The following is a 72089-nucleotide window of genomic DNA, read 5'->3' on the forward strand; positions in this document are numbered from 1 at the left end:
GAATGGTTCGGGCGGTGGAAGCATTATCACCATAGGTGTTCATGATTGTTTCCACATTTCCATGGAACTGTTACACAGCTGTGCCCAATCCAGCTCTGTCTTGAGTTGCAACAAATCTTGACCTATTTGATTAGCTGTTGGGAGTCCCCACACCAGTCCATGTCCTCAATTTTGATTTGCTGCTCACCCAACCTGCAACTCTAGTCATGGGCCAACTAATACCAGCTGCTTCTGAATTACACACAAAGCCTACAGAACAGTTCAAGCAAAAGCAGGTTTGAACTTACCTACAAAACTCACATAACTTCTGGTCATATATTGTGCAACAATTATTTTATTCCAAGCTACACTAAAGCCACCCCACAATCGACCATACGTCTTTAGCTGGTGCTTTTGTTTCTCTTTCTCCTCTCATTTTTAAGCAGTAGTAAGTTTTGGAGCTGGTCAAACTGGACCAGGTTCAGGTTTGAACTTAGCTGGTTCAAACTGGCTTGAAGCTCTGCTGATAAAAGGGAATCTGGTGAGGATTCCCCTTTATCAGTAAAAGGGCAGGGGACTTGCCTGAAGGTAGAGTGGGCGGGAGGGGAGCAAGTAACTTCTTACAAGAGCTGTTGTTACAAGAGCTGTTGGTGGCGGCTGCATTGGCGGCCATGAGGGAAGAGTGTTGGTGGCTCCACCCACCCCACTGGCCTCCCCCAGAGTAGGCAGGGCTGGTGGCAGCCCAGTTCAGGCCTTCTTTGGTCCAGTTCAGGCCTCTACACTCAAATGGACACCATTTTAGTGACCTCTGCACATGTGCAGAAGTCACTAAAATGGCCCCCATGCATGTGCAGAGGCTTGAACTGGGCCATCGCAGCCCTGACTACTCTAGGGGGGGCCAGCGGGGTAGTGGGGAGCCACCCTTGCCACCCATGCTGCACCCTCATGGCACTTGTAAGTAGTTACGTACTCCCTTCCCGCCGACTCTACCCTTAGGCAAGCCCCCCTGCCCCTTTACTGGTAAAGGGGAATCCTCATTGGATTCCCCGTTATCAGTAGAGCTCCAAGCCAATTCGAACCAGCTCGGTTTGAACTTGAACTGGGTCCAGTTTGACCCGGCCCAAAAATGAACCAGGCTGGGTCAGCTTGAATCTGGTTCGGATTCAAGCCGGACCAGAAAACCCGGTTTTATGCACAACCCTAACAAGCAGCAGACTGTCCGGTGTTGCGACTGTGTCATCCAGAGCTTTAATTTTTGGGACCAGAGACATCTATTGCAAGTAAATCTGAACATTCTATAGAACCCAGTTTAAAGCATTTTTCCTTTAACTGCTTATGCTGCACAGGAGGAGCAACTTGTAAAGCATTTTGATAGCACTGATCAGGGTGTAACTATAATAGGGCAAGGGAAGACAGTTGTCTGGGCCCCCCCACTTCCTGGGGGGGGGGCAGAGGCAAGTCACATGACTGACTCCTCCAGCCGTGCACCTGCCTGGGCTTCCTTCAGTTGTATTCATCCTCCGAAATTTATGTTAGTGTTAAGACCTGGAGCTACCAGAAGAGCATGTCTTTCTCTAGTACTATTAAATGACTTGCATCGTCCACAATTCTCATTTCAGAAGGGATGCTGCTCATGGATAAGACTGTTCACCATCTGTTCAGTGGTACACGTGGCACAGGTGTGTTGCTTGTCTACGCACAGAAACACGAGGGCTTCAGAATCAGCAGAATCAACAGTGGCAAAGCTTTTACTGAATTGTTCCCACTTGAGGCTGCATGTGAGGTGGCGGTGGTTTTCATATTTGAATGGTCCCCACTGAGAGAGAGAAACTCTCCCTTCACATAGAAAATCAGCATGTCCATGAGAAGACAAGGATGGACACTGTTTTATACATGGGGAAATATTCAGATGTGCAATTTCTCTAATGCAGTCTGTAATATAAAATCCAGGAAAAGTTTTACTATTGGATTTTACTGGTTGTATAAGCTGGCTTTCATTGTACAGTTGTCCTTGCTCTGTACAAAGGGAGTTCAGTCGCTGGAACTTCCAATCCAATTTATATGTGAGCCAGTGTGGTTCAGAGGATGAAAAAATGGACTCAGACATGGGTTCAGGTCCCAACTCAAATAATGAGGCTATTCACACACACGTGAAAAACCGGGCTAAGGTAGCCCAGCCCGGTTTTGCATGTGTGTGTGTACCACACACCAGGATTGGGCCCGATCCCAGCAGCACCACAGCAGCAAACCCACCTACGGAGCATCCCTCTAAAACAAGGTTAAGGGCACAAGCACTCCCCTAACCTCGTAATGCACTTGTGCCTTGCATTATTGGAGCTCCTGTGGGGTGCGGAGACATGGGGCAATGTGTCCCAGCACCCTGACTCTTGGAGCTACCAGCAGCAGCCAGTGCTCATCTGGGCAGGCAATCTGCCCGCCCAAGGAAAGGGAACTGCTCGTGTGCGGAGAGGTAAGCTCTTCAGGGCTTCCTCTCCCTAACCCTATTGCTCTTTCTCACTGATCATGAGAAAGGGCTCATAATAGTTGGTTGAGGGATTTATTGGGGAAAGGTAGGTTGTGCTCCCCCAGAAAATGTGAACATATTTTCACCTTCACGGGGGCGGGGCGGAAATCCATAACATGTTTTTTTCATTTACTGATTCATTTATTAGCCAAATTGCTTTTTGCCTGTTATTTTGACAGGCCTTGGAGATAAAGATTAGAATTGCTATCTTTTCCCCATGACTTCAGAAAGCTTGCTTTCTTAGATTTCAGTGCCTGGAGGGTTAAAAACAACCACCAAGAATTCCTAGCAACACACAGAAACAATCTGATTCCTTGAAGGGGGCTTAAGCACAGCAGATCCTGCAACTGTATGCCAAGAAGATGAGATGAATTCAGTGATCAATGTACGGCTGCAAACCACACATTTAGTGCAGTAGCCCGTGTGTTTAGACAGCTGAGATGGGGGAAATGTTTGTCGTTTAAAAAGCACTTTACTTAGCATAGTATAATAAGAGCCGCTGAAGCCTGGGAGCATGGATCAAGTCCTATTAAACTGTCCCCCCAGCCTGCTAGAAGAATTTTAACTGCATTGTGCCGTAATGAGCCGTGCCCAAACTACTGTTTTCTGGCCCACTGTTTATTTTATCCCTTTATTGTAATGAAACTCAGATGGCCATTGTTTATACTAGGCCAGGGCAGTGAGAGCATGCTGGAATCGGTCTAATTAGCTACAAGTGGGTTTCGGAATTAGTGCATAGGAAAGAACAAATTTTTAGTAACTACTTTAAATTGAAGCCTTCATTTATTTTCATTATGGCTAGACAAAAGAAATCGAGTGTTTTTTCGCTTTCCATACAAGGCCCTTCGATTATCCCAATGGGGACTATGTTCTCTTTATTCTAGGCTCTCCTCCTTCCATAAACCTTATGGAATGGATCCGTGGAAGTTTTTCTCCAGGTTAATTAAAGGAGAAAAAGCATGCAGAGTTACTCATAAGCACTGGATTACCAAAGAGGGAGTTGATGTTGTGCCCATGTTAATGATAATGCTTGCAGCCTGATATATGTTTAGTCAGAGGAGTCTTGTTGAGTGCAGTGGGGCTTCCTCCCAAGTAAGTGCACCTAGGATTACAGATTTATTTAGATCACACTTTCCCTAAACCCTCACAGTTATTCATTTACATTATCTCAGTAACCCTCTCAACAATCTTTTAAAGACATCTGAGAGGTAGCAGCTGGCCTAAGGCTATCAGTGAGCTTAGGGTTGAGGTGAAATTCAAATGGTAAATTTCCTGGTCTACAACCTACTCTCTTAACCAATACACACCCTAAACCACCTGCTCTCTCACAAGGATGCAAACCACACAAACTGTTGGAGATGGAATGCCAGTGCATAGACCTTTTGCACCAACTATTCTATGGCCACTGGGAACACTGGGAGTAGAGGGAGTTAGTGAGGGTCTCCTTACCTGTCCCTGCTTGCCTCTTCTCTATGACCCCTGCTTTGATTCCTCAGGCACTTCCTGCAGTGAGTCAGTCCTCTTCCTTTCCTCCTAGAGAGAAGATGGAAACATCTCTCTCTCCATACCTATCTATTATGTAGCTGATAGATTATACCTATCTATTATGTAGCTGATAGTCTTTCCTATCTCAAATGTAAAGGTAAAGTGTGCTGTCAAGTCAATTTCGACTCCTGGTACACACAGAGCCCTGTGTTTGTCTTTGGTAGAATACAGGAGGGGTTTACCATTGCCTCCTCCCTCACAGTATGAGATGATACCTTTCAGCATCTTCTTATATCACTGCTGCCCAATATAGAAGCAGTGGGGATTTGAACCGGCAACCTTCTGCTTGTTAGTCAAGCACTTCCCCACTGCGCCACTTAAGGTGACCTATTTCAAATGTACTTCACCAATAAATCAATTTAGTTTAGACTCTTCAGTGATCTTCATGTGTGTTCCTTAAATAGCTGCAACAACTGAACTCTGCACTCTGTAACTGGATTGGTAGCTTCCTTGAACTTTGCTAAATAATCATAAACCCCAACAAAAACAATATTTAAAATTATATTTAAAATGACTAAGCTATTGAATTGTTCTTTGGAAGTTGGAACTCACTGTCACAAGATCGTTGCTAGCATTCCTGGATTATTGTCTATTTAGTTTACTGTTTAATTGTTTGTAGGTATTGGCTGACATTCACTAACCATGCGGACATGTTGCATGCAATGCTGTGTTTCAGAATCCAGAGTCCCACTGTGTGGGCGTGGGGTGGGGGCAATTTTCACTGATTTCTTCTTCCCCCAGACGCACTCTTTAATACCTGTACATGTGTTCCTTAGGACTGCGTAGCCTTCCACAGGATTTGGATGCGGTGTCTTTGTGCAGTTGGTGAGGATGCCGGCCACTGTTTTAACAGACATTGTGAACTGCCTCCAGTTATTGGGAAAGGCAGAGGACAAATGTTTTAAACAAATACATGCATTCACATAAGTACTAGTGACAGGAAAACCATAAATATTGTTATTGGCTGACATATGGTGCAAGGGGAGGTGAGTGGCTTGGCCCAGGCCCTGCGTGCATGAGAACAGCGGCAAGGAGGCTGTGCCACAGGGCAGTAAAGCTCGGCAATAAGGGATCCATGCACAGAGCTGCCCGACATGCTGCTCATTGGAAAGAATGGGCAATGTGCCACACAGCTCTGTGCACAGAGCCAGGAGCTGCTGCCTTATGGTACAGCCTCCTCACAGCTGCTTACATGTGTGCCCATTGCTCAAGGGCTTTTTCCAGATTGTGAGATTTGCACCGCTTAAAGTCTTGCAAAGTGCAACGGTATTAGGCAGCGGCTGGAAACCGCAAGCACAGTGTTTTTCAATGTGTTTCTTAATGCATCGTGACAGGGTGGTGGCCAAATTGCCCACCACTGCAGTGGGTTTTCTGGGCAGGGGCTGCCCATATTCCATCAGAATTGCATTCACTGCCCCCTCCTCCTCTTCCATTTCGGGCCAATGAGGACACAGAGTGGGAATGACGTGAGGACGTTTTTAAAAATACTTTTACTCTGGGTACTTTTGCGCAAAACCACCACTAGAGGGAGCACCATGGCGCAAACTGCTGCAATCCCATGATTGCCTCTATACGAAGGAAACAGAAAGGGATTGTGTATTTGTGCAAGAACCCAAGCAAAAAACAAACAAACAAAATCATATATGGAGAGGGACTGTAGATATTAACAAATCCTCGGGCTTCCTGGCCAGATCCATGCTTGCCCTCACAGCAGAATGCAAAATGAAGCAATCGTGGAAGAAGAGACGCCACCACCACCACACAATGCAAAAGCCGGGCTTGGACAGCAAGGGAGAGAGAGCGCAGGAGCAGCCCACCGGGAGCTTGCCCTATCTTTGGAGGGTGCACACAGGCCCTGCATCTTGTTCTTCTTTGCGGCAAGCCCCAGTGCAAGAGCCCCAGGGCACACACACACACCCGCCGCCAAACCCATCTAAGACCTCTAAGAAGAGGTCTTCTGCTTTTCTGGCCCCCTCTCTGAATGTGTGGGATGGGGAAGAGGGAGGGAAGCAGGCAGGCAGGAGGTGGGGCTCTTTCCAGCGGCTGAACACCTCCCCGCATTCCGTGGCTCCCCTCCCCCCCAAGCCTGTCCCCCTCCCTCCTTCCTTCCATCTCTGCCCCCCTGCCCGCTCCACTGTCCACACTATACTACATTGCAGTGCACAAACTATGGAACAAGCCTCCTCAAAATGGAAAGATGCGGCTACTTCCCTGCAACACATTTACCACATTATCGGGCTGAAACACATCAGGAAAATTCTATACAATGCATCGGAAATATGGATGGCACACCCTGCTGACAGTGCAGTGGCTGCGATGTTGCAACATGGGCACAACAGAACACAACAGAGCAGATAGGCAGACTACCATTCAAACATTTAAAACAAAACCAAATACCTTTTGTAAGCCACAATCCTGAGAGCTGCTTTAGGTATGTTGTTGTTGTTGTTCATGTATTATTCAATATGTTATTCATATTTTATGGTATTGAAGGCTATTCCATCAATAACATAAAATATGTAAGTAATGTAAGAAATAAAATAAATATTCCATATATGTATTCATATATGTTTTTGGAATAGTCTCCCCAGTGAGGCTCGCCTGGCATCATCCTTTTGTTCTTTTAGATGCCAGGAGCTTTCCCAGACAGCAGGCTTAGCTGCGGGTTTACTGTGAGGCTTTAGTGTTGAAGTTACCTCCCCCCCAAAGATGCGAAAAGTGGATTTTTTTTTTACCCCAGATATAAATTGGGCTACACTCTAACATGTGATGAAAAATCTAAATTGTGTGTGAAGTGCTGGGACTTTGGGGTAAATTTGGCCAATATGTGAATGCACACCCCCCATTCTGGAGGAGATGTGAACTAAAAGCTGAGTGTGGAAAACTTTCAGGTGAAGACCTTTCTGTTCACCCAGGCCTTTTAAAAGAGTTTTTATTTAACGTTTTTTTAAAGGTTTTGCATTTTGTTGTAATCTTTTGTTTTGTTTTATGTGTTTTAATGGCATGGTTTATTCGATTGCTGTTTAATTGTTTTACTTTGTGAGTTGCCTGAGAAAAATTTAGTATGGGCAGCTAAGAAAGAAAGAAAAAGAAAGAAAGAAAGAAAGAAAGAAAGAAAGAAAGAAAGAAAGAAAGAAAGAAAGAAAGATCATTCACACGACCAAAATTCCAGGTGGCTAGGGAGGGCTGGGGGGAAGGCAGGAATATACCTACCTCCCCCCACACAATCTCTTTGATCTGCATGATACTCTGCCATGCACACAATCATCACTGCAGCAAGCGGTGCAGCATTCTGGAGACCTGGGAAATGGAGCCCAGCCTCCAGAAATCCCACAATGTTCCACGCGAGGAGTGTGGTGCATTGGGAGATTCCCCGGCAAGCCAGACACTCTAGGCACCCAGCTCTGTTTCTGCTCAGGCTGCCTGCAGCCCGAGCAGACACATGGCCTGGTACCTGGGTAGAAAGGCAATCTCATACCTTTCTACCTTGGTAATAGCCCAGGGGAAACCATGGGCTACCCAGTAAGGCAACATTGGCTCAGCCCTGATCCTGGCGCTCCACACAAGAATTCTTGAGAGTTCTGTTGCTGTTTGTGCCCTCAAGAACTGTTAAAATACTGCATGTGTCATTGTGTGTGTGTGTGTGTGTGTGTGTGTGTAGATAATGCTTAACATGCAGCGGAGGCGGTGAGTAGGGGGAGGCTCCAAAGGCCTTTAGGTCCAGGCTCCAACATTGCCCAGGTGCATCTCTGCTGTGTCCCACTCCTGACCTACATGCATCCACCTGACCATCTGTATAGTCTGTATGTGCATGCAAACTTCATCCATCCATCCATCCATCCATTCCATTCCATTCCATTCCATTCCCTATCCTGCCTTTCCCCCATCATGTAACTCAACTTAGCCACCATGGCCCTCATTAGACATAGATATGCTTAGCTTCAGCAAGGTGCTCTCAGACTATGCCCTGGGGCCATATCTATGTAGGCTCTGTATACAGGGTTGGGGAATGGGGAACATGTAAAAAGAACAACCCCTGACTGCGCCTATAAGCCTACCCAGTACAGCTAATCCATCTGTGGGAACTATGCAGATGACAGAGAGAATGCATGTAAGCGGAGGCTTATCACCACATTCCTGCTCCCCTCTGGATGTGATCTTTCTGTGCATATTTGCTGTGTAAATAGTGCTACTCTTAACCCCTCCCCCCGAAAAAAACCCCAACACTGCTGGTTGCACAGAGCTACTAGCCATGTGGTTTCTCTGTGCTGTAGCTTTACACATAGGGATTCATTTCTGTCATGGACAGAAATTACAGTGGAATGCTCTTAATTCTGATGCATATGAACGTATCAAGGGAAGACAGGAGTTCTCTGATAGCTTGAGTGTTGGTTCCTTTGGCACCACCCTTGTAGCAACAATACATCTATTTTAGTGATTTGGTCCATGAAATGTGTTTGTTCCACTCCACTCAGGCCCCTTGAGATATATGTTGAGCCCCAAGAAGAGAGTCCTCACAGACACTTATCCCCGCCCCCGCCACACACACACGCACACAACACACAGCCAGGTCTGTCACTCCATGCTCTCCCTGTGTCCATTGCTTTGTTCTGAGAAAGAAGGAAAAGAGCATAGACTTGGGATTGTCACTTCCTCAGGCCTCAACCAGCTGGCAAAACCTGCTTCTTCCTTCCCATTTAATCAGAACCAGCTCTAGGGTTTATGGTGCCCTAGGTGAAGAACGGTTGTTGTGCCCCCCTAACATTCAGTCCTTGTTGATCTGACCCCTCAAATGGCCATTGTACATGAGCATCAACCATGGGAGTGGTGAGGGATGAAGCTTGCTGCAACAGGCATGGACTCTGTATGGAGCTGGTTGGTGGCACAGGGAGTTAGCATTTAGCGGTGGTCTTACAGATTTTAAAAGCTATAATCAACTTCCTCACCTCCCCGCTGCCCCAGCTGCCATGACCCAGCCACCATGCAGAGGGCAGCTATTCATTCTGGGGGTGGGGGTGCCCCCCAAGAACTGGTGCCCTAGATGACTGCCTAGATCTGCCTAATGGACGGGTAGGCCTTGCAGTCAATCAGTGGTTGAATTCCTAGAAAGGTAGGTCCCAAGAGTCTTGCTTGCCTCTTACCGCCTGTGTTTGCACTCTCTCATAATCTTGATGTATTAGTGGTGTTCAGCTTTGACCAAATGTTTCAAATTATATCCCCCCACTTTTTCTAAAATAAAGAAGTCAAGGTTTCTCCAAGCCAGCAGCTCAGGTGTATCTGTGTGTCAAAGAAATATCAGCATGTATGAAAAGCAAAAACAAGCACTTCAGTTCCAAGTTTCCAAAAAAGATTTCATAAACAGCAGACTGCCACATATGGAAAGAAATAATATTTGAACATCGAGTCAGAAATGGCAGACTATTAGAACTTTTTGGAGAAGCACTTGAATGTGTTAAATATATAAACTTAAGAGTGTGATTCTAAGTACACTTACTAGGAAGTAAATCCTACTGAATTCAGTGGGACTTGCTTCTGAGGAAACACATATAGCACTAGGCTTCATGAACTGTTAGACCTCCCAATGGCTATCATTAAAATGTAATCCCAAGATGTAAACGATGCAAATAAATTCATTAAAAGCCACATCTAGGTCAATATTTGCCACACTTTTGTCTTTACGCACAGACACTTTTAATTGAGAATTAAGTCTTCTAGGAGTTCTCTCTCTCTCTTGCAGTATAGGTTATGGAATACAGCGTACTGTATAAGAATAAGCTATTCTTAATCAGCTAGGTCTCATTTTTCAGAAACAGTGCTCGCATTTGGCTAATGTTGAGAGTGTACCACTAGCACTAGGCAACTACTGAAGTTCTCCAAGGTCCTCAAAAAATAGTTGCTGAGGGTTGGGAAACCTTTGGCAACAGCATGGGAAGTGGTATGAAGGAGTGGCGGTGTGTGTGTGGGGGATGGATATCCAGAAACTGCGTGAGTAGAGGAGTGCCACCCTCACAGGTTCTGGGCATTCCTCCCTCTCCCTGCAGTCTCCTGTGCTGCATCCCATGCATTTGTTGATGGTCCCCCGATTCTCAGCAATGGCTTTTTGAGGGATACAGGGAGATTCATGAGGGAGGAGCGGGTGGGGAGGATGACTTGCGCTGGTGCACAGTGCACCCCCAGTACACCCACTGGATGCTCCCTCTCGGTGCTGATACTATTTACCTGAGTGGAGAGAAGCAGGGGCAGCACCAGTAAAAAAAGAATGGGGGGGGAGACAAAGAAGAGGCAAAGTCCATATTTAAGGGGGTGAACTTTGTTTCAGATTTCTGAAAGTCGCCTAACAGCACATTTCACATTAATGTTCCCATTCTAAACACAACTGGAACTTAGTCCTTGAGGAACTGTTCTCTGTATCTTGTTTAGGGCTGTGCAGGGATGAAGTTATCTGATCGGATCCAATTCCAATACAATGCAACCAGTGTTCAAATCATTCATCCGATAATTGTATCAGCCTGGAGCAAACTGTTCAATGCATCTTTATCAGATCGATGCATAATCTCATGGAATATAATGGCCCATATGAAATAATAGTGAAACACAAAAATATCTATAAATATGTTATAGGCAGCCAGAAATGAATGAGACTTTCAGGCATTGTAGACCTTTCTTAGAGGGTGGACCACCTTCAAGTGCCCATTTTCTGAGAAGCAGGCACACCTCATCCCTCTTTTCACAGTTTTGCTTTGCATATATATTTGCATCCTTGCTTTACTTGGATGCATGAAGGTGGTCAAAGCCCCTCCTGAGAAGACTTTGTCCCTCAAAGTGAAGGCTGATATGTGCCAGGGTGTCTGAGAAGAAGGCACACTTCTCCTTCACGTGTCTGCTTTGTTTAGATAAGACAGAGGGAAATGAGCTGGACTAATGCAGAGGCTGGCAGGCAGGCACAGGCAGAGCTTTGAAAGGATCTGCAAAAAGGAATCCAGGAATCAGAATGGAATTTAAAATCAAAATGCTAAACACCAAACCCAACAAGACAAACTAATAAACGAACTCGGAGAGACTAGAATCAATCACAGACTCTCCTCTGTCTCTCTGCAGTAAATCACCTTCCCAATGTGTTCCTCTAAAGAATTGCTCACCGAAAGGGTGGGGTTATGGCTCACACACCTTGTAATATACAATTCTACAACCCTCTGCGCAAGCAGTAGGATTGGAAGGGAGATGAATCAATTCAGCATGCTTTCAAAGCATCGCTTTGAGCAACTGCAAGTCTGAGGCATTTAAGCAGATATGACAATCACATAATGGCCGCATTCGTACATAATGTGAGACCAGAGGCAAACGGAATAGAACTTGGAACTCTGTTATGTCCAAATGTGTGCAATCATGGTTTTGTGGCAAAAGCGAAATGCGGTTTGCCTCGCCAAACTCCAATTTGAGTCTTCAGTTTGTAATGAGTTTCGCTGCCATAACCTGAGATTTTTTTGGCGGCAGCATTATGTCCAAATGTGGACGGTGACATAACTGTGGCTTTGTTCACTTTCTGGAGCTGTAATCATAGAGACGGTGACGCAGACCCGCCTGGGATCATGCCTGCTCCAAGCCTGCAGTGCTTCTCTCTGGCCACCTCTCCAAGTACTCGCCCTGCCCCCTGTCTCCAAGCTAACAAAGCGGTTGCCTGGCAACAGGGATGCCATGACATCCCATCCCAAGCTTGGTAGGCTGTCAAACCGCAAAGTCACACAAGGGCATGCCCTCTTCCTACTCTGTCCCTTACTCCCCTTGCCCCCTCCTGGCAATCAGAACAGAAAGGGGATGGGATGGCAAGACAGGCACTACATGCTTTGCTCCACGGAAATGAAGCAACAAAAATATATGTTCACAAGCACATGCACTGCAGGTGGCAACATAAGCAGGGCACTCCATTAGAGTGCTGGGACAGCAACATATGTCAGGACAGCAATGACCAGAGTCAGGTTTAAAAGGCAGCCCCAACAAGGAATTATTGAATGTCTCAGTTCTAATTTTTGTCCACTGATGTTGGGGAAGGGCCATGTGAAGGGCTGGGCAGCATGGCCCCAAAGAAAGGAGAGATTCAAAATATGTGATGATGACAGATGCTGTTCCTGAGTGGACTGTTCACTCATGAGAGTGTAAGGCCGTGGGAATACTCCTTCATATGAAGAACCATCTGTGGGGACAGGGTTGTCGGACAGGATCACTAACAATGTGTGACAACATCCCTTCTCCCAGGGACCCCTTTCTCACGAGAGTGTCAGGCCATGGGGGCCGGATGGCAGATGCTGCCCAGCCAGGTTGTTTTCTACCAGTAAGCCACAGGGATGAGTACCCCGCCAACAGCTCTTCCTGCCTTGACAACTGCCTCAAAGAAGCTATAAAAGCGTGCTCTCTGCCCATTTGAAGGTGTCCATCTTTGTTTCTGCCCAGAACAGTGACCCCTCTCTACTGTGGTCACTGGAAATTGGGGCTCCCATCTCCCATGATTCCATGTGGGAGCAGATCTGCATACGATGCAGCGCTGGACAAAACCTGGAAATTTTGAATGAGAGTAAAGATCCATTCCTGGTCCCAGTGTTTCCCCAGTCCGCCTACCCAGTTACATCCAGAAACATGGAGTGTCAAAATTTCCCTTGGGTGTGTGAAAGGAAATGCTTCATCATCTCCTTTCACACATCCATCTCCCTTGGGTGCATGAAAGGAAAGGAGGGGGTTACTGTGCAAAATTTCTATCATTAACCAGAGAGAGCAGGGGCCTCACACAAGTGGAGCCCCCTTTGTTGGGTTAGCCCATCTCATGTGCATGCACTCCAATTGAAGACTGAAGATTTTTGCAAGCCTAAGATCCTCCCCAGTAGACTGGCCCTCTCATCAGAGTGCTAGTCCCCTGGCAGCAAGGGGGCAGGAGTGTGGTTTGGTCTCCATGGACTGCTTTGCTGGAGTCACCCCTCACAAGATCATCTTTTGCCTCAGCAGGCCAAAACCCAGGATCTTTTGCCCTCCCTCATATACATATCCCCTCCTAGGAAGACATCATATTCCCTTCCCATTCCCAGGAAACAGGAAAATAGTCCCCGCAAGGCTGCCCCCTCCCAAGAAATTGTGTATGTGTGTGAGAGATAGTTTTTTTGGGGGGGGGCTCTCATGAGGGTGGCGATGCGATCACTGTCAGAAAAAGGGCTAGCATAGCATGTTATTTAAAGGGATTTAAAAGCCCTTTCCCTGCTGAGGGTGGGCGGACCATTCTGAAAAAGCACGGTCATGCACAGCACACCCCCTTTAAGATCACAGCCAATGGCTGCTGCTCTTCTCATGTGCTGATGCCTTGCCCACAGTCTGTGGACAATTAATCTAATAAACTATTAAATAGGAATGGGATTTAATCAAATAACATACTAAACATAGTATAAGATATACTAAAAACCAGTATATGCACAGAAAGCATATGACTGAAATATACTATACAAAACCAGTCAGGTAAACATCTACAGATAGCATATGATGAATGAATACAATGCATATAAACAGATAGTAAACAGTAAACTCCCACTAGGAGCCCAAAGTTGGGTGAACAAATATTGGTTTTTGGTATATCTTATATTATGTTTAGTATGTTATTTGATTAAATCCCATTCCTATTTAATTGTTTATTAATTGTCCATGGTCTGTTTTTTGTTTTTCTCCTTGGGATATCGTGGATCCCTCCTCCTTTTTTTCCCTTGTCCACAGTCTGGCAACATGAGTGCTATGGAGCTTGCTGGAATGCAGCCTCGGTGGGCCAGGAAGAGGGAGGGGCTCCCCTGCCCTGAAAACAGACATTGCCAGTCCATGGTTGGATGAATGTCTGCGATGCGATTCATGATTAGAAAAATCAACCACTGGTGCAGTGACCTCTGGTTTCACATGACGTGCGAATGCAGCCAATAACTGCTCTCCTTCCTCTTAATACAGCCTGATACAATATGTAAATTATCATCTTGGATTGTGTTGATATTAGCAATTTTGCCTCAAAAATGATATGGTGAAGATGTTGCTGATAGGGACTGTATCAAATTGCATGTTATAATCATTCCAATGTGATGCACAGCCCTAATATTAGTGTGTTTTATACATATTGATTGATGAGAACAAGGAAAAGAGTTTTGATAATGTACAAACTCTTTCCTTTAATAAGTTACCACAAGGGTCAATCAATGGGGGGTGGCAGAAGTGGTGGTGATGTACTTATCTGGAGGCAAGCACTTGCTCTCTGGCACCATCTATGAGGGGAACTCCCTGTCTGCTTTGAACACTAACATATTGTCATACATGGGTCTCATGCTCTGTATGACACTTCTGTCTTGAAAAAACAACAGCAACAAGAGAGAACATTTTGCATCACTGTTCCCCCAGCACCTCTAACAAGAATGCCAGCCAATTCTAACCAAGAATTCCAGGAACTGCTGATGCCATCCGCCTAGTGAGGCCCACAAAACTCTTGGAATGTTCTGCTCAAGAAATGATAGCAGAAGTTCAAATGTAATGGGAATTTTAGCATTAAGATATTTTAGAATGCTTTCATGGTTGCCCATTTTTATTATGTAAACCTCTTTGAGAAGTTGTTGTTGAAAAGCAATATAAAAATATTCTTTATAAATAAATAAGTCCTGGGGACTGGAGTGGGCTAAGCCACGTTATAGCATTAACTGCCACAATTTCTTTTTACTTTTCTCTCTGCCTTATAAGGGACCCAAGTGTTTCCAATAGTGCCCAAGAGAAGTTTGAAAAAGACCAGCTTTTATATTTTTAATATAAATTAAAATAGCTTTATGCTATTGCTTCTTGATCCCAGTAACCTTTAGTCCTGAAATCTGCTTTGCACCTACTGTTGTCTACTCAACTGAATCTGAATAACTCCACCTACTCTTGATCTTAGACTGGGTTTACCCTGCTCTCCAGAAACATGTTTTCTCTTCTCTTTTGTTCTGCTTTCTTTTTACTTAAAGTTCAACCCAAAGAGGAATGCCAGTATAATAGTGGTACGCACAGAACCGTTCTCAGCGGTTCAGTTAGAATTCGAGCCAAATTTGAACTGAACCACTGGTCCACAAGCCGGTTCATTTGAATTGGCCGGAGTTCGGTTCATGTGGCCAAACCAGGTTGAACAGGTTCAGCCCGGTTCGAAGCAGTCCGAGGGGCTATGCTTGTAAAAGGGAATCCAATGAGGATTCCCCTTTACAAGCTAAGGGGATTCCTACCTCTAAAGGGGTTCAAAGGGTGGGGGGGCAGGTGTGAGGGGACCTTACTGGTGGCGGCGCAGCAACAGGCCCCCAGGCCCTGCCAAAACTCTCCCGCAGTGGCCTGGTTCCGGGCCTCTGTGCATGCAGATTTCTCACAGGAGTCTCTCCTGCACATGCACATGCAGGAATCCTCACCAGATTCCCCTTTACAAGCATAGTCCCTCGGACCGGGTCAACTCCCCCCTTTTTGGTGCCAGTCCAGTTTGAGCTCAAACAGAACCTAGTTTGAATAGAACCGGTTTTGCACACCCCTACAGTACACTCGAAAGCTTGCTCATAACTTGTAGAGTAGTAAAATGGTAGATGTTACATTCATTATGCATTCTGATAGACCAGCATAGCTGCAATTTTTCTTAAACAATTTACAAACACTGGCCAACATCCAGATGAATGCTGCGTGCATGCAGCCAAGAGAAGCAGCCAAAAGGAGAATACCTGCAGTGGCTACATTCCTGCTTCTGCTGTGCAGTGCCTGAGGAGGATTTTCACCAATCTCTCCTTACTCTGGAAGTGCTTTGTGCAATCCTGAAAAATGTCCCTAAAGGCTGTGTGACCCCCAGGGACATAATTGCAGGTTGCATAGGACACTTCCGGGGAAGGGAACATCAGCAAAAATTGCCCATGCTGCAAAGCAGAAATGTAGCTGCTGCACATGTCCTTCTTTAGGCTGCATGTGTACAATATTAGTCTGGATGTCAGCCACTTTTCTTTCACCAATGTCTCTGACCCCACCCTTTGTCTACCCTGTTCTCTGACAATTTAAGGCACGCCCAGGAACAAAATTGCCTTCATATGTTAAGGACAATTGTATTTATTTATAGTTCTGACATCCTTATATACTAATCGAAGGGAAGTGCAACTTATCCTACTGAATTGTCAAGGAAGCATCCATTGATTATACAAATATATTGTTTATTTTGCTTATTAGAACATAAAGCTGTATTTTGTCTTCTTTAAAGTGAGCTTGACTTCTTTCTTTCTTTCTTTTTAAAAATAACTTTATCATTTTTGGTTAGCAAATGAATGTTTCCAGATTAAACAAGCCCTCTAAAATAAATTAGCTAACACATTTGGGAAAGCTACTTTGGGCTAAAGCACGTTCAGATTAAGTCGTTGCATATATTATTTACAATAGATCTATTTTCCACTAAGGTTCCTGCATGTTGGATTCAGTGTTGCCAACTGTCAGTAAATTTACGAACAGCTAGTAAATTTAAGTGCTTCCCAGAGAGCTATTGGTATGTGTGTAAAATACTCAGTTTGTTCCTAAAACATAGCAAGACTTTTTTCTGTGTATGATGAAAAATAAGGAAAAAATACATTCAAATTATAGTATCATTAGAGTTTTATTGATCAGCTCCTATGAACAAAACAAAACACCTTGGCCCCAAACCAGTCAAGTTAGTAATCATTACTAAGCCTCAGTGAAAGCAATGAGACTTACATTAGTCACAAAGAATTGTTCCATTGGTTTCAACGTTAGTCATGGCCAAGATTAGAGCAGGGCCTATATTTGGCAAATGAAGTAATAGTACGATATTAGAGATGCTTCTTTTTAATTGACCATGTCAGCTACTGACAAGCAAATAGCACCAACCACACAGAGTAGTTCAAGAAACTGAAATATTCTACATTGCCAATGCCGATAATCTCACAGATTTTCATTTAGAGCTCCCTCTAAAGTTGTAGGCAGATAGTAGAAATCTTGAGTATGCCACTTTCGACTGCAGGTGGGGCGTCAGATTTCTAAACATCCCCCATGTTAAAAAAAGAAAAATCTGCAGTAGTAAATGAGCACATCTGAAATGTGGAGTGTTGCTGTGTCCCTGATATGCTACTAGAGTATATGAAGAAGGGGACATTTCACATGGAGACCTTTAAAATATACAACTCTCCACTTGTTACATGGAAAAGATGGAGGTGGTACAATCCAGAGAACAACTTTTTATTTCCCTCACAACTTCATGAAGAGGTAGGATGTTTTCTGCTGTTGATGAGGAATTGGTCTTCATTTTACTGATGGGAAACCGATACAAAAGGTTAGAAATACTACATAAGAATAAGCAGGAAGTCATCTCCAAAAGGGAATCCCTACCTATTATTATATTCCATGTAAATTCATTAATAGATACTAAGGCCGTTCACATGCTGGGGCCAGGAAGGGCTGGGTGTGTGGCGGTGGGGGGGGGGGAGGCAGGAGTTTACCTGTCTTCCCCCCACATGATCTGGAGCCCGATTAAGGCTCAACTGCTCACACACCCACACATGCACTGGGGAGGCCAGCGGCAGAGCTGGGAGCTGGAGGAGGAAATCCTCCAGCATCCCACAATGCACTGCAGCAGAACGGAAGCACCGTGCATTGGGTGATTCCCCCACTTCCTGATGCTCTTGCCACCCAGCTTTGTGAATGCACAGGCAGCAGGCAGCCCGAGTGTTCACATGATTGGGAATGGGGTAAAAGGGCTAATTTGCACTCTTCTACTCCACTATTAGCCCAAGTAAAAAAACCAAGCTACTTAGTCATAGAGCTCTGGGATTTGGGACCGATCTCAGTGCTCTCATGATTAGCTCTACCCCGTAGGGATGCATATTTTAAAAGGGTGTTTTTTTTAAAAAATAGGCATATTAAAAAAGGATGTTTCTACTACTAGTATTTATATCCCACATTTCAACAGAAGTTCCAAAAGTGGTTTACATATTGGTTGACATACAAAGTGGTTTACATACAAACAATAAATAAGATGGTTCGGAACCTATGATAGACACTAGCGACAACAACCACGTGAGGGATGCTTTGCTGAGGCTGGATAAGAACAGTTGTTGGGAAGGAAGGGCATGGAGGATGTCCCAACAAGTGCACTTTCCCTTTGTCCCTGTTTCCCTTTTTTCTAAGTTTTTGCAACAAAATAAGGAGCTGCTTTACAATGAGGCCCAAACTCGACATGATGCTAAACACTTGACAGTCTCTCTCAGTTTTCCCTCTTTAAAAGGTCAGCTGCGGGAGTGAGTTGGGGGTGTGGGCTCCAGTCCAGATCAAGACATGAATGGAGGGGCAGCAGACAGTACCTCTGGGGACAAATACTTATTTCAGGGAAAGATTTTGGATGGGGAAATGGCATGGGCAAAGGGTTAACGCCCCTTGCCAGCCGTGGCTGCTATTTTAAGGGGGCAACAACCCAAGAAAGACAGTGAATCGTTTAATGTCACACCTACTTTTGGTCTTTAGAGTTACTCAGGTCTCCTCTGCACATACAACAGAATGAGGCAGCAGAATGGGCTGCACCACTTCAGAGTGTAGGTGGGTGGTTACATTTTGGAATGCTTCTATGCTTTAAAAATGCGCTGCAGATAGCAACCCAGCACAGCTGGCAAAGGACTGGGCCAGGTCATCTCTCATGCTAGGTTTTGATTGGCAGGAAGGTTTGTATATGAAGCAGCATTCAAAAATGGAATTGCCCACCCGCAGTCTGAAATGCTAGATACTAGATCTGAGTGTTCACGCCCATGTGAGGATCTGCTTCAACCCCTTCATAGTGGAGGAATTCCTGTGCAAGTTGTACATACAGAGATAAGAAAAGAGAGACTCACTTGGTGACACTATATTCTCTTCTCTCTATATATAACTTGGGCAGCAGTAGCTCCTCCTTGTCCCACCCTCATCAGCCAATGGGCTCTATCGCAGGCCTCTGCACTAATACACAGACCTTTGGGAGAACGTTCTGGGAGCAGGGAGGACCCAAAATCAACACTGAAAGCCTAAAGCTCCAAGGCTTGGGAAGGATGAGCCTGGATCTGCTGCCACTGCTCACCCAATAGGTTATGGGGTGGGTATCCATGTATCATTAGTGAGGACCCAGAATAACCTGGGCTGGCCCTGCTCCTGCATATGGCAAGCCTGCTGCTATGCTGACAGGCATTAGCTCTCCTGGGCATATGGTAAAGCTCTCTCCCAGACCTTCTGCTTGTGTTTATTTAACTAAAGACAGGAACGTTATACAATGAAATCAGTAGCAGGGTCTGGACTAGCCTCGTTTTAAAGAGTCCCAATGCTGCCTTATCTTATTGGACCACACTCGCAGAGTTTTACTGCAGTGCTACCTGAGATACTGTCATGATATGTCTTGCTGTAGCAGACATGGCTCTTTGGCCTTATAATGCACTACAGAACAGTAATAAACATGATTATTATAAAAAGATAAGGTTACTGAATACTGCATTTGCCAAGCTCTAACTGACTGTAGCTTTAAGTTTTGGCTAAACAAGGAGCCAGGGAAATTTTAAAATTCAGCAGTAGTAGCTATTCAGTGGAGTTGTTCTAGTCTCTGTGCCAGGAAAAACTCCTACTGAAAGCTCTAATTTATCACACATTGGGGTTGCAGACCTGTGCTCCTGGTATACTAAGGCAAATGTTCGCCAGGTTTCAACAAAAAAAGAGAAAAATCTGGAGGAATCCCTGACTTAGGAAGTGGCGAGAATTCCAATTTACTGTTCTGAACAAGCAGCAGTGTTAGTTAAGGAGAGACATACCTTACACATACATACAGACGCACAGAGGCAAAAGCAGACTATTTAGACTCAACATTACTTTGCAACTTTCCTTCCTTGTTAAGTAAAGAGCAACACATTTTTGAGATCTTGGAATGTATGTTTAATTTGTTAAAGTTAGGGTAACATGTTGTGTACTGAAAGAAATGTCATTTGGGTCAGATGCACTAGACCGGGATCTTCAACGTTGGGCCCCCAGATGTTCTTGGACTTCAACTCCCATAATCCCCAGCCAAAGGCCACTGGGCCTGGGGATTATGGGAGTTGAAATCCAAGAACATCTGGGGGCCCAATGTTGAGGATCCCTGCACTAGAATATTTAAATTACAATCTGCTTTAAAGAAAAGACTTTTTAAAAATCATTGTCTAGCTTCCCAATGAAGCAAGAACTCACACAAGGGCCTCATCTTAGACCTTTCAGCAGCAGCCAGACCTACTAGCGGCATCTCAATGGAAATCCACAACCACACCAGCTCTTGTATTATGGTGCAATCATAGGATAACATAACAAAAAAAAAACATATCAAAGGAATCTAGCCAACAGTCAAGTGAAATCAGATGGTTTCCTTGTTATGAGGTACCCATTGTTGAACTACCTGGATAACCTGTCACATATCACAACTCCACCAATTCACTACACTTTAACCATATTCACATGTAACATGGATCCGTGGATCTAATGGACCCGTGGCTCCACTCCCCACTCCCGTCCCCTGTTGTCCTGTCCAAATTTTAATATAATGGAGAGCAGGGAGCCTGCAGTCAGTGAGACTGCAGAAAGGAGGGGGAACTGGCTGTGTGGGCTTCCTTCTGTCATAGAGGACAGCTGGTTAGGGTGAGAGTTAGGCTGCCATTGGCAGAGCCAATCACAGCCAGAGACAGGGAGGAGCTATGAACAATCTGAGGGAACCCAGCATATGTTTCTGAATTTGGACATAATGCTGGCTGCGTTAAACCTCGAGTTGGGGTGGCAAAACTCACTACAACCCGAGGGTACAAACTGGAGTTCGGAGAGTGGAACTTTGGATCGCTCTCTGTGCAGAACCAGAGTTCCAAGGGGCTGTCCTGCATTCGGACATTCAGGTTCAGCAGCCTCTGGCCCCTTCTATCTGGTTCCACGTTATGTGCGGAAGCACTCACGAGGACTGCTTCACAAACTCCTATTGAACTTTTTCAGATACATACATATTATCATATTCTGCCCTTGCCCTTTTCTCCTCTTTTCTCTTTGAGCCATTGCTATATTTAACATAGTTTTATAAATGTTATTGAAATTTTCTATAGACATAAGAACATAAGAACAGCCCTGCTGGATCAGGCCCAAGGCCCATCTAGTCCAGCATCCTGTTTCGCACAGTGGCCCACCAGATGCTGCTGGAAGCCACAGGCAGGAGTTGAGGGCATGCCCTCTCTCCTGCCATTAATCCCCTGCAACTAATTCCCAGAGCCATCCTGCCTTTGAGACTGGAGGTGGCCCACAGCCCTCCGACCAGTAGCCATTGATGAACATCTCCTCCATGAAGTTATCCAAACCCCTCTTAAAGACATCCAGGTTGTTGGCTGTCACCACGTCCTGTGGTAGAGAGTTCCACAAGTGGATCACGCGTTGTGTGAAAAAGTACTGCCGTTTGTTGGTCCTAGACCTCCTGGCAATCAATTTCATAGAGTGACCCCTGGTTCTAGTGTTGTGTGAGAGGGAAAAGATTCTCTCTCTCCACTTTCTCCAAACCGTGCATGATTTTATAGACCTCTATCATGTCTCCCCGCAGTCGTCTTTTTTCTAAACTAAAAAGCCCCAGGTGTTGTAGTCTTGCCTCATAAGAAAGGTGCTCTAGGCCCCTGATCATCATGGTTGCCCTCTTCTGCACCCAAGATGATCAGGGGCCTAGAGCACCTTTCTTATGAGGCAAGACTACAACACCTGGGGCTTTTTAGTTTAGAAACATTTTTTTAAAAAAATCACTTACCCCAAACTCCTCCCAAGTCCCAAATGTGAGTTTAATGGTAAAGAAAACTCTCTGGCATGCTATTTATGCACACTGTTTTCTCCCTCAGTTAAACTGAGTTAGTTTTACCTCAAGTCTCACCTTTGTAGCAAGTTAGCTGTACTGAGATAGAAGAAGTTTGCTTCACTGGTGGTTAAATTGCAAATTAGACATGCAAGATAATAACATTGTGGCCCATATTTGAACCCAGTTACTCTGTAATGTTTCTTCATTCCAGGGGTAAATTGTAGGTGTGGCTGAATGAGTGAGATTCCGTATGATAAACTGTGCAAGCTTATGCATATTTCCTCAGAAGTCCCACTTTGTTCAATGAGATTTACTTCAAAGAAGTTGTGAATAGGATTGAAGCCTAAGCATACTTTTAGATGGTCATTAAATCCATCTTGCACTAACTTGTTAAGAAGATTTGAGTAGTTTGTACACGCATGGCAAATAAAGGGGCAAATTCACTTTCTAGTAGTATAAAATTCATGCTGTGTGGTCATTAGCCCTATTCAGACAGTATGTTGTGTGTACAACTGTCTGTACACTTGTATATTTCTTAGCGTGAATGACTGTATGTACATTCATTTTAAAAGTGAATCTGGATACAGGCCCCCTCAAAGGCAGGGTACAGAAATGAAGTGGACTATTGTGCTGAACATAATATTGAAATAATTGCACATGTATACAGATCTGTATGTGTGTACACTATACAAATACTGTACCTGTATTGAATGTAACATCAGAATAGAACTATTGTGTTGTGAGTTTTCCTGCCCATATATAATGTATAGAACTGTATGCACTCTACAATTGCATATGGTATTGTTAATTAAAAACACACACAACCCTATATATTTTTAAAATATACACTAAACATGGGTGAAATGCTTCGACTTGGCAGAATCATATTGAAAACAATGCCTAGAATCTCAAACAGGAAAATACAGCTATTTTTCTGCAGCAGACTTACAGCATTGTAGTGCTAAAATGCAAAGATAAAATCCGAAATAAGGCATCGGAAATGTGAATGGTACCTTGCTGTCAGCACAGGGACTGCCGTGTAGGGATGTGCATGAACCGGTTCAGCAGTCCTTTCTGGACTGCTGAACTGGTTTGGACGTCCAGAGTTTTGGCCAGTTCAATGGGGGTGGGGTTACCTTTAACGAGTAGGGTTAGGGTGCTCATCCTTCCCGCCATGTTTTCCCACCAGCGCTGTCTGCAAAACCGCTGCGTGGGGCAGCATGCGCACCAGCCACTGACTGACTGAGGTGGTAAGGAGGTATGCTACCTCTCTGCGCCAGTGGTTTTGCAGACAGCACTGGTTGGGGAAACGTGGGGTGGGGGTGAGCACCCTCCCTGCTCCTTAAAGGTAACCCCCCTCTGCTGCTACACTTGCCAAGTGCCGGTTCATGCACATCTCTTCTCTATCTTGGATTTAAACACGATGTAACTATTCACTCACACAGGCAAAACCAGGCTAAGCAAGAGGAGAGCGGGTCTTGTGGTAGCAAGCACGACTTGTCCCCTTAGCTACGCAGGGTCCACCCTGGTTGCATATTAATGGGAGACGAGAAGTGTGAGCTCTGTAAGATATTCCCCTTAGGGGATGGGGCCGCTCTGGGAAGAGCATCTGCTTGCTTGCATGCAGAAGATTCCAAGTTCCCTCCCGGACTTCTCCAAGATAGGGCTGAGATTCCTGCCTGCAACCTTGGAGAAGCCACTGCCAGTCTGTGAAGACAATACTGAGCTAGATAGACCAATGGTCTGACTCAGTATATGGCAGCTTCCTATGTTCCTCTGTAAGGAAGCCCAGCCCGGTTTTTCCTGTCCGTGTGTACTGCCGGGATCGTGCCTGATCCCGGCGGTGCCTTGACAGTGAACCTGCCTTCAGAACCACCCTCTTAAATGGGAATACGAAAGTGGGCACTCTCCTAACCCCATTTTACTGCTCCCGGCTGACTTCGGGGAGAGGGAACTTCATACCCTCACAGCTACTGGCAGAAGCCGGCAATTGTCTGGGCATCTGATGCGGCCACCCAGCAACAAGAAGAGGATCGTCTGTAGGGGAGGTAAGCTTTTGGAGGCTTCCTTCCCTCACCCCTTCGAACTCTTCTCACAGATTGTGAGAAAGGGCTCTAGATGTAATGTAGGATTTAGAATGTGGGCTAGTCACTATCATGTTTTTAGTTGATCATCTGAATTGCAATGTGGTTCCCCTCCTTAACCATAGAGTTTAAATTGTAAACAGCACAGAGTTCAGGATTGGATCATCCAGTTATGTTGGCGGGAATTAATTTTGGCAGTAAGTCCAAACTGTTTTGTGAAGAGTTGGGAGATAGCTATCTTAATTTCTACTGCGCTAACTGACATCAGTGGAATAAACGCTGCTTACAAGACAATTGTCCTTTTTATAAGTTTCATCCACTTTCTGTTATAAAATAAATGTGAAAAACTGTGTGTGCCTGAGTTTCAAAGGACACTGCAAAAAAATACAAAATAAAAATTCATGTTTGAAGCTCAGGCACACACACAGTTTTCCACATTCATTTTATACCAGAATGTAAACAGCACAATTGTCTTGCAAGCAGCACTTATTCCACCTTCCAGAGCCCCACTTACAGCCTCTTCAGTCACTCCCCCCCACACCGCATTTCTCCCTGCTGGGATCTGACAGAGCATTTTGCCCAGGAAGATCCCACTCAGCTTGGGGGTGAAGAATCGACACAGAGAGGTTGCCAGAGGCGAGAGCCCAAGGTGGGTGAGGGAAGCCAGACCAACAGGCAGGTCCCTTAAGGTACAGGAGTCACCCCTGGACCCTTGCCTTCTCCTCCCTCGCCTTCCATCATCCCACTTACATCTGTAAAATGGTGTCTTTTCATTCTTCAGCAGAAATCTGGGGTTGTGGGCTTGCAAACTGTGAGGCTCCTTTCCTATAAAAGGATTTTCCTCAGTTTGAAATTCACTAGATTGTGTTCTCTCTCTCTCTCTCTCTCTTTCTCTCTCGCTGCCTGGTCCTCACTCACTGACATGAAACTCTCAGACCATCAGACCAATGCATAAAAGATAGAAACATCTGTCTAGGTTCCAGACCTTGCCCAAACTATCAACACACACACACCCCAAACCCCACAAAAATTCATTAAATGGTAAAGTGTGCCGTCAAGTTGATTTTGACTCCTGGCGCCCACAGAGCCCTGTGCATTACTTTCCCAGAAAATGCAGAGAACTTCTCCCATTGAAAAGCATAGACAATGCAACCCCACAAAGATAGGACAAGCTAGAGTTAGAGAGAGAGATTGAGATTAAGATTAAGAGAGAAGGGGGAGGTTGATATTTGGAAGAATGCTTGCACACTGCATGCTGTGTGTGTGTGTTGTGTGTGTGTGCGTGCGTGCATGTGCTTTATGGGCGGGTGCACCCTGAGATCTCCAAACATGCCATTTATGTGTGTATTTCAAGCTACCAGGCAGGTCAACATGTCTCCATAGAAGAGAAAGGAGCCAAAGTTCTCAGTTCTGCCTTGGAAAAGAATTGTATATCAATGGCTAATCACTGTGCATGACTCTATTATTTTATATCTATGGAATGTGCTATATTTGAAGCAGGGAATACAACAAAGAAGGTCTGGAAATCATAGAGAGAATAGGCCTGCATCTATGAATGGAAGGTATAGTAAGATTCTAAACATGTGATTGGAAGAATACACTCTACTCATATTGGTCTGTTCATCTGAATCTGTTTTCCAGGTAGGGATAAAAAAGCACAGATATACTAAATTCACGTTTAAAAGTATCATTTGAACTGGCCCTTGCTTTTATTCTTTTCAGCCCTAAATAATTATATATATAATTATACCATTATATCCAATAGTTGCAGGCTGATGAAATCATTTAAAAACTTTCTAGCAGTATACTCAAATGCCTTTACAAATCAGTATGCCTGATGATGCCTCTTTATTTTTATTTTTACACTTATATCCCGCTCTTTCTCTGAGGAACTCAGAGCGGTGTACATGGTTATTTTTATCCTCACAACAACCCTGTAAGGTAGGGTTAGGCTGAGAGATACATGACTGGCCCAGAGTCACCCAGTGAGTTTCATGGTTGAATGGGGATTTGCACTCAGGCCTTCCCTGTCCTAGTCCAGCACTCTAACCATTACACTATGCTGGCTCTTTAAGAAGCAAGCCCAGGGACTTTTATGCACAGAAGGTTTTACTGCAAGTTTACAGGGAGGCTTTACTGTGAACTCGAAGTTATCTGAAAAAAAACTGACAAAAAATAGTGGATTTTTTAAAAACCCAAATAAAAATCACTAATGCACAATGAAAAACCCAGATTGTATGTTAACTGCTCCCCATTAACTCGCAAGGACTTTGGGGTAAATCTAGCTGATATGTGAATGCACCCCTTCCATTCTGGAGGAAATGCGAGTTAAAGGGCTTCAAAAGCCCCATGTGAAAAACTTCCAGGTAGCTTCAGGATGAAAAGGCCAAAGGAGATAACTTGAAACCCCATTTCATTTTTGTAGCAGAAGCCTGTGTGGAAGGTTGGGCTGTATAATCATCAGGAGCCAGAATAGTCCTAGACCAAGATGGACTAGGAATTTGAAACAATCGTTCAGGTTTTTGTGCTTTATACTGGTCTACAATTTATGCACCGGACTTTCCTAGGGGTTGTAAAAATATACATATTTGATGTTTTAGAAGAGGTCTGATGTGTTCTCACATATCCAGTATCTTAAATATTTTCATTAAGGTCTGGGGAGGCTGTGGACTGCCACATCTCTTCTGTCAGGTCATTCCACTATCCTTGGGCCATGATTGTAAGGGTCCTGTACCTTTCTCACAGAAATGAAATACGAAGAAGGGTCCTTCCAGATGATCTCAATGGAAAGAGGGGCCCACACTGCGAAAGACAATGTGTGCAGGTCCCAGGATGAGGCTCGCTAGGCATACTGATCACAGAAATGGGCGCAATCATGCTGATGATGTTTGCCTCTTCATTCAAATGGTGCTGTAACCGTGAGCAGCAGGGGGAAGGCGAGTGACACAAGGGGGTGAAGCACTAGGGGTGGGACTTCTCCATCCGCTTCAGATGCTCTGCTCATGTTGAGTGACTTTTTGTCTGAATGCCTGAACAAGGCTAGAGTAATGCCTTCTCATGCTGTGGTTACTCCTGCACCTCTATAGCCCTGTGGTTGGCTGCTGCCAGGCGCAGCTTTCCCGGTTTAGATCACCATTTCCTGGATTAGATCACATGTCCAACTGGCAGCCTGTGGGCTAGATATGCTTTGTGAGGCATTCTCATCCAGCTCACCTATCTCTTTCCCATCTCTAGCTCCTGGCCACTCAGAGTAAGGCTGAGGACGGAAGGAAGGTGCTGAAACACAGACTGGCTGGTCCCAGATCTGGAGGAAAAAGAATGCTCCTCACCCCAATGGGAAAAGAAGAGGAGCACAGAATGGCTGCTGCTGAGTGTACGAGTGAGTGTGCATACATTCATTGCAGATAGCACCTATAACCCCATTGGGTTGCAAAGAGGGATGGTTGCTAGTGCATGGTCCACTGCCTGGCCCTTTTCAGTAGTCTCCCCACGCCTATGCCTAATGGAAGTGTCTTTTTTGATCGTATAGGAGTCGTGTGTCCTGAGTCCATAACTTTGCTGCTGTTCAAAGTTTGCAACGTGCTTACAAGACTCTGAATGAAAAAGTCCTTCCATCAGCCTACTATGTGATTAATAGGCATTATGATTGGAAGCATATAGCTCACGCATAAATGGGCTTTCTGTACCTGCTTTGTGCACGATGCTATTATGGTATGTATTTTTATACAGATGTGTGTTGAGTACTACTAAGCCTATATTTCATGCATATATCAGCAGGCAGGACTTTGTGGTTTATATATCAGATTCAAAATACCTGCTGTAGACTCCCTGGAACCACAGGTTAAAATCCTGGCAGCACAACCTCAAACCTCCATCCTCCTGTGGTAGAGGAATTGAGTAGAAAGACCTTTTCAGGCAGCATATTTAAAGCAAAAAGTCCTGTCCACTCTGTGCACCCATTAAAATCCCATTATATTTTGGGTAAGGCCAGGGTTTTGCTGTGGTGTCCCTTGGCTGAAAGTTGTTTCCCACCCAAGATTGTACAGTGTGTGCCACTTGGCCAGACTAAGTGCCCCCCCCCCAAAAAAAACTCTCCGCCATTGGCTGCATTCTGGTAGGGGCTGAAATGTCTTCTTTGTGTATCCTATAAACTGAGCAGATCTGTTTGAGAAGGAAGGTGCAATATCGGCGTTGTTGCACATGGAACAATATATAATATTTCTGTGTGGGCTATGACATAAGAGTCAGACTAACCACCATCTTGACTGCATTAGAGATGGATGATTTTGTGGTAAAGTTTTTGCAACCATTGTTAATGTTAAACCTCCATATGGTCTTGGGATAGCTGAGCCGACAATAATGTACCCATACCAAGACAGTGATTCATTGAGAATACAGGTTCTCTTCTGTACCCCATCTCTCTCTCTCTCTCTCTCTCTCTCTCTCTCTCTCTCTCACACACACACACACACACACACACACACACACACACACACAGACATTCTTTCTCCTCCTCTCTGCTTTTGGAAATGAAGACCTGTTTACAGAAAGCAGTATAATCACCTAATACTGAAGCAAAGTTCATGGAACATGGGCTACACTTGTATTTTTCTTAAGATTATCAGGAAATGGAAAATAGGGGCAATTTATGTCCATCAGTTTCCAGGAATGCTAAGCCCTTTTCTCAGTCTGCAAAGGACAAAATGAAGTTAACTCCCCTCGCTTCAGATTCTGCTCATAAGTATGCCCTTGGGACAAACTAAAAGTAGACTGGGAATTAATCTGAGGGGTGTTTGTATGTCAATATATGATAGGGATGTGCAAATTGATTTGGGTGATTTGAAGACAAAACAAATCACCCCTGTGGTCCATTGGCTAGATTCGGGTACAAATCAAATCACACCTGATTCAATTTGAATCAATCTGAGATTCGGATCCATCCAATTAATTCCGCCAGATCCCCAGCTTTCATTTTTTTTTTAAAAAAAGCTAAGCTCTAGCCCTTGTAGAAGTGGAGTTATGGAGCAAAATGTGTGGTCACTATTTTTCAAGTGTTTGTATTCTTTGGTGTCTAATAACTTTCCCTCAATGAATACCTATGAGGATTCATTACACAGCTTCATTTCTTCTATTCATGTTGACTGTCTTTTCAACAGTGCCAACTGTCAACTGCCAACTACACTACACTCGCACTACACTCCCACCCACAAGGCAGTGGGGTACTACTCAGTTTATGTACTAGGATTTTTTTCAAGTGTTTATGCTCTTTGGTATCTAATAACCTTTCCTCACAATGAATCCCTATGAGGATTCATTACACACCAAAGAGTCTAAGCACCTCAAAACTAGGGGTGCTCATGGAACTGGATAGCCCAGTCTGGTTTGAGTGCAAGCTGCACTCGAACCTGGCCAGGCCAGTTAGGTCTGGCCTCCATCAAACCCCCCCCCCCACTCCGGTTTGGTCTGGTCCGGGGAGGGTTCACGAATTTATTTATTTTTAAATTGAAATTGAAAATTTTAGTACCTGTAGCCCCTTCAGGGGGCTTCCTAAAGGCCGCAGGGAGGGTCCGCGAAGGTTCCCCCTCCCACCACCGGCCTTGTTTATCACTGCTGTGACATGTAATACCTTCTTTTTGGGCCCATTCAGGCCTCTGTAAATCGGCACAGTGGCCATTTTGGGCCTTGCAGAGGCCATTTGAGCATGCGTGGTGGCAGGCAAAATGGCTGCCATGCTGGAAGGTTTTATGGGCTGCGGTGGTGATAAACAAGGCCAGCAGGGGGAGGGGGAACCTTCACGATCTCCCCCTCGGCGGCCTTTAGGAAGTCCCCTGTAGGAGCTACAGGTACTAAAATATATATTTAATTTTTTAAAATCCACAAACTGGTGAGGGGTTCAGTTCCGGTCCAGACGGAACTAGGGGGGCTTGGTTTGACTCCATGCCCCCAAACCAAACCATCAAACCCCAAACCCCAAACTAGTTTGCACATCCCTACTCAAAAATTCTTAAAATATAAACAGAGTACCCAGTGGCTTGTGGATTGGGGGTAGTTTTAACATGGGATGCCACTAATTCCCCACCCCCACCTGCAAAGCTGTGGGGTCACAATGAACAGAAGAAATGAAGGTGTGTAATAAAGACACCAAATAATCTAAACACTTCAAAAATACCTAAAAAATAAACTGAGTACCTCAGTGTGTGTGTGTGGGGTGTGTGTGTGTGGGGTGTGTGTGTGTGTGTGTGTGTGTGTGTGTGTGTGTAGTTGACACATAACAGTTAGCACTGTCCAGTGATAGTCAAAATGAACAGAAGAAATGAAGGTGTATAATGAATCCTCATAGGGATTCATTATGAGGAAAAGTTATTAGACACCAAAGAATCTAAACATTTCAATATTCCTAAACATTAAAATGAGTACCCCACTGCATTGCAGGTGGTGGTGGTGGTGGTGGTGGTGGTGGTGGGGTATAGTTGGCACATAGCAGTTGACAGTTGGCACTGTCCATTGACAGTCAAAATGAACAGAAGAAATGAATCCTCATAGGGATTCATTATGAGGAAAAGTTATTATACACCAAAGAATCCAAACACTTGAAAAATAATGACTGCACATTTTGCTCCATAACTCCATTTCTACAAGAGCTAGAGCTTAGCTTTCTTTAAAAAAAATGAAAGCTGGGGATCCATTTTAGTTTTAGGATATGGCAACTTCGAATCCCCATTGTTTCCTATGGCAGAAATGTTCAAAATATTAAAAACTTTTAAAAAATCATTAAAAATCAACTAAGTGTCCCACTGCCTTGAAATTTGGCACCCATGGGGACCTACCCACCACCCAAATTTGGTCCCCCCTAGGACCTTGTTAAGTGGTCTGAATCAGTCCAAATCTGAATCAAATCAAAGCAAATACAAATTAAATCTGGGGTGATTTGGAGGGGGTAGATTTGGATAAAAAAGAAATCAGGGTTGATTTGTTATGGGCACAAATCAAATTTAAAAAATTGATTTGTGCACACCCCTAATATATGAGCCTTAATTTCAACATTGTTGTTTTTAAATATATATATTTAATTTTGAATAATTAATATTAAATTGAAAATTAAAAACCTTTAGAATACTGAAATCTGGTACTAGTCTTTGTCATTTTGAAACTCTGGAATGCAATATATATATTATATATACAGAAAAACAGATAGATATAATTTGAAGTAAATCCAAGTTAAGCCAATCTAAAGCAGAAATAATCTTTCATACTTGCATTCATTGAATTTACTACATACATTTCTTTCAATCCTACTTTCTCTAATTTATTTTTTGTGCTCCTGAAAGTAAATTTGCCTGACAGCTCATGTTTTTGCTATTTGTCTTTAAAAAATGGCTCAGGTACTTAATAATGGTGGCCCCAACTTTCCTCGTAGCCAAAAAGTGTACTACTTTGGTTATCTGAGATCATGTGGCCAGTCTGGCAAGGCCCATAGCTCAAAGGACCTTGCCAGACACGTCTTACATGTCTTACAACTTTTTAAAAGGCAGTCAAGATGCATTTGTTCACCCAGGCTTTTAATTAAACAATGGACCAGGTCTCACGATCTGTGAGACTTGGTTTGGGGTGGTGAGCGGGGAGGGAGCCCTGGGCGGCCGGATCGGCCGCCCACACGACTGCCGGCTCCTAGACAGAGCCAGTGAGGGCTGGGGAGCTCGGAGGCCACACGGCCCCCGGGAGCCCCAGTATGCCCTGCGCGAGCACGCAGGGCATACTGGGGAGACCCCCAGAGTCGGGAGGCAGGTTTTCGCCTCCCCTCCAGGGGTCTACTTGTGAGTAGGCGTGGTGTGAAGCCACGCTGTGGCTACTCACGATTTTGAAAAACAGGTTTGTGGAGTGCTCGCTCCGCAAACCTGGTTTTGGGGCAGGGGTTCTTGAGCGGGTTACCCGCTCTAGAACCACCGAGCTCGCAGCCGAGCCTGGTGGTTCTGACAATCTGCAAAAATCGGGCTAGGCTCTCCTAGCCTGATTTTTGCAGATTGTCAGAATAGCCCCATTGTTTTAATTGTGTTTTTAATAGTTTTAACATTTTAAATTTTAATTGTTGTGATGTTTTAATCTTTTTATGTGTTTTTAGTGTTTTGTTGTGAGCCACCCAGAGACTTGCGTTTTGGGCGGTATATAAATGTTTTAATTTTTTTTAAAGGTAGACCACATGATTTCAACGTATAAGGTCCTTGGTTTAGTTCCTAAGATCTCCAGCTTAGAAGATCTCCATTAGCAGGTAGGTATCATTTTTTAAAATAATTTTTAAAAGATAAATATCTATTTTGCAATCGGTGATAAAACTGACATTATGTGATTAAAGCTCCAAATCTGTCTACACCTTTATACCATTGTGTTGTATGAGGCATAGAGATTTGGATTGAGATGTTATCAACATACTTATGACACCCAACTCAATTTCACCTTTTCATTTTATTTAGGTGAAGCTATGAGGCTGCTGAACTAATGCCCAGAATGAGTATGTCTAATATTGAAGCAGACAAGATGAGGGGTTCATCTACCTGGGAGCAATTCTGGACAGGGTTGCACACTCCTCTTAATGATCAGGTTTGCAGCAGAATGGATTGATTTAAATCAATTTTCCACTGGTATTTCTTCCTATAGTTCTTAAGGAAAGGTTCCAATCTGATCACTAAAATATGTTACTTCACAACTGAGTGTAGCTTTTACAACATCTAGGAGGGTATACTTTGAGGCTATTCCCACGACCAGCCAAACCCTGTTTTGGCTGGTCGTGTGCCACCACAGGAGACATGCGGCTCCCGGCGGCCAGCCCTCTAAAATGCCCCCCCCATGTGGTTAGCAGAGCTCTGTGCCGCTGTGACTCATTCATTCATTCATTCATTCGATTTATACACCGCCCTTCCAAAAATGGCTCAGAGCGGTTTACACTGAGAAATAACAAACAAATAAGAGGAAACCCCTCATGAGGAAACCCCCAGCTGGGAGGCTTCAACAAGCCTCCTGGCATTGGGTGGGAACTACCCGAATGGGGCATTCTGGGACTTCTCACATGGGGACTTCTGGGTGGCCCCCGATCCCCACCACCCCAACCGGCTCGATGACGAAGCCAGTAATCATGGACGACCGGATTGGCTCAAGCCTGCTCTCCCCGCACAAGCCCTCATGGCACTTGACACTGCTTGTATGAAGCGCCTCAACATGTATATTTAAAGATAACTTGATTTAAGGAACAGTACAGAATACCTATGTTTTTCAATGTAACAATAGGGGTGTGCATTTTGGAATTTTCTTGTTTCGATTTGTATCCGAATCGAAACATCCCCGTTTTGTTTTGTACCCAAATTTTCTGAATCCGAATCAGCCCTGTTTTGTTTTGTAGCCAAATTTTCCAAATCCGAATCCGAATCGATTTGGGTTTTTAAAAAGGGTCCCAGGGCAAAAAGAGTAAGTGGTGATGGTAGTGTCCAATGGGTGGAATCTACCACCCAAATTTCAAAGGAATTAGGAAAAGGGCTGATTTTTTTTGGTGATTTTTTTTCAAAGTTTACACATCTTTAAGAATTTTCCCATAGGGAATAATGGGGATTCTAGCAAATGTATCACTTCAAATCAAGGGGAAAGGGATGACCCAGAGCAGAGTGTGGTGGGTGGTAGTGCCCAATGGGGGCAAGGAAACTTCCAGAATTATTTCAAAGGAATTGGGCAAAGGGCTGATCTTTTGTGATTTGTTGAAGTTTACGTGTCTTTAAGATTTCTCCCATAGGGAATAATGGAGGTTTCAGCAGCCCCATAATTCCACTTGGGGGGGTGAGGGGTTGTGTAATGCACATAGGGTGCCAACCACCCCCATACCCACAAGCCTGTGGGGTACTGGGTTTTGTTGTTTCTGAGGTGTTCATTGTAGATTCTCTGGTAGCATATGAGATTTTCAGTGAAAAACAAGAATCCACTCTCATATGCTACCAGAGAATCTACACTCAGACCACCACAGAAACAGCAGAACCCAGTACCCCATGGGTTAGCAACCCTTCCCCTGGCCAATGTGGGGTCAGTAAAGAGTGGCAAGAAGCAAAAGAGCCAATGCGGAACAAGGAGGGAATTGTCAGCAGGTCAGCCCATGATTTAGGTCACCGATCAGAAGGCTGGAAGGGTGGGAAATTCAAAGAGATGTCAAACACAAAATGGAGACTGACTCAGAGATCACCACAAAATGGAGGTCCGAAACAACACAACGTTTTGTAGCTGAAACAGGGGCGTTTTGTTTTGTATACAAAACTTTTGGATCTGGAAAATGGGTGTTTTGTCTTGTCTGCAAAACACCCGAAACAGGCTGTTTGGGGTACAAAATGTTTTGTATCTGAAATGTTTCGCACATCCCTAGTAACTAATGGGTACCTTTACTCATTACCTGTGTCAAGCTGCCCCACATCTCCTTGTTGCACTGTTTACACATGACAGCTTTTCCTTTTTCACCCTGGGGAAGAATGTTCTGCAAAATATTCCCAGATAGGGTCTCCCTATCACAACTTCTCATCACAACCCAGAAGGGATGGCAGTTCTTCTGTGGCAAAATGTGGGGCAATATAGGAAACTGGGAACTGAATGATGTCTTTCTTTTTTCTTTCCACCACTCCTTTACATTTCACCTCCTTCCTCTATTGTCCCTTTCTTAACGAACTCCTCTGCCTTTGCCCAGCCCCACCACAACAAAACAAGTCTTACATCCAGCCTGTATCTTTGCGCAGGAGACTTTTCTGCTTTGAAACTGAAAGCCTAGAAGTTGCCAAGGGCAAGCACAGGTATTTACTGGACAGTACCAGGCTGACTTGAGCCATTTTCATGAGATGAAACAGAAACCAATGCCCACTTTGATTGGTAGGTAACTTAGTCCTTGTGAGAAAGCCTTTAATTCATTTTCAAGAGACTGGTCCCAGTGCTGCACAACTGCCCAGATGCTGTTTTAAATCACTGCGCCGCTGGGTACAACACAATTTCACTATGTTTTTAAAAAAACAACGAGAAATTTACTATTTTATTTATCCTCTTTTTAAAGGCTAATGTCTTGACTACCACAGCGTGTATGCTTCTGACATATGTGCAAATCCAGTGTAGTTCCTGCACTAGTTGCCTCACTTCTCTGAAGGGTGGGTGCCCAGCGCCCTTGCTCAGCAGCACAAATATTTCAGCACTTCCCCCTACACTCTGAGCAGGAACGTGTTGCTGAGGGTCAACAGTGTACTTCTGCTCTAGCAGAGTACTCCCAGAGCATGGGGGGAAAGCTCTGAAGCATTTGTGCTCTTGCATCAGAGCGCCCACACTGGAAGTTCGTGCCTATGCCAATGCTCGAAGCTTGCATGCTGCAGTAATCAGATGTCAGTCAAAATAGATGTTTAAAAATCCAATTTAAATTTAAAAAATCTGATTGAATTTTTTCTTAAACCTGATTAAACAAAAACATCACAGGCCCACATGTTGTGCAGTGATACAAGGGCGAAAGAAGGACTCCGCTCTTGTAGAGAGGCTGGAGAGCAGCTATTTTTTAAGGCTTATTCTGCATTCCAGCATCCACTGTTGCTTCGTCTCCATTTCCTGCAAAAGCTCTTTTTGCTTCCACAAATACGTCCCTGAAGGCCATGCAAGCTTTTGCACGAATGAGAAGCTAAATTTGCTTCTCCATCCACCTTTGTGTGCAGTGGGCTGTGGAACAAGCCTTCTCTGCAGCAATTCTCCAGCCTCTTTGTGAGGACAAAGCCTTTCTTCTACCCTTGTATCACTACAAAACATGTCTGCCATTGATTTTTATACACCCTGGTTTGCATCCTGGAAGTGCACATAGCTTTGGCTTAGGAGGCCCAAGTGGCTTCTGTGGCATAAATATCCTTTCAACAATGGAATCTGGTGCACCAGCCATGGCCCCTCCCAGACAGAAAGAGCCTGGTCATTGTTATCCACCCCATTAGGAGTATTGCAGTGTGCTGTCTGTGGGGCTGCCTTTGAAGACTGTTCTGTTTGAAACTGCAGTTGTTTCAGAACTCACCAGCTAGATGATCGATGGACTGGGCGGATGGAACAGACCTCACCAGTTTTAAAACAATGTTATTGGATTGCAGTCAGCTCCTTAGCACAATTCAAAGTGCTGGCTTTAATATTTAAATCCCTCAGTGGCTTAAGAGTAGGTGCCTTGTAATTGTCTTGTCCTAACAGAGTCTGCCTGCAGATCAAGATCTTCCTCAGAGGCTTTTCTATGGGCTCTACCACTGTCAGAGGTGAAGTGTGCCATGACAGGCAAGGGCTAAGAAACTGATTTTTTCAAAGGTGAAGCCTCAGCTTTGGAATTGCCTCTCCAGGGAGGTTTCCTGGCATTGAGTTTGATGTCTTTTAAGTGCCAGGTGAAAACCTTCCTACCTTTCCAGGCTTTTTAAGATTTGTTGATTTTAAACAGCTCCTATTGGCTATGCTATTACTGTGTCCTTAATTTGTTGCTATTACTGTATTGAGTTTATTGTTGATTTCAAATTGTGTTGTAAGCTGCTCTGAGAATCCTCTGGATTGAAGAGCTGGGTACTAGCCAATATTATACATAAATAAATAGAGATATAACATGTTAGGTAGGTTTGCATCCTCAGAGAAGAGTAGATTGTAGGATATAATGGGGCCATTCATATGACCTACCAGGTGGGTGGGTGGAAGGAAGGCTTCCCATAACTTGCCTTCCCCCCAGATGAGCATTCTGAGACTGAGACTGGGGGGAGTGCGCTCCGTGTTCCCATACAATCCCCACTGCAGCATGGAGCAGGGCGGATCGCTCTGAGGCCAGGACTCGTTATCCCGGCCTCCGGTATTCCACAGTACACCATGTGCCGACAGTACCCTGTAATGTGCAACAGGGGACTCCTCCAGGGGACGGGCGCTCTAGGTGCCTTTCTCTGTGTCAGCGCAAGCTGCAAGTAGCTCACGCTGACACACAATCCCAGATGCTGGGGGAAAGGTGCATTTGTGCCCTCAACCTCAGCCAAGAGCCAGGCTTGTGCCCTTAACCTCTGCTAAAAACTGGGCTTCAGCTCTGGCTTTGGCGCTGTGTGGATCCTGGTGGTTCTCACGGGCAGCCAAGCCCAATACCTGGGCTTGGCTGCTCGTGAGAACAGCCTCAATATCTGCCTGATTTTTCTCCTTATGCCTAAATTTTCTATAAGCTCCAATGAGGAATAAAATACATAAATATGTATTTGTGTTAATATTTGCCTACCTTTTCCTGGGCTTTTTCCAGGCAGTTCTAATCCCTCCTCAAGGTATTTTATGTTTTCTTCTTCCATTTGTGGCCTGAATCATAGAACTATAAAGGCAAAGTTAACAAACAGTAAAATATCAGCCGAACAGTCTTGAATCTCAAAAAAAAAAAAAAAAAGAGAGAGGCTGGGGTTAGACTGGATTTTTTGGTGTGGGGAAGATCTGATATATCCAGCATTCAGCATGAACAAGACAGTGGGACCTCAGTTTGAGTCAGTGGTGACGACCGTCCTACCTCAAACCAGACCCAATGGAACCACCTTCAATGTGGAGACTCTCTATAACTCATTTGGGTTTTCTTTTTCTGCCTACATGGGTGATAATTAGTGTCAGCTGTGGTGGCGGGTTGGCTGATGTGGACACATATCCACTGGGACTTGGATGGAGACCACCAACTCAATTCACATAGATATTTTTATAACACTACCTTTGCTCTACCATATACCTCAAGTTGTTTAGTTAAAGCAATCCTCCTAGGAGATGTGGGGGAACATACACATACCTATCTCTATACCAACACACACACACATTATATACGCAGAGCATATACCTCATACTAATTAGAATTATACAGCTGATGTCCATCAACAGAACAACGTAAAACAGCAGAGAAGGGAGGGAGGGCACAGCTTCTGTGTTTTTGCAAGACTGATGGATAAGACACATACTTTTATTAACTCTAATTATAGAGATCCCTACAAATTGGTGTTAAACATTTTCAGGCTATTTTTCTATAACATTTCTGTGACTGAAAGGGGAAGAACCTCCACCCTAGTAAGTCAGGATTCCTCCCCCCTTGTTTGTTTTACTATTTTCGCTGTTTTCTTAATCTTCAAGAGATCAAGGAGGAGGAGGAATTGCATGGGGGGAAATGAGGGGGTTTGCCTGCAAAAGTTACATGCCCTATAACCCCCAGCTGAAAGCAAACATTCAGCACTGTGGAGGGGCAAGAGCAGAGACAGCTATAGTTAAAGGGTTAACTTGAAGCTGTTTAGGTGGGAAATGTTGCTAGATATGGAGGATTACAGCAAACTCTTACTCCTGTTTTCATAAGTAAGACTGGCCCACGCAGTGGGAAAATGTGGGAAAATTGGGATTTGTCCAGCTCATGTCTTCATAGAGGGGTTGAGCATCAATTTACTGTATGCTTCAGTCTTTTTGTCAGGGCTCAGGGAAAGTGCAGATAATTACATATGAAGGTATCAGCTGAGCCAACTGGGAAGCACAACCCAAAACATCTACAGCACAGTTGCTGGCAGCAATAGTGCCAGTAGCAAGAAGAGCAGCAGCAGAGTTGGAGTGGCATAGGATCATCTTGTGTCAGTGCTACTCATAATACATGTGTGTGCAAATCAAGATCTGTGATTCAATTCAAGGGAAAATCAAATTGCAGACCCCCTAATTGATTTGTTGAGAGCAGCTGACTTGGCTAGCTGGCCTGACGAATCAGCCTTGATTTAACCCAAATCGATTTGGGTGCCATTTTGAGGCCGGAAAAACAGACCTAAAAATGGCTCTTCATTTGGGATTGGTGGGTAGACCAACTTTCCGCTCCAGACTTGTGTCAGCCTGCCTTGGAGATCTGGTCTACCTGATGATCCCAATTGGCAGACCAGCTCTCCCCAGAAAGAAGTGCCATTTTGAGACCTGTTTTCCCAGTAAAACAGGCCTCAAAATGGTGCTCCATTTGATTTGTGTTGAATTGTGGGTGATTATTTTCCACCCCAAATCTTGTCTTTTGTTTTCAGGGCAATTCAATTCAGGGTAGAATAATCAAATCACCCCGATTCGACCTGAATCAATTCATGGGTGAATCGAATTGCACTGCACATCTCTAACTCTAACTCAGCGTGGTGTAGTGGTTAGAGTGCTGGACTAGGACCGGGGAGACCCAAGTTCAAATCCCCATTCAGCCATGAAACTAGCTGGGTGACTGGGCCAGTCACTTCTCTCTCAGCCTAACCTACTTCACAGGGTTGTTTTGAAAGAGAAACTCAAGTATGTAGTACACTGCTCTGGGCTCCTTGGAAGAAGAGCGGGATATAAATGTAGTAATAATAATAACAACTCATAATAATAGTAGAAAGAGCATTGCATTCATCTGCAGTGCAAGTTGGATGGATGGAGGGATTGGCTGTTGCCATATAGTGACAGCAACATGTCCCCTCAACCAACTTGTTCAGTTCAAAATTGGGCTTATTAAAAAAAAAAAGTTAATCTCCCAAAAATGATTGCAGGGGATTGTAGGGAGAGATAAAGACCCATTATGGAATATTAGCATGCTTTACAAGTGGACTAGTTATGTATCCTGAGTGAAGTTCAGGAGTATCAAGAGTGTACTGCTGTGACTATGCATATGAGAATAAGTTTTAATTGCGTTTTAATTGTGTTTTAATAGTTTCAACATTTTAAATTTTTATTGTTGAAATGTTTTAACCTTTTTATTGGTTGTTTTTATTGTTTTGTTGTAAACCGCTCAGAGAACTTTTCTTTTGGGTGGTATAAAAATGTGATAGATAGATAGATAGATATGACTCTTAGGTAGGAAGTCCTCAGTTCAGCTTTTATCTCAGCCATTAACACAATAAGCGGCTTTAAGCAGCCACCATTCTCTTGGCACAGTTCCCTGACCACATTGACAGAATGAGGTAACCTTATTACCTTAGTTTAGCCACGAAGTCTTTCTGTACATCATCTATATTTTGATCCAATACTAGGTTTTCCCCAAGCTGCTTTATGTTAGAAATCAGGGGATCATCTTATATTCAGATTTAAGGCAAATGCAGAGGTTTTTTATTACAATTTTCTTCCAATGTTTAACCTCTGTTACTTTAAGTAGCTCATCTTAAATTCAGAGTCATCTTCTATTCAGGCAAATATGGTTATCATCTATTAATAGTGCTCTAAATTATCACAGTAGGACCCTCAGGGTCTCTCAGGGTCCTAGGAGAAAAGCTGTCATACATGATACCAGAGTAGTTCAGCTGCTTCTGGGTTTGTTGGAGCTACTCAGGCACCTGAGAGGACAGCTAAAGGAGAGAAAAATCTTGTTTTTTCAGTTCTTCCTAAGAAGTGCTTCAGTGCTAGCTCAGTGCTTTCCCTGGGGCAAAGAGGAAGCGAGGTGGCCTGTCTTCACCTGAGTCTTAGGTAAAGGAGGGAGAAGAGTAGAGGGCAGGAGTAGATGGGGCAGGTGTGTGTGTGTGTGTGGGGGGGTGAGTCCAAAAGACACGTCGGAAATCCAACGCAGTTCTGTAACGACAGCAGGGATCTCAGCTGAAGTTCCAACTGTTGGAATCCAGTGGTGACACCAGAAAAAAATTGAAAAGGAGCACAGGGGCAAAGTGCATTAATGGGTGGATGAGCTATATCCCACGTATTAGATTTCTGAAACAGAAATGGGGGAGGCAAGCTTCTTGTTTGCGGGGGGGGGGCATGCCCCCATTCCTCCACGGAAGCTGCCCTTGTTAGAGTCTCCTGCTGTTTTTGTGGAACTTCTTCTGGTAATGTCCGTGTCTGTCAGGCTAGCACAACTGCACTCAGCTCTAATCACTGTGGCTACTTTATTGGCATATCCAGGAAGACTGCTATATTACTGTTGCTGTGAATATTATCACTGTGCTTATCACTTACTTTTAAGCGTTTCATAACCACATCTCAAACTTCACCTCTTGTATTCCATAGCCTTTTCAGCCCCCTTCCTCACCTCCCTTTATTCTACCTCTCTATACGGTTATAAACTTGCCAACTGAGGATACCACTTCATGTATGTGTAGGCCACAAGAGCTTGTGCCCTAATGTTAGTCTTTAAGAAACCACAAGACATTCCATTGTTATGCAACAGACTAACATAGCTACCCCTCTGCTACTTGCTACCTTACAGGGTTGTTGTAAGAAATGCTGAGGCAATGTATGTGAAGTGAACTATTCTGAATACTGTAATGGCTACCTGTTATGAAGACTTAATGCTCAATACCTAGCAATTTCTTTATTGGTATTAATGAGTATAATGGCCATTTGTGTCCATTCATGATTATTATTTCTGATTATTTATACAGCACCAGTGGTATTCAAGCTGAACTAAAAAGCAGGTCTGTATACAGTCTAACATTTATTGCCAATGGGCACCAGCTAGCACTATCCGTATTTGGTTTTCTCAACCTTTTTCTTTTTCCATCATTCGCATATGTTTTTTTGGAACAGTTACTCTGTCCCAGATCCACATTTTAGGGAGTCTTTAGTACCACACATTTAAACATTATTGCTCTTGGCTGGCTAATAAATGATATTTTTATTCACTCGTAAACAATAGCTCTTGGGGAATTATTCTACTTTTAGAAGGCATTATAGCCCGAATTATAGAGCTTAGTTGAAGGGAAGACTCAATAAATAATATCAGAGACATAGGTGAACAGTGATGTGAGAAGGGGGAAAAGCACCCGTTAAAGCACAACCCACTGGGAATTTCTCCTACATCAGTCCCATTGAAATCAATGATCTCTTGTGTAGCTCCCATTTATTTGCACCTCCTGGCAGACTGGGTCTCCAGTGAGCAGCAAAACAAAAAATATCTGTACCAGCTGGTGACTCCAGGTTGTAACGAATGCACAAAGTTCCATTTACTCTGTATGATGATAAAGGCTAACCTCTTGATGACAGTTTCTGGTGAATTGTTCCCACCTGACAAAGGTATTTATGCGCACTTGACAGAGCCTAGCTTGGCAATGAAAAGGCCCTGAAGAGACACTAAAATGGTCCATAAATTATGTATAGTTGAATTGCTAAGCATGCTGCAGTTTGACCAAGATGCATCTGAAGTCAGTAAATTAATTTTGTATAGGCAATGAAGTAGCTAAAAAGAGAGAAGCAATTCCCACATCCTTTTTTTAATGTGATAAAGTCTGCTACAAGTTTTAGCCTGCCATTCTGCATAGTGAATGTTCCTTTGAAAGCACCCATGTAGTGGGATTAGTGGTTTCCTGTATATTGGCATTCTTCAGGACATGGTATATCTCACTATGTGGGAGTCACCACATGAAAACAATGGGTGTACACCACCACAGTTTGCCTGACTGTGTCAATAATTATTGGGAAAATTTATCCTCAATTACATCTTCATCCTCTGGAGTCAACATCACAACTGTCTCTGCTGGGACAGCAATGTGAAATTTGAGTTATTAAAAAATATAATTCATTTATCCATGATATTTTCAAGATAACTAATCTGACAGGAGGAAAACCCTTTTTGATATATATGGCAAAACATTTCGCTGTTCCCAGTCAAACAGGTCATTTCAGTAATGCCAATTAAAAAGGGCCAGAATATCTAGATTCAAAGCATACATGGATAACTACTTCTAAACATTAGCTCCAATCTAGCTGCAGCCATACGTATAAGTGGGTTGTTTGCCACTAACAGATGGAGTGATTTGCAAAATGAATAGGCACATCGTAAATTGTGATTGTGGATTGTTCTGGTTATTTTGCTTCTTCATATGCATCCCTATTTTTTCAGTACATGCATTTCTAAAGCAGCAACAAAGCCTTTGCAGAATCCTATTTCCACTTGTGAATATCGTTCACCAGATTAGAACACAATTTCTCATGCATATCGTCTGTTAGAGCCAATAGGATTTAGGTTATAATCTTATGCATACTTTTGTGAGAGGGGACTGGGAATTGCACCCTGGGTGTGCTGACCCCTGCAATTTCCCCAAATGTGGGAAACTCAACAGCATAATTTGTTATTACTTATTATTTATTTTATTTTATTTTATTAAAATATTTATACCCCTCCCCTTCAGTGCACTACTGCTAGGGGCAACTTACAACATTAATAAAGTAGATATGATATAGGATAAAAAATTAATAAAGTTTTAAAAATTAAAAGACAAGCTAAAACCACAATTAAAATAACAAGTATTAAAACTGAAATTAAATGTTCTCAGTTAAAAAAAATCCCTATAATGTAACTATAATTTTCTTCTTCTTTGGAAAACTTTGTAGCCACTGCCACCTAGAAATTAAGTCTCAGAGTTCTGTTTGTCTCTTTATGCTGGTCAGCGAGGCTTCAGGGAGTGTGAGGAGGGTTCAACCGAACCACTCAAGCCAGTAATTTTCACAAGTAAAATAAGAAGGAACTTAATTTTTTTTCTTTGTTTTTGATTGTTATCAAAGGTTTGATTATTGCTACTTGTCAGTAGGGTTCTGAAGGTGCACTAGGTTTCCATTGGCTGTTGGTTACCATTGGCTAGGTTATTTGGCTTTTGTAAATACTTCCCAGTTGTTTTTTGACAACCATTTAACCAGTTATTTTCCTTAACTGAATCTTCCTGGAAGATTTACATATTTTTCCTTCAATGTACTTCAGGTCACAACTTTATATTTAAGGTCCACACCAGGCACCTTTTATATATACCCAGCCCTCCCACATCAGGTGGTTTTAAAAAAAAATAATTAGTTTTATTATTAGAGTCTCTGAGCCTACCCTTCTTGGGACTGACCCTCACCAGACCCTAGTTCCAACTGCTTCCTCCAACTGCCTCAATGTTCTTTCTTTCTTTCTTTTTTGATTGACAACTGCTCAGCAAAGTTCCAAACACACCGGCAGAGAGGTGTACAGCATCTTCCCTTTAAAGACCTAATTAATCATCACACACACTAATTTCGAAGCAAGTCTCATTGAAACTTATTGAGACGTACTTCTGAAATTTCTGAGTGGTTGCATGTCATAAACAACTGATGGCCGGACTGTATTCTTTGGCCACAATCCAGAGAGTTTATTTTAGGCACGTCTAGAATCCATGCTGATTTCAGCATCTTTCAAGTTATGTTGCAAACTGGGCTTGGAACTCCCCTGAGCCAAGCAGCTTGCTAAACTGTGAGGTTGTGCATGCAACCTCTTTTCTTGAAACCGTGGAGGGACGGGGAAGAAGGCAGGATCACGCCTGCCTTCCCCCAAATGATCCAGGCCGAAGCCTTGCTTACCGCACCGTGCTTGCAGATGAGCACTGCTATGGCAAGCAGCACAGCAGCAGGGAGGCTGGGGGGATGATGCCACTGTGGGCCACTGTGTGAAACAGGATGCTGGACTAGATGGGCCTTGGGCCTGATCCAGCAGGGCTGTTCTTATGTTCTTATTCCCAGCCTCTGGATATCCCCCACTGATATCCAGAGCACAGTGCATTGGGGAACAGCAGTGAGCATGGTGCATTGGGGAATTCTCCCCTGTGTTGGGTACTCTAGGTGCCCAACTCTGTGTGTGCGTGGGCTGTGTACAGTCCGAGCACACACATGACTCCATATGTGAGGTAAAGGGCGTACACGCTCCTTTTAACCCACACACTGCCAGGCTTACAGGGCAGGCAGTGCTGGAATTGGTGTCAATTCTGGCACTTCAAAGAGGCAGGCAAAGCCAGGCAGAGCTGCCTAAGCCTGGGTTTGGCTGCTCGTGTGAACAGTCTCAGTGTGATAGAGCTGCAGTCTGGAAAGAACAATTCCACTTGACTGTGTAGGGTTAGTGGAATGGTGTTCTGGATTAGACTTTAGTTTTATTGCCACTTCGACACTACTGCAAGCCAAGACTTTCCTCTACACATGTACATTCCCTCCTCTAAGTTTGTGATTTCTGTCAATTTTGCAGTCCTGCTTATGGCAAAATTCAGTGCTTTTGTATGAACATAAAGAAAATATTTTCTGTTAATTGTAATTACGTCCAGTTGCTTGAATGCCATTATCACATTATCAAAACCTGCAGGCTAACAAAATGGCCACAGCTGTATGATTGACATCTGCATGAAACTTTTTTAGAGAGTAAGTAATTCCGCCCCACCCACCCCCCCACACAGACTTTTTTCCAGTTGGAAAACACAAGTTCATCTAAATAGCCCTAAGGTAAAATATGAATTGAAATGATAGCATTCATCCTCACCTCAAATTTTTGGATGAGAGATTGAGGGCTGGGAGGGGGGGCTTTGCAAATTTGATGTATTGGCTCTAAACATGTTTGTTCAGGAGGAATATTTTCCAAACAGTTTTCAAGATAAAAATGACATAACAGATAGTGTTAAGAAGAAGAAGTAATAGTACTAGTATCAGCAGGAGCAATATCAGCAAAGCTCTTGACACACAAGAAGACAAAAGAGAATTAATGTCCTTTTCAAGAGAGCTGGGTGGCCTCATCATAGCAGCAGTTCTGGATTTTGAATGGTCCAAGCAAACATTTGTAAGAATTAGTACAGGCTGAGTATCCCTTATCCAGACTGCTTGGGACCAGAAGTGTTCCGGATTTCAGATTTTTTCCAGATTTTGGAATATTTTCCTAATGAGATATCTTGGGCATGGGAGTGGAGAAGGGGGGCTTTCCCTTTTCCCTCTAGTGCCAAAGGGAGAACATGAAAAAACATTAAAAAGCTTCACAATAAAAACAGAGTTGTAACTAGGGAGAATCACAGACAAATTACAGCATGTTTAAAAGGAGCAAAATTGGAAATCTGCGAGCGGGTGAGAAGGGCTCTCCTTCTCTTCTCCTCTCCTCTCCTCTCCTCTCCTCTCCTCTTCTCTTCTGCTTTTTAAATGTTTTAAATCATCTTCAGCGATCTCAGCAATTTTAGATGGGACGACGGGCTCAGCGTCTTCCCAAGGGAATGTGTAGCATCCAGCCAGCGATGTCTCTTCGTGGTGGAAGCTGACAGGCAGGAGGGACCCGGGTGGGAGGAGGAGGGGGTGGGCTTGCAATTGCAAAGGTGGTCTGCTTTTGCTTGCCCGCGTGTTCTGCTTGTGGATCGGGCACACAGGAGGAGAGGAAGGCAGGTAGCGGCACCTTCAGCCAGCTCGGTTTGGGAACTGAAGGGTTTTCCTTTTGCTAATGAGCTGTGCGTGTGTGAGAGTGATTATTACAGCAGTCGTCAAGGGTTTCCTTTTTTAAATAAACGTTTGTAGCTCGCTGCCTGATGGCTTCTGGCATAAACAAGGTCCATAGGCTGGGACTTGCAATGGGTCTTCTAAAGCTACTAGTCATTGTAGTTCATCGGAGGAAGGCGATCAGGAAATGCATATGAAAATGTGTAAGAAGATCGCCCAGCTCACCAAGGTAATAAATAAGTTTTGTTTTTTGTTTTGCTAAGGCGCACACCGTGGTGGTTTCTGGATTTCAGAACATTCCGGATTTCGGATGTCCGGATAAGGGAAACTCAACCTGTAATATGAGTTATTTCCGATCAGGTCTTAAGAACTCAGGGTGAGCTACAATATATAGAAAGGTATATCTTTCCGTATTGCTGGGTGAGGGTAAGTAATAGTTGGCAGGGAAGAGTTGTAGAGTGTCTCCTTTTTAGGATCAACAACTAGGGACTTTTATAGAGGACACGTGACTATTTTGGGGACCGAATGACTTTTTTTTTTCATTCGTTGTGGTGTCCGAAGTTCTGGGGAGCAGCTGGAACATTTTGTCCACTCATAACATATATACTGCCCAAAACTTGTTTTTTCTGGGCAGTTCGCAATAAAAACAAAAAATTAAAATTAAAACAGTAAAACAATTTATAATGTAACACAACATTATAACTGTTAAAACTATTAAAATCTGTAAACTGAATTCGGATGTAATGGAGACGTAAACTGAAACCGATCCACAAACTGAATAAGTTTCAGTTTGTGACTCCTGAGGATGTGGACAAGCTGCTTGGAGCAGTGAGGCCTACCACTTGTTCTCTTGACCCTTGTCCAACATGGCTTGTTCTATCTAGCAGGGAGGCTGTTGTAGGATGCCTGGTGGAAATCATAAATGCTTCTCTGAGGGAGGGCAGGATGCCTCCTTGTCTTAAGGAGGCAATCATTAGACCTCTTTTAAAGAAGCCTACATTAGATCCCTCAGAGTTGGGCAATTATAGGCCTGTCTCCAACCTCCCATGGCTGGGCATGGTAATTGAGAGGGTGGTGGCCTCTCAGCTCCAGGCGGTCTTGGAGGAAACTGATTATCTAGACCCATTTCAAACTGGCTTCTGGGCAGGCTATGGCATGGAGACTGCCTTGGTAGGTCTGATGGATGATCTCCAGTTGGGAATTGACAGAGGAAGTGTGACTCTCTTGGTCCTTTCGATACTATCGACCATAGTATCCTTCTGGAACGTCTGAGGGGGTTGGGGGTGGGAGGCACTGTTTTACAGTGGTTCCGCTCCTACCTCTTGGACAGATTCCAGATGTTGTTGATTGGAGACTGTTGCTCTTCCAAATCTGAGCTTAAGTATGGTGTCCCTCAAGGCTCCGTACTCGCTCCAATGCTTTTCAACATCTACATGAAACAGCTGGGAGAGAACATCAGGGGATTTGAAGCGGGTTGTTATCAGTATGCTGATGACACCCAGATCTATTTCTCCATGTCAACTTCTTCAGTAGATGGCATATCTTCCCTGAATGCCTACCTGGAGTCAGTAATGGGCTGGATGAGGGAGAATAAACTAAAGCTGAATCCAGATAAGATGGAGGTACTTATTGTGCGGGGTCAGAACTCCAGAGACGATTTTGATCTGCCTGTTCTAGATGGGGTCACACTCCCCCAAAAGGAACAGGTTCGCACTTTGGGAGTACTTCTGGATCCACAACTCTCCCTGGTTTCTCAGGTTGAGGCGGTGGCCTGGGGTGCTTTCTATCAGCTTCGGCTGATACATCAGCTGTGTCCATTTCTCGAGATCAGTGACCTCAGAACAGTGGTACATCTGTTGGTAACCTCCAGACTGGACTTCCGTAATGCGCTCTATGTGGGGCTGCCCTTGTACGTAGTCTGGAAACTTCAGTTGGTTCAGAATGCGGCAGCCAGGTTAGTCTCTGGGTCTTCTCAGAGAGACCATGTTGTACCTCTGCTGATGGAGTTACACTGGCTGCTTATAGGTTTCCCGGCAAAATACAAAGTGCTAGTTATAACTTATAAAGCCCTAAACAGCTTAGGCCCTGGGTATTTAAGAGAATGTCTTCTTCGTTATGTGCCCCACCGCCCATTGAGGTCACTTGAGGAGGTCTGTCTCCAGTTACCGCCAGCTCGTCTGGTGGCCACACGGAGACCAGCCTTCTCGATTGCTGCCCTGAGACTGTGGAATGCGCTCCCTGCTGAGATACAATCCTCCCCATCTCTGACTATTTTTAAAAAAGTCTGAAGACCCAACTCTTCACTCAAACTTGTTCAGCTTTTTAAATTTGTAGGTTTTAATTTTATGCTGTTTTTAAATTGTCAAACTGTTTTAACCCTTTATATTTGTTTTAATGGTTTTTATGTCATTGTTAACTGCCCAGAGATGAAAGTTTGGGTGGTATATAAGTTAAACAAACAAACAAACAAACAAACAAACAAACAAACAAACAAACCTAATTAAAAGGTAGGTGCATAGCTAGAGGAGAGGGGCCCCATTTTCGTTCTTCTCCCTGGTGGCACTTTGGAGTGAGGGAGATAATGAATAAAATAAGGAGGAGCTGGGCCCCTCGGGTTCTTTGAACCCATCTGTTCAATTATAGCCACACCCCTGAAGCTGGGTGGAACAGATGTGTCTTAACTGCTTTTTAAAAAGCTGCCAGAAATGGGGAGGCTCTTATTTCAATAGGGAGCGCATTCCAGAGCCTTGGGGCAGCAACAGAGAAGGTCCATTTTACATTTCCCTTCATGTCACAGCAGTAGTGCCGGAAGGAAAACCACATTGCTCCTGTGGAGGAAGAGGTGGGGCTGAGTAATGACCATGTTCAAAAATATTAATATGCTCCGGACTCTCTCGTATGGCTTTTAAGAGTGTCTAGGAGGCAGAGGCCAGCTCCAGAAGACTCCCGCTCAGTCCTGGAGGGCTGGGAATCCTAACTGTTTCTGTTCAGTGTATTCCCTAACACCTAATTAGAGAAAGCAGCAGGATCATATCAGTGTTTATCCAAAGCCATAGTTCTACAACTAGAAGCTAGCAAAAGGCAATTACATCCACTGAGGCAGAAATGGAAATAAATTAGGCAACTTTTCTAGAAAGGGGGCATTCCTCAGCTGAATGGGGGAACATGGAAACTGTAATTCATTCAAAATAACTTTCAAATTAGCATCCTGAAAGATGCACAAGTGGAATTCTTGGTCGGGTTGGATTTTTTCAAAGGAAATTTTAGAATTGGGGGGCCAAGTAAAGGCATTTCAAATCTGAAAGGAAGTTTATTTTCCCATAAAATGACATTATTAGAGCCAACAGTTGAAGTGATCACCATTTCAGCTCAGCGGCTGTAGTCTGGAACTAAGTGTATTCTGATGAATGCATCTCAGTGGAGCTCTAACCAAGTGATCTTGGCTTTGAAGAAAGATTAAAAAAAATTTGTCGCCATTGTTCTCTAAGCAAAAAAGGAAAAGAATAGGCATTGTCTCTGCGAGAGTGTACACATGTGTGCACCAGTGTGCATGTCTGTGTTGTGGATTCCTATCAGAACAGTCTTTTCTGCCATCCATAGGCTTACCCACAGTGGTGATAAGGCTCTTAACCTCTGCATATCAGAAAACCTCTGGGGACAGGCAACAAGGGTGGACTGGGATCAGTATACTTTACTCTTAAGCTTCCAAAGGGCTGACCACTGTTGGAAGCAGGGTGCTGGACAAGATGGACCTTTGATCTGATCTAGCAAGACCCTTCATATGCTTTTAACTTATTAAAAACAGATTGCTGCTTTCTAGTCGTACACATTTTCTCTCACTGATCCTCAGCCGACTGCCCATTCTCCTTTTAATTCAGCACCATGAATTTTACAAGAGTTCCATAAAACATTTAAAGCAGAGATGGATCAAAGCTCCACACACTGATCGTGGGGTATTCTTTGCCCTGGAGACTATTATAGGTCAGAACATTTCATAGCATGTTGGGAGAACTGTAATGTTTAATGAAGAAGAAAAGCCATTGACTTTCATAGAGGGGTTGATTCACTGAAAAGTGGAATGACTTGACAGACTGGGAAAGTGTTGGGGGCAAGGGAGTGTGCTTTTCCTGCAAGCTTGCCAAGTTTGTGCTTTCCAGACTTTGGCTTCACAAGCTCTGTAGACCCTGGGTGGCTTTGTTCTTCAAGCCAAATGGGTACAGTGGCCTATCAAAACAGAGCTGGGGCTGTTGTGCAAGCTGGAAGGGATTTGAACACACTATAAATGTTTCCAGGGAATGGTTGTCTGAAGGCCACAATGTACAGTATGGTGATTCCTCACCGCAGGAGGCATTGTTGTGGTTAACCTTCCCATCAATTTGCATCATATCAGCGGGAAAAGCTGGATTAATGTTACATTGTCACACAGCTCCTTAGGAATTCTGGTTTTCATTTTAGTTGCTGGGTAGGCAAACCGTATTCTTCCTAAAGTAAGAGCAGAGGATAATTCTATAAAGCTACTCACAGGACAAGTTATGTTGATGTAAGAACATAGTTGGGAAGAAAACACATGAAGGACTTTCTTTGTATGCCTTCAATACAAGGAATATGCATGTGCCTCAATGTTTCTTCAGTGATTCTTGCAGAAGTTACTACTCTGTAGACCAGGTAAGATCAGAAGACCAATATTTAGTATTGACATCTGGCCTGATTGCAGGTCTTGATATTGTATATTCCTGTCCAGGGCGGTGGTGATGTCTGAGCATACATGATCCAGGGAAACCAATAATCAGGGTAACCAGTTCTTAGACCATGACATTCCCTGTTCAAATCTTGAAATCCCCGACTTTATCCTTACAGCAATCCTGTGAAATAGCTCAGGATTGGGACTGGCCTAAGGCCACCCAGTGGGCCCCCTATCAATGTGGTAGGAAAAGCTGATGGAGGATCAGCTCAGTGCATGGCAGGTGGTGGCTTTCAGATGATTGGCCCAGCCTTCAGCAGTTTCCATAAACTCCAACGGTTGTGGGAATGAGGCCTGGCCATGCGCCACATGGCTAAACGTATGACTCACACTATGAAGGACGTTTCCCTTTCCTACCCAATTTTGATTATGTGTAACCATGCAGTGGAAACAAAACAAGGCCATATGGGAGCAACACAGGCATCAGAAGCAGATTAAGACTGACAGAGGAGCAAGTGAGTGACAGCCAAATCTGATGGTGTTCAGCAATTGCATAGGCTGATGTTTAAATTGCAGGCAGGCATGGTCTCGTTCCAGGAGCTGCTTGCTGTTGCACACCGTTTTGATCATTTAAAGGGAGTGGAGGTAAGAGAAAAATCAAATTGTTCTCGGAAATCACATTTAATGTAGAAATCTGGTTAATATTAAATTGTAATCTGCAGTTTGCAAGTGTACTATTCCTCAAGGAAAAGCCTTCCTGCTTTGAGGGCTGCTAGAATTAAAGGTTCCCTTCATAACATCACTTCCTAAGTCAGGCCCAACTAGCCTTCAGACTGCATTAGTGTATTGATAATGTTAATTTCAAAATTATTGTGCTGGGTTTAAAAAAAAATTCTGGGCAAAATGCCAGTCATGTGGGTCAATTTAGCTTTACTATGCAGGAGCCAAGCTATGGCCTCAGTCCAATGGAGGGATTGGTGTGCCTAAATCTGTGCTGGATTGGGGCCTCTGTATTTTGTTTTCTACAACACACTGCATAACAGTTCAAGTGTGAACACAGCAGTTCAAGTCCGAAAGTGGATATTTAGGAAACATGCCAGCGGAAACATGAAGAAAACACATACCAAATGTAATGGCTGCACAGTCGATTTGCCCACTATAAAACTCACCTCTGAGATATGGCTGCCTTCAATCTTATATGCATGGCTACAGGGATGAATGTTGTAAAAATATAAGGACCAAGAAGCCCTGGCAAACTATATTTCCTAGGTACTTTGGTGCCCATAATGCTGCTGCAGGCCTAATCAAGATTCTGCCAGCTCTCCTATATATTACTGCCATTCGCCCCCTGGTAGGTTTCAGAGGGAAAGGGAGGGAGTATCTGCTATAGTGGGGCAGCCTGAGCTGAACTAATTACAAGCTGCTTTGTACCATGCATCACTACTGAACAGTTAGTTGTGTGACTTGGCAAACTGGGAAAGCTGATGAGCTGTGTGTGGGGTGTGTGTGCATGAGTGTGGTGTGTGGTGTGTGTGTACACAAACACACACACATACTGCTACTTCAATGTGCGTTTGCTATTTCTGTTTGCTGTTATCTCTCATGTTATGCTATGCTATGCCATTATTATTGGTGCCATTGATAGATGAATATGGAAAATACTAGGAATGTGAATTCATTTAATGACAAATGGAAAATTGTAACCAATTGGGTCCATTCAGCCCAATTGTCATTAGTTATGAAATGAATGACTACAAAGCTTGAATGAGGCCCTTAACGAGTTCAAGGAGGCTAAATTGTACCTGAGCACTGTATGTCAGATTATACAAAGCATGTACCGCTTACATCACATGGAAATTATGGCGAGCATCTTAACTCAGAATGTCCATGCTTTCTAATGCATGAGTGACTTTGTAAACACTTTTCTCTTAAACCAAAGCATTAAAAAAAATTATAATATTTTCTATGAAAGCGGGGGTGGGGGTGGATAGTGACTACATAGCCCAGAGTAATGGGCCCATGGTTAAGCAGGTTTCCAAAACTAATGAAAATTAAGAAGATTTTGAAACATATAATGGGCTTTGATTTCAGCTCCAATGGGTATTTCATTGAGAACTGATTTCCTTTTTAGTTGTTATCTGTCTGTAGCTATCCATCGTTGAGTGATAGGTATGGAGAGGCACTTACAAAGACAGGACCAAAAGCGCCTGTGTAAGATGAGCAGGTTTGTTTTCTAAATTATACCCTGGCAGATCTTAGAGGAATCCAGTTGTTATAATCAGAAGGAAGGCAGGCCTGGCTTTTTGTTCTACTAAATGATCTTTCTTGGGGATGGGGGAGGAATCTACCAACTATTTGAATCTATCAACTAGCCCTGGACATAGCAGGGCTTTGTAATCTATGACTGGATGATACTTCTTTTTTAGAGACATTTTTTGAATCTCATTCATTCATTCATTCATTCTTATTTACATTTTCTGTCTTTGGACATAATCAACCACAAATGAAGGTGGTGCTGCAATTGTGCTACAAAGCTCAGAATACGTTCTTTTAGCTTTCAGGGTGGCTGCAAGACTGGATTTTATTTTGTGTACTTGGGGTTTGATTGCAATGTACTACCAATTACATTTGGTGCTGGCAGCACACCCACTGGAGTGGGGCTCCTTCCCCTGGGCTTACCAGAGGGGACTGCAGCCACAGTCAGCAGGAAACCAGAGAGCTACTGCAGAACCTGGTTCTGTACCATGGGGGCATATTCCAGCAGAGACAGGAGAGAAAAACCACTGCAGGTAAAACCCAGGCAAGGTAAATTAGAGGTTTCCAAATCTAGAGGTCACAAGTAAAAACCCTACATTGCTTGGGCCCGGGGTATCTGCTGGACTGCTTTTGCCTGATGCCAGAATACATCTGCCAGGGTCCTCCATTCTGTGCCACAGATCCTGCTTTCAGCCTCGCCACTGACTCAGATTCTGATGGCAGGGACTAGGGATAGGGCCTTTTTGGTTGTGCCCCCACCACTTTGGAATTAGGGTTGAAAACTAGCAAGTCTTATAGAGGACATGTGACTATTTGGAGGACCAAATGACTCTTTCTGCATTAGAAGGAATAGACACCATTTTGGGCCCAAACAACTTTTTTGTTTGTTTTGCATCTATTGTGGTGTCTGAAGTAATGGGGAGCAGCTGGAACATTTTGTTCCCTCAGAACACTTTGCTCTCATGAGCAGCTTCTCTTCCTCTGTCTCCTTCCCTTTCCTACTGGCCATCCATCCAAAGGGGAAGCCAGAGTGGAGGTTCTGCTTCAGTGGCAAGTTGCAGAGCCACGTGATGCAGGAGCACGGATAGGTGGGCCTGGCAGCTGCAGCTTGCTTCTTTCACATAGTGGTGGCGGTGGTGGTGGCATCAGCAGCAGTGAGAAGTTAGAAGTTAGGCTAACTAACTTTACTCAGTTAGCAGTTACCCCTGCTGAGTAAAAAAACACCTTTTAAAGTCATGAGTTGCTCTTTATCATGGGGAGTTGCTCTTCTGTTTATCATGGGGAGAGCAACTGGCCCTATCCAACCCCAGCACAGCGTTCCTTCAGTGGCTGATGCTGGTGTTTCCTTATGTTTCTTTGTGATTGTGAGCCCTCTGGGGACGGGGAAGAATCTTATGATTTATTTTTCTTTGAAAACCTTTGTGAAACCTTCAGTTGAAAAGCAGCCTATAAATGTTTGTAGTCGCAGAGAACAGCAAGTGAGTGGGAGATTGTCCGTGCATGCAAAGAGGCTATGGATTTGCAGAACATTTTGACATAATTTTTTTTTAACTCAAAGTGGGCTATTTAAAGTGTTTTGAGGTTGAAACAGAACACCATCAAAATAAAGGGCGTGCTTCAATCTTGGAGCAGAACACCCCCATTTCAATCAAAATGTTTCAAAGTTTCAAACACCATTTCGGAGGCCTGTCCCCCCCCCCTTATTATTGATTTTATGGCATTGGCTTCTGATTGGCTAGCAATCCCCTTGCTTCTTGGTTGGCTTTTTATCATACAAATCAAGTGTTGTCATGGGCAATTGTGCCCACATTGGCTGGGGGTGGGTGGGAGGAAGCAGGGGGAAACACTAAAGCAGTTTCAAAATGTATTCAATTTCAAAATGTATTCCAAGGGACTGGGAGGCAGAGAGAGAGAGAGATCCCTCATACTGTGACCTTCTCTTGAAGAAGAAGATACATCAGGACATGGAAGGAAGATTTGATTTTGTAGTTTTCTTTTCTAAGCACCAAGTATAATACACTGTGCTATTGCTGCTATAACTACCTGGTTTTGATGGATCTCAGACTGACAAAGGCAGAACCTGGGCGCCAGCCTTCCTTGAGTTGTGGTTTAGTTTGTTTGTGAGATAGTGCTGTGGTGAGAAATGGACAGTGGCAGCCCTCTCTCTCTCTCTCCCCCTCCCCCCTCTCTCATATTTCTTGGTGATTGCTGTGATGAGCTCCATGTCTGGCCTTGAGACTAACTTGTGCTTCACTCACTCACTGCTCTGGTCTCCTCTGCAATCAGTTGCTCTAGTTGAGCTTATGGTTATGCTTGCTGCTAAGTAAGGGTGCTGCTGTGGCAGCTGTGCAATGCTAGGAAGTAACATAAGGAGTCATATTGTGTGTGAGAGAGGAACTTGTGCCAGTGATGTTACTGCAGCACAGGCACTGTGGTTGGCACTGGATTCTGGGTCAGTGCTTATTTTTTGGCCATTTTCAGACTGTGTTTGAAATGTTTGTTCTGTGTTGGGAGGGACAGATTCCCTTTTACTGTGTTCTTCTGTGGTGTTTTTCAAGGCAGGGTTGCAAAATGCTTTGCAAATTGCAGTGCAAAAGGTGTGTATGCATTCTGTGAGTACAGCTTGTTCCTGCCATAGGGGAAAATGGGGAAACTCAAAACACCCCATTGTTCCCCATGGGTAGCTCCTAGGGACACCAAAGTGGATTGTGTGGTAGGGTGTGATGGGTGTTACCTATTGCCCAAACCACAAAAGAAATGGGAAAGCAGGAGATTTTAAATTTTTAAACAACATTTTAACCTTTGCCCCAAACCCGCTTAGTATCCTACATATTTCAAGTTTACTTCATCGAAATAGCCAGCTCGACTGCTGATTTTGACAAAACATTTCAGCCATTTGCATTTCCTTTCCAGCTTGAAAAATAATGCAAAATCCATTTTTGGATAAACCCTAAAAGAGGCTGGCTAGCTGGCCATAGTGCCTCAAGCCCAGAAGTGAAGTTGCTGGCCTGGCAGGAGAGAGCAGGCTGGGCTGCCCATGGGGAGGAGGACAGAGGACTGTATGTGTGGTAAACTTAACCAGGATATGAGTTTATGGTTAAGAAGCAGAGGCCTTGAGAACTCTGCACCCAGATAGCAGACTGAGCAGACATACAGCTCACCTGGTCACCAGCTTCACAGTGGTGAACTGTATTTATTCTCAAATTATCCAATTTTTATCAAAATACGTATATATATAATACCAATAAACACATGCAAATTTTGGCAAAGTGGAGCCTTTTTGGAGACATTTTTGGTGGAAAGCATCCTCTATTTCTACTTTTTTGGTGATGGATATTGATTTTTTTCACCATCTGGGCCTGGTAACCCTATTTGGTATGCCCTCCTGGAAGAGCTTCATCAGGTGGTTTTGATTCTTTTAAAATCTTTTAAAAATGATTTAAAGACCCTTCTCTTTAGAGAGACTTTTTAAAAAAGCATTTTAACCTGTTATCTGTACCAGTGAGCTTGGATTTTAAACTTGGTTGTGATTGGGATGCCAGTTTTTAGCCCTATACTTTATGCTTTACTGCTTTTCTAAAAAAGAAAATAAAAATTGCATATTGTTTTATTGATTATTGTTGTCTATTACCCTGAGGGGTAATGTGCTAGAGGGGTGGGATATAAATATTTCAGATAGATAGATAGATAGATAGATAGAGCTTTGCACACATTGGTAAAAACAGCAATATTGTCCCTAAGTTAATTGTTGTATGAATATGTATTTATCATAGCAGTGTAGTGTTAGCAAACATGAAGGAATTATATCACTCAATTATTAATAAAATAATCTGTACTCCTATTTTGTAAAATACATCTTATTAACATATGGAGATTATGACTAGAGATGTTCAAACCTGATCCTGCCATTTGTTAAATATAACCAAATAGGACAATATTCATATTGTTTAAATTATGAGGCATTGCACCTCACACTTTAGCATATTGTATCCTACAATATATGTTAAAATAAAATGAAAATTGGCCAATTTTAACTGTTTTACATTTTACACACATAATCTTTGCCACATTAGTTTTATTTACATTTGGAGTATTTTAGAGAACGTGTAAGATACATTGTGGGGGAAGATATTTTCCGCCATTGGTGTTTTTTTTGGGGGGGGGGTACAGATGTGATCTCTAGGCCCATTCCTCTGTGTATATTCTCTCCATAAAAAATCAGTTCCTTAAGAGGAGTATACATAAATTCACAATTAGATACTACCTTAAGAACAATCAAAACTATGGATTGACTGGCATACACAACCTGGTTTTCAGGTTTGCTGAACTGGATTCCGTACACAAGATTTTCCGCTTGTCCAAAGTCCAACCTAGCCACATCTCCCTCAGCTTAAACTTGATAATCTAAAAAAGTTAAGAAAATGTAAATAATATATAAACAGTACTATAGCATATGAGATATAAGAGTATTCATAGTCAAACAGAAGAGATTTAAAAATAATAATTAATGAGGCTTCCAACCATTACATCAAACTTCTTTAAGGAATTTATACCTGACTAGGTCAGGGTTAGCCTAGCACATGAGAAGCCCTAGGATTGCTCCTGATCCCACTGCTCCTCCCCCAGGAAGCCCTCATTCCAAACTCAGACTTACAGTGAGATAGGAGGACAAGCACATGACATTTTGATCATAGAGCCAGAGAGAAGGAGTGGCCAGGTAGCGTGGAGCTTTCCCAGTGCACTGTGCTGGTCATGGTGCATTGTGGGATACCTGACAGCTTGGCTTCCTCCCCATGCCCCTGCTCCAGATTGGTGCTCAGCTTGCCACTGCACTGCTCATGTGGGAACACAGGTGGAGGAGCCCTGATCAGGCTCTGGTCGTCTGGGGGAAGGCAGGTGGGCTCCTGCCTTGCCCCCAGTCCAGCCCCTTGTGGTCATGTGAATGATCACATTAATTGTGTGATAAGAAAGTCAGGTTTCCACTGAGTTTACATTTCATAGGAACCCACCACATTTCATTGTACACCACCTAGAGATTTCTATACCAGGCAGTATAGAAATGCAATAGATGATGGATAGATAGATAGATAGATAGATAGATAGATAGATAGATAGATAGACAGACAGATAGATAGATAGATATCCTAGTTCCCTGTTGAATATAAGTATGATAAAAGTATTTTCAAACATGTGCTTGTCTCACTCACACTTTAAAAATCATACACTTAAAAAATATAATGTGCGAAGAGTTCCTAGAAAACTGCTGGGTGCTGTTTAATGAACCAGTACATGACTCAGTGTGATTTTTCTTGAAATGGCCCAATGACATATCACTACCTTGGCTGACACCCTAACTAATGCTGCAGGCACGCAGCCAAATTCCGGTGTTCTATGCCACTGGAAATTATGTCACTGTTCTCTTAGGGACCTAATTTTGGGTTGCACAGAGCACTTCTGGGAGAAGGGAAGATCAGCAAATCCTGCCCCCCAATGCAAGCAGTCATGCAGTTGAAGTGGGACTGCAGCTGCTGCAGAAGTATATCCTTTGACTTCTCGCACAGAGAGCTAGTTAGGATGTCAGGCCTTGCATATTCCATAAAAAGCTACACAGTGGTTGACATCCAGACGAATACTAGTCAAATTCTGCACCAACACTGATTTCTTTTCTGAGAAAAGATTTATGGGTAAACTGACTTTTGGGTGGAGTGGATCCAAATATATCACTTCAGCTTCAGTGTCCTCCTTGCAGACAAAAATTGGTTGGGGTGAGAATTCATCAATGTCTTTGAAGGTGGCAAGGTCATGATTCTTCAGAGTTTCAGGGATAGGGGACAAACAAATTTAAAAATTGGGGATGGAGGAGTTTACCTCTATTGAGTGTCACTGGCCTACAGCGGGTCAGCATCCAGCCCCACAAATTAACTTAGCATCATTTCTTGATGTATTAGAGGAACATCTCATGTTTTAAAGGGAACTTTTGTGTGATAGTACAATTTCAAAAATCCCCATGCCTTCACCCAGCTATGTGATCTTCTTGTGCTAGTGCAACTTGCTCATTGCTCAAGTACAGCCTTAGGATGCAAGCCAAAAGATAACCAACTACAAACGTATATGGATTTTATAACAGTTTAATTGTCACAGCTTCACTTAGATTCACAAGAATCTAAGTTTGGTGAGGGTTCTGTGAACACTCTGTTATAAATCCAAGGGCCCCTTGTATAACTATCATTCCCTTGGGGAGATGGATAACTTTTTTGGGAAGAAATTGCCTGCATTGTAAATGTAGATGCATCCATAGAGTGTTGTGGTCCCTCAGAGATCAACTATTTTACTGGGTCTTTAATATTGTTGCAAGCAATGCTTAGTTCCTGCAGAAGCCTCTGATGAAACACTTACATTTCAAAATCAATCTGAAAGTAACATTGAAATGTGCATCCCTGCAGCTAAGAACCCTATTGGAACAGACCAATATTCATCGAGTACAGCATCCTACTTTCAGAAGTAGCTAAACAGATGGACAGAGTCCACAAGTAAGTAGGGCATAATGTTTAGGATTCCCTCTCACTGTTGCTCCCCACAGGGAATAGCAAGATTGGAGTGGGCCCAGAGACAAGATTTTAAAATGCCCCTCCCCACTGAAGCTCAGCTCATGAAGTAAAGAAATTTTAAATGAGGCTGAACCGTGGTAACAAAAAGCATAGTAAAAAATTTTTTATATATAACACCTATATAACCTATGTGCCACAACAGAACATCATCCTAAATTATTTTTAAAAGGTTTTGTAAATTGTGGATGATGCAAGTCATTTAATGGTACTAAAGAAAGACATGCTGTTCTGGTAGCTCCAGGTCTTAACACCCACATCAATTTTGGAGGATGAATACAACTGAAGGAAGCCCGGGCAGGTGCACGGCTGGGGGAGTCAGTCATGTGACTTGCCTCTGGGGGCCCCCCAAGGCAGTGGGCCCCCAGACAACTGCCTCCCCTTGCCCTATTATAGTTATGCCCCTGGCTCCCCAATAACAGCCAGAGTTAATTTTGGAGCCCGCCCCCCTGCAAATTCAATCAATCAATCTTTATTATGGTCTTAGACAAGCATAAAAGGGTGGTTACATAAAAGAACAAATATGAAAAGCCTGTGGGTGAATGATTAAGTACAAGATAAAAATCTCTCTTGAGGCTACAGAGGACCAAAAATAGAAATAAAATTCAAAATAAAACTATGGTTATAAAAGAGTGAATATTAAAAGCCTATGGGTGCATAACAACACAAGCATATATTAAAAAGCTCTCTCTCTCTCTCTCTCTCTCTCTCTCTCTCTCTCTCTCTCTCTCTCTCTCTCTCTCTCTATATATATATATATATATATAAAAATCAGGAGTAGGAAGAACATCATAAAAAGACTAAGAGGACTAAAAAGAATACACCAAATGCCTGAGAAATAGTAAAGGTCACAAAAAGACATAAAGGGCATAAAAAGAGGACATAAAATTGTAATAAGGTTAAAAGACATAAGAAAACAGAAATATATAAAATCCTGGGTAGTAAAACTGGGAAACAGCCAGATTGAAGGATTGTTATCAGGAGCCGTAGAAAGGGAGGCACGTGAGCAATTGCAGGGCCTGCCCAGAGTGACAGGGAGTCAGATTAAGGCTGGAGGGGCTCACTGCCCGTCATCCCTCGACAACCTGGCAATGCTGTATATGTAATGGCAGGCTTGGAGTCGAAGAGTAGCAAGGAGCTGCTGTTAAATTGGCTCGGGCAACCTGGATACTTGCTCAGCAGTGGAAGGATAAGGGAGGCGCGAATGTCTCTATAGAACGAGCAGTATAAGAGGACATGCTCAATATTTTCAATCAGCCTAAAGCAACAGGGGCATAGTCACTCTGCAAATGGGGTCCTTCTATAGTGGCTTTCTAGCACTGCTGAGGGGAGGCCATGGCAGCGAGCCAAAGTGAAAGCCCTTCTGTGCTTTGGAACCTCGAGTTGGGTGAGGTATGCTGCTGGAGAGGCAGAATATCTACGCTCATCACTGATATGAAATTTTGGAACTCTGTTGAGATCAGTTTGGTGCTCAATGCCTATAATGTGCTGCTTGATGGTTGCTTTTGCCTAATTGTATCCCATGTTGAGCAAGGTCAAGGAGGAAAGGCCCAGAGTGGCTATTTTGGTCTCTATTGTCTGAATCCAGCTAGATTGGTAATCATCATGTAGAGTTAGCGGGGCAAGACCAATTGGGCAAAATTATAGTCTGAGCCAATAACAGAGAATGGCCACCCACACCCTAGCCTCAAATTTGATCAAGCCTGTCTCCAGGCGCAGGGTGGCATTGGAGACACATCTCAGAACCTGGAGCACTGCCCTCAGCAGGCGTGGCCTGTGAACGTGCCTCCAGGGAGTGGCGGCAGGCAACTTCTTTAAGTGTAAACGGAGCTGGTGCTTCGTGATGCCCAGTAGCCCCCTCAGTGGGGAATTGCCTCTGCCACTCACCTGGCTGCTGGCCAGGGGTTGCCTCTGTGGGAGCCAGGTGAGTGGCAGAGGCGATTCCCCACCATGGGGGCTTCTGGGCGGCACAGAGCACCGGCTCCATTTACACTTAAAGAAGCCCCCCCCCCCCCCCGGAAGCATGTTCACAGGCCACACCTGGCCCTCAGGAATTTAGATTGTACAAGTTCGAGAGTTGCAATGTTGGGGAAAGGGCCCAAGTGAGAACCATAGAGGAGCTGAGCTAGTGACTTGACTGTGAACAGTTCTAGAGCTGTGGGTACATAATGGCCTCCTCTTGTCCGCAGGAATTTGGGAATGGCAGAGGAGCTTCTCTGGGCATTTAGAGCCACGTGTTCTCCATGAGCTTTCCTGGAGCCACCAGAATGAAAAACTACTCCCAAGTATTTAAAGTGTGCAACTTGCTCAATCTTATGTCCCTCAATCCACCAAGAGTGGATCTTGGGTCTCCTGGTGAAGGCCTTAATTTTAGTTTTGTGGAAGTTGATTTCCAGGCAGTCCTTTCTGAAGTGCAACATCAGGGCCCTCAGTGCTCTTCTAAGGCCAATGGGAGTCCTTGAGAGGATGGCTGCATCATCCGCATATAACAGGATGGCAATGTGTTTCTCCGCAAGCTTTGGAGGTTGGAAATCTGGGTTGCTGAGCTGGCCCACCATAGAGTTGATGTAGAAGTTGAAGAGGCGTGGGGCCAATATGCATCCTTGATGGCCTTCTGAGTTGGAACAGCTCTTGTGAGGAGGCCTTGGGGGCTACTTATACACCTTGCGTTGTGTGATGTGTCAACATGCAGGGTGCAAAGAAGGCATAACATACGCAGGTCAATGGGCCCCTGAAAATTAAGCATCGTCATGCTCTGCTGGGCAACCACACCACCCAGGACAGACTAAAGAAGATTTGGGGTGGGGGCAGGGACTGTGGTGACCTTGGACTTCGGCCCCGAAGTCCAGGGGTAAGAGCGCCTCTGATAACAGCGAGTGAGGCTGAAAACTCACAGCTCCCCAGGTTGAAAACTTAAACACACTGGCTGACATACTGCACAAAGATACATCTGCCCAGTAACATTGCATGCACACAAGTTGTGCAAATGATGTTACACAAGAGTAAGCCCATTATTTACAATAAACATTTTATACCACCGACTCTTTAATTTCCCCACAGACTTTTATGGGGAGTTTTACTGATTTTTAAATAGGATTTCTGATTGGAAATCCTATAAAGATACCATCAATCTATATATTTATTTCTCTTCGCTAATCCCATGCATGGAAGCTCTCATGAGAGTTCGCAAGCAGAAGCACCAAGGTGATTGGGCAGTGGAGATTCCATATGAAGATAGGGAGGAGGAGCCTGTGAGAGCAGAAGCACCATGGTGATTGGGCAGTGGGAGTTCCATTTGCAGATAGGGAGGAGGAGCCTGTGGCACTGTGGTGATTGGGCAGTGGGGATTCCATATGCAGATAGGAAGGAGGAGCTTGTGATTGTTAAGGTCAGTTGGAATGCAACTGTTACTGGTTGGAAGATGTTCTTGATTATAGAAGAGAGGGGTCGTGAGGAAGGAAAGATCCCCTTCAGGAGAAGGAGGCTGCTGTTGTGTGAATTAGATGAGGAAACAAGATGAACAAGATCTGTTAACTCAGGAAGGGAGGGGGAGAGGGAGAAAGAAAGAAAAGAAGGGAGGGGAAGAAAGACAGAAGGGAAGAGTGAGTAGAGGGTAGTGAGGAAAAAGAAGGTAGGGGAAGAGAGAAACAATGAAGGGTGAGGGATGTGCCTGAGCCTGTTAGTGGCCTGAAGGGAACGAGTGGCCATTGCTGTGCCTATTGGCAGCAAGGAAGGGCCCAGTCAACCACTGCTGCTGTTTGGGGCTACCAAGGCCATTGTTGTGGGGAGGGGGAGGCAGGCAAGGGATGGGCCTGGGCCTGTCAGTGGCCTGAGGGGATCAAGTGGCCATGACGGCAATGAGGAAGGACCTGGTCAACCGCTGCTCCTGCTCCTGTGGGGAGGAGCAGGGCTTGGGTGAGGGTGGGGAGGTCTCTGGGGATAGGGAGCTGCAGCTTGGATGATAGGCACCAGCAACGCTGCAGCCATGACCAAGAGAAGTGAGGGGGGTGGAGCAAAGGGATGGAGGAGTGACCAAGTGGGGTGAGGGGGGTGGAAGCAACTGGATTGAGAAGGAGGATCAGGAGTGCAGCTCTGGTGAGGGCAGAGAGATCTCTGTGAGGGGGACTGTGGCAGGGGGTGAGGGGAGCAATCAAGTACTAGCCCACAGATGCTCTGTGCAGGTTAAGCTAGTGCTATTTTAAAGGGCCAAAAGACCCAGTACTGATAACTAACAGATCTGATCCAAATCATTATTTTCAGCCATGCGCAGGTAGAGTACATGTACACATTTATTTACTATGGGGATGTGTGGCAATGGGGTAGTACTAGCTAGCCCTACTTTGCCTTGGTTCGTGCCCACTTTTGGTCTCAGTTGCAAAACATAAGAGAGTTAAATAACCTTAAACCCTCCTCTCCCGCCTCACCCCGGTCTCTTGCTTCTGTCCTTTCCTGCTCTCCCTGGGCAGGTGGAGAACTCTGGCACTGATCTTCCCTGATACTTCAATTGATATAAGCAAAATGTTATCCATACCTAGAAGTAATTCCCACACAAGGTATTTCAGCTTTTTCAGATTCAGAACATTCCAAAACATGGAAAACTAAAAATATACACTTATATACGCAAGAACAAATGACAGGGGTTTTATTGTGAAACTCTTTTGTGGATGCAAAAACACTGGTTGATGCACAAATTTACACATTTTAACAATGTGTAGCTTAAAAAAACTGAAATGTGATTGCTGGTTAAGAATGTAGATATTTGAATGACTTGCTAAGTACATAGTATAAAGTTGTGCTGTCGAGTCGGTGTTGATTCCTGGCGACCACCGAGCCCTGTGGTTTTCTTTGGAAGAATACAGGAGGGGTTTACCATTGCCATCTCCCATGCAGTATGAGATGATGCCTTTCAGCATCTTCCTATATCACTGCTGCCCGATATAGGTGTTTCCCATAGTCTAGGAAACATACTAGCGAGGATTTGAAGCAGCAAGTTCTTGCTCCCTAGGCAAGTTACTTCCCCACTGCACCATTTGGTGGCTAAGTACATGGTATAGCTGGTGAATAAAATGACTCCTCCTTGTTTTTGTCTTCTACAGCATTGCCTGCATTTACGACTTCTAGTGTATGGCTGTTACAGATAATTTGCAGGAGCAGAAGATGAAGCCTAGTCCATATCAGGCCAGACCATGACAAAGATATTGCAATTCCTGACATCTTATAATCTTTTCAGCCCAAATTTTACTGACCTGTGCAATATATTCACTGGTCTTTCAGACAGCCAGAAGGAAACTGATCCCAAGGCTGAGGATATTGGCTGGAGAATACATGACAACATGACAGGGAAATATTTCAAATATCTGAAAATGGCCAAGTCTTCGTAACAATTAAAGTACTGAAGAAAGGCATCATCATTTATGGTAAGACCAACCAGGTTGACCCATGTCTCATGTTCCAAAGAATTCTCATCTGCTTATCACTAAATGCAGACTTACAGAAAATAGTGCAAATTCAGATATGAACTGTGTTCTTGGCCTTTGTCTTTGATCCTGATAAGCAGCATATGAGAAAAGCCGACAAGTCATCTCTGGCAAGAACTCTTGATGCTTTGATGATGAGTGCTACTGACAAGAGGACCCATTATTGGTAAACGGATTCACAAATTACCATGGCCAAAAGTGAAGCAATATGAGGTACATATTGTGAAGCACTATGGAATGGTGACAGTAGTCTTTGATGGGTACAGGGCATCCAGTACAAGGGATATGGAGCAAAACTGACCTGCTAGGCAATTATCCATGACAATACTTTTTGACAAAAGCTCATCACCAGTTCTCATAAATGACACCATTTCCTATGAACAAAGATAATTAAAAATGCTTTGTAGATATGCTTGGAGCCTGCTTGCAAGACAAAGGTCATAATATCATTCATGCCGAAAGTAATGCAGGCACAATGATTGTGACAATAGCATTAACTTCATCAGAAGAAAGACATGTGAGAGTGGTTACCAATGATACAGACATTCTGATTGTGCACTAGAAATAGCAAATTCAGGTCATGCTGTATTCTGCTGTTTACAAAAACTGTTGCAGAAAGGATTGTATACATGCCGGCACTGTAGAAGGCAAAAATGAGGATGAACAGTTATAGTAATTTTGCTATACCATGTACTTAACAAGTCATTTAAACATCCACATTCTTAGACAGCAATCACATTTCAGCCAAAAAGAGCGCCATAAATTGTTACAATATGTAAATTTATGTCTCAGTCAGTGTTTTTGCATTCACAAAAGACTTCCACAATAAAACCCATGCCATTTGTTTTTGCATGTATATATAACTCTTTAATTTTGGTTTTTGGAATATCCTGAATCTTAAAAAGGTGAAATATCTTCTATGGGAATTGGTTCTAGATTTGCATCAATTTTGCTTTCCATTGGACTAACAGTGATACCTTAAACTCTGTAAAAATGTTTGCACATTGATAAACATCTGTATTTTTGATATGTGGAATACAATGTACATTCTTAAGTTTAAAGCAAAAGCGACTTCTTTGGGAATGATTTCAGCCTCAATCACTTTTTCTGCTGGACCATCAGTAGTGCCTGTCTGGCTTATGGACAGCTGGCCACAGGCTTGACATGAGTCCTGCCCCCTGATTACACCCCCTGATTGCACCCTCTGATCCATCTAGACTTCCTGGCAGCAAAGGAATTGCCTCCATCATCTCCCTTAATGTTTTGAGATGGCTTACAGTAGAATAACAATGAAAACATCAAATGAAAACAATAATGAATTAAACAAAATAGCAACAGAATGTTAGAGCTCTGGATAAGCTTCATAACAGCAGATAAAATCAAATCACTCTAACTCTTGACACTCTAACTCTAAAAGAGCAGAGTAGGGATGTGAATATTGGCTGAGATTCTGTGTAGCATCCCATAGGTGGTAGAGTCCTTCCTGTGCTTCTGCATGTCCTAAGGCACCATTCATAGAGTTTTAACAGAGCACTAGTGCACAAATGCCAGAAGTTGCACAAACACAATTGTGCAACAATATTGCCATTGGAAATAACTGTATGCATGATGCATTAGGACCATGCAGCACTATGGATGGGACTCCTACCCCCTGACGGGATGGTATACAGGATCCCAACCACTGTATGATAAGTTAAACATTTTAACAGTTGAAATTGTATCATTTATTCATTTAATTATAAATATGGTCAGATCTGATTTTTTTTAAAGTTCTACTTCAGCCTCACAGAAAAAAGTATGCTTCACTTCATACCTGTGTATTTACACACACACACACACACACACACACACACACACACACACACACACACATCCACCTTAAAAGTATTTATACTGTGCATGTTAAAAATGTCTGGAGATTCCTTAAGTTCTGTTCTACTGCCATTGCGATGGAAATTACATTCAGTTATGGTAGCATTAGCAATATCATGTAGGTTACTGAGGCAGGTCTCACAATCCGTGAGACACGCTTTCACTGAAACTGCGGGGAGAGCAGGCTAAGCCCGCTCTCCCTGTGGACGACTGGGCAGGGAGCCCTGGGTGGCTGGATCGGCCACCCATACGGTTGCCGGCTCTGTGATGTAGCCAGCGGGGGCTGGGGGGAGCAGGGGCTGCATGGCCCCCGGAAGCCCCAGTTTGCACTGCACAAGAGCAGGGCATACTGAGGAGACCCCCGGAGCCAGGAGATGGCTTTTTGCCTCCCGGTTTGGGGTCTACTCATGAGTAGCCGCGGCGCGGAGCCATACTCACTCCACAAACCCGGGCTAAGGGGCGGGCTATTCTCACAATTAACACAAATCAGGCTAGGAGAGGCTAGCCTGATTTTTGTTAATTTTAAGAACCACCAGGCTCGCAAGCGAGCCCAGTGGCTCTTGAGCAGCTAACCCGCTAAAGTAGCCCGCCCCTTAGCCTGGGTTTGCAGCGCGAGCGCTCCCGAGCCCGGGTTTGCGGAGCGCTCCGCAAACCTGGGCTATCTGCTCGTGAGTAGCTGCGGTGCAGCTCTGCACCATGGCTACTCATGAGTAGACCCCCAACCGGGAGGCGAAAAGCCGCCTCCCGGCTCCGGGGATCTCCCCAGTATGCCTTGCTTGCTTGCACAGGGCATACTGGGCCTTCTGGGGGGCACGTGGCCCCCGTTCCCCCCCAGCCCCCGCCAGCTCTGTCACGGAGCCGACAACCGTGTGGGCGGCCATTCCGGCTGCCCAGGGCTCCCTGCCTGGTCATCTGCAGGGAGAGCGGGCTTAGCCCGCTCTCCCCGCAGTTTCAGTGAAAGCGGGTCTCACGGATCGTGATACCCGCCTCAGTGTGTTTTTTGTAAACTAACCATGGGAATCTGCAGAGAATAAGCAGGAGGATACAGTGACAGAAACAGGTTGTTTAAATGTTTGCTGAAACTGCTAACCAGTAAAGCTTCACATTTAATTCTTTTGTGTTGAACATCTCTTCAGCAGACCAGTAAAAATAGCATTAGGCAAAGGATTAAAACGCCTGGGCAAATAAATCCACTTTTATTAAGTACCTGAAAAGCATAAGGATCAGTTCCAGGTGTACAGACCTAGGGAGGACATTCCAGAAATGGGGCACCACCACTGAGAAGGCCTGATCTGAGGTAACCACCAGCTTGAGTTCTACAAGTGAAGCTACTAGACGTGGACGCACAGTGGACGACATACTGTGCAGTAAACGCATACTGCCGATCTAAGCAGCAGATGTGCTTGCTGCTTCTGAGCCCCTTTAAACCATGCTGGCCTGGCATGCTTATGATGACAGGGAGGCTCTGTGGCTACTAATGAGTCCATGTCCGCATTTCCATTCTCACTTCCCATTGGAAATGATGGGAATAGCGGTGGATGTGTGATCACACGCTCTTTAGTAGCTGCAGAGCCTCCCCACCTTTACAAGCAGCCCCAGCCGGCTCAGAAGGAGCGAACCCACTGGCTGCTTAGATTGGTGGCTCACTGCACAGTATATAAGCCAATATGTCCAAGTGACCCTGTCTGAGCATGTCCACCATCCCCTTCCTCCCAGTGCACCATTCTAATAATGTGGTGGGGAGGTTCCTCTAAACCGCCCTCTCATGCAAATACTACTTTCATGTGGTGTTAAGATCACATGTGAGGGGGCAATTCAGATCCACCCCAAACACACAATTAGGAGAAGGAGAATGGTGTGCTGGGAGCAGGAGTGACATGTGCTCATTCATGTCCCTAATCACATGTAGGCGAGGCTAGCTCTGAAGTATCATTCAAACCGGCACACACTCTCTTTTTCAAAAGTTCCCAGCCATGAAGGAGCATATATATAAGGAGCATATAAAAGCATATATGACTCTTACTCCACAGACACGGGAGTGTCCGTTGAATGCACACAACAGCTTCTTGACCTGTGTACTGCCAGCAAAGTAATCCTTTGCACCGTAAATGGTAACGTACACGTTTGTGACATGAATGTTTTGTGCATAAAGTGGGCCTGCCAGTCAAATGCCACAGCCTTCAGGAATGGAGGCAAGATTTCTAACAATGTTATCCTCTATCGACAATGTTATCCACAATCAAATTCGTGGCCAACCCTCCCCCTCAGAAGTTCTGAGGGAGAAGGAAATGAATATGAAATCGTTTGTCAAAATTGCAGCATAATACCCCATGCCCTGCTTTGTTCTGACCTCTTCTTTTCTTTCCCCTGCTTTAAGCACAAGATAAATGACAGATAATGATTCACTCATCTCAATCTACCACACTAAGCCCCACAATCAAACCTTATTGCAAAGGCATTTAAACTATGTAATGCTAAAGAAAAAAATTGGTTGTCAGGAGAGATACAGAGCAAAGGGTACCTAAAATTTAATATATTTATATGCTCCAAACCAGTGGTTTCCTTTATTAGGAGTGTTCTGTACCTTCGATTTTCTAGCTTCTCTGTCAAATGTTCATTTGAACAAGGGAGTGATTCCCTTGTTGAGAGCTATTGTTGTAGGTATGGTTTTAATATACCCACAGTACTTGGCACTGAGGGCCTTTTTCTGAATCCAGGAAATCTTGAACTGTTTATTGACTCAAGGCAAGGAATAGAACATTGAGATGGAGCTAATTGGCAGGAGACACAGTCCCACAAGTCAGCTAAATATGTATTTCCATTAATTGGGACCTAGCCTTGCAGTTAAAAAGCTGCCTGTTCTAATATCAGTAACTTCTTGAACATTTTCTTTCTTTTTAATGAGTCAAATTTTCCATGTGCCTGACAGAGCAGTTATGCCAACTGAAATATTGTTGTCATATCACAAACTCTACAAGTGCGCCACAGACATGGCCAAGGAAAACATCCTAGGTGTTTACTGACTATCCCCTTTGTCAGCAAAGTGAATTAATTTCAGGTTTAATACACTGCAATGACCCAAAGGAGATAAACACATTAGAACTGGCTTGAAAAGCATATTATCAATGCAAAGGTTGAGTGTCCAGCATCTTGTAAATTCTTGTAGTCAGATGTATTGCTCCATGGTGTTAATGTGTTAAAATATTTCCTATTGACTTCTTTTTGCATTGACACTTTTAAATACTTGATTTCCCAATATAATTAATATTTGATACAATATCCAATTTGCTTTCTAGCTTAGAACAAACACTATTCTTGGGTACTTCATGTGCGTATGATCATCTGCAGGAAAAGAAATCCCTAAAACAGATGCCATCTCTCCAAATAACATTATTTGGCACATTTTAATTCTGAACCTTGGAGGAGAATACATTACTAGGCCACAACTAGAGACAGGATATAAGTGACACTAGTTTTCCCTTGTAGGGATTGCAAAGGGCTGGACTGATTGCCATATCACCGGCCTAATTAACAAACTAATTTATCGATGAATTAAAATAATGTGCCTATTACAAAAACAAAAAAGGCAGACTTTCATATAGCACAAAAACATCTAAAATCAGCCATCTGGGACTCATGTAACAACTTTCTAATCTGATTTCATGAGCTCAAGCTTTGATTTCTTTTATAGTGCACATATGAAAATGAAATATCAACATGGGTTATATATCTATGCATATCTCAAGACCAATCTGGTGAACAGAATTAGTTCAAAAAGTAATGGTTTGATTGAGAAATATCAGAATATGTCCATTTGTGAACTAGTTCAGTTCAGTTATAATGACAAACCAGGATTATGGTTACGGGCATACGCCATGAGAATTTCAGGTTTGCATGTTCCTCCATCCTTCTCCCCCCTGCCCACCGCAAATATCCTTCACACAGGAGGGGAGGAAACTGGAAGTTTCTGTACAGAGTTTGTGACAAAATGTGGTTTGCTGTTTTGTCCAAAAGTGGAAGTCTGTTGTTTTTGTAAACCATTGTTTTTTCACAAGCAATAATAGTGATTTGTGATCAAATTATGGTTTGCACCAACCACAGTTTGCAGCCTGGGGATGAAACGGCAAACTGCAGTTTGTTGTCAGTGATTAATGGAAGTTTGTAATGTCATGCTTTCATATTCAAAGTAGGAGAAAGAGCAGAAGGAACACAAGAACCTGAGGCTCACATCACAGCTTGTGAGCATAACAGGAAACCATGATTTGTTGTCAAGTCTGAAGCAAGCCACAGTCAGAAAAACCTGCCAATAGAATTAATAAAAGAACTGCAGATGTGTCTCTGCTGATTTCAGTCATGTTCAGATTCCAGAAACTCTGCTTCCTATGATTACCTTCTCTTAAATGTTCATTTACTAGTCAGTACAGACAATGCTATGGTTCTAAGGGGGTGATAAAAAGACCAGTTTTCCTGGGGCATTTGCAATACAATTAGTGAAGCTATTTTTCTATAAATGGTCAATGAGTCATTTCCATAATTGTGGGTGTTATAATATACCTAAAACTACAGATAAAGGTCAAGCAAAGGCAGGTAAAATGAAATCCCAGAAGATACACAGAGTTATCGACATTAGACAGAATAATCGCACCACTGGCATGTAATGGCCATACAAATCTTGTTATGCTTCCCATGAACGGAAGTTTCCCATTAGACACTGTTTCATATTTGAAAAGCTTGCCCTGCTATTTGCCAATCGGAAAGGGAAAGGAGCTGACAGACTTTGACAAGGGTGTGCCTCTCTAATCTCCCTGCTTTTCCTTTGGCATCTGAGAACAAAACAGAAACACTGGACCGGAGGCCGCTCAACATAGCTGCTGATTGCAGAGGGGCTGCATGTGACTAGATGGACCTCCTATCAATCAGTGGCACATAAACAATATCACAAATGCTCTTTCAGATGCATCATGTTTTCTTGCCAATGTATTGATTAGCTAAAAAAGTTGATATTTTAGTGAAATAGTGCATTCACTAGATTCATGACATACATTTTAGTTCCA

At 43.8% G+C, this 72089-nt stretch overlaps 1 long non-coding RNA gene across 1 annotated transcript; it reads right to left on the reverse strand.

Moving 5' to 3' along the window:
• Positions 1 to 16672: 16672 nt before the first annotated feature.
• LOC128346915 (uncharacterized) lies at positions 16673 to 43826 on the reverse strand. Its single transcript, XR_008317289.1, has 3 exons — positions 43770 to 43826; positions 37245 to 37331; positions 16673 to 17361 (listed from the first exon to the last, which is right to left on the reverse strand). It is a non-coding gene; the product is annotated as an uncharacterized LOC128346915 (long non-coding RNA).
• Positions 43827 to 72089: the final 28263 nt, after the last annotated feature.

Source organism: Hemicordylus capensis, chromosome 2, assembly GCF_027244095.1.
Source record: "Hemicordylus capensis ecotype Gifberg chromosome 2, rHemCap1.1.pri, whole genome shotgun sequence".
Lineage (NCBI taxonomy): Eukaryota > Metazoa > Chordata > Lepidosauria > Squamata > Cordylidae > Hemicordylus > Hemicordylus capensis.